This window comes from Carassius carassius, chromosome 8 (assembly GCF_963082965.1).
Source record: "Carassius carassius chromosome 8, fCarCar2.1, whole genome shotgun sequence".
Classification (NCBI taxonomy): domain Eukaryota; kingdom Metazoa; phylum Chordata; class Actinopteri; order Cypriniformes; family Cyprinidae; genus Carassius; species Carassius carassius.
This window is the reverse complement of record NC_081762.1, coordinates 21,042,821-21,102,299: the sequence shown is the minus strand read 5'-3', so window position 1 is coordinate 21,102,299 and position 59,479 is coordinate 21,042,821. Positions and strand designations below refer to the sequence as shown.

At 38.5% G+C, this 59,479-nt stretch overlaps 2 protein-coding genes across 6 annotated transcripts; both read right to left on the bottom strand.

Moving 5' to 3' along the window:
• Positions 1–3,453: 3,453 nt before the first annotated feature.
• On the bottom strand, positions 3,454–52,009 carry trit1 (tRNA isopentenyltransferase 1). 5 transcript variants are annotated; one of them, XM_059556621.1, is made up of 11 exons: positions 51,799–52,009; positions 33,156–33,248; positions 26,971–27,063; positions 25,997–26,142; positions 24,971–25,113; positions 24,781–24,892; positions 19,103–19,215; positions 13,733–13,810; positions 6,472–6,581; positions 4,148–4,265; positions 3,454–4,062 (listed from the first exon to the last, which is right to left on the bottom strand). In XM_059556621.1, exons 1-11 carry the CDS (start codon positions 51,943–51,945, stop codon positions 3,935–3,937), a joined length of 1,281 nt encoding a protein of 426 aa, XP_059412604.1. In that variant the 5' UTR covers positions 51,946–52,009; the 3' UTR covers positions 3,454–3,934. The 5 variants fall into 5 exon arrangements, with proteins under 5 accessions (XP_059412604.1, XP_059412602.1, XP_059412603.1 ...); XM_059556619.1 differs by having other exon boundaries at positions 26,971–27,069; positions 33,108–33,248; positions 51,799–52,008; XM_059556620.1 differs by having other exon boundaries at positions 25,997–26,145; positions 51,799–52,008.
• A 2,476-nt stretch (positions 52,010–54,485) lies between these two features.
• LOC132145520 (protein L-Myc-1b-like) lies at positions 54,486–59,028 on the bottom strand. Its single transcript, XM_059556617.1, has 3 exons — positions 58,712–59,028; positions 57,630–58,213; positions 54,486–56,656 (listed from the first exon to the last, which is right to left on the bottom strand). The coding sequence occupies exons 2-3, from the start codon at positions 58,186–58,188 to the stop codon at positions 56,019–56,021; spliced, it is 1,197 nt and encodes a 398-aa protein (XP_059412600.1). The 5' UTR covers positions 58,189–58,213; positions 58,712–59,028; the 3' UTR covers positions 54,486–56,018.
• Positions 59,029–59,479: the final 451 nt, after the last annotated feature.

Genomic DNA, 59,479 nt, shown 5'->3' with positions numbered 1-59,479 from the left:
ATGTAAAAGGGGCATAATATGTCACCTTTAATGTATGTTTAAATAAATATATTATGAAACAAGTTATGACAGCCACTGTGTAAATGAATATATTTCAACAACAAGTAGTCATTTTATTTAGAAAGTTAAATCTTTATTACGTGCAATGTCTGCATACAGTTGAGTATTGATTATTATATGTAAAAATAAATTGTAATTGAATTTAAGTTTTGGCTCTGTTGTCAATTGTAACTTTATAGTGATGTACAGTAAATAAAAGGGCTCCCTATAGTTTAGGGAACATAAGCTGAGGTAGATTTTTATCCGTAAGAAAACTGAATTTCATTTTTTAGAAAGAGCTATTTTTTTGTAAACCACTGTTTAATATATATATATATATATATATATATATATATATATATATATATATATATATATATATATATATATATATATATATAAAAAAAAAGAAAAGCAATTTTATGTTTAGTCCCCCACCCACCCCCCCGCTGTACCGAAACTATAACAAAACAGTAATGTCAAAACAGTCATGTTTGTGTATCGTTACACCCCTAGATTACCATACACACACCTGTCATTAGTAACTACTAAATTATAGCAGAGATTGACAGACACAAGCATTCTTGACAATGTTCATGCCTCTGAATGCAAACAGACACGGTTCACTGTCAGGCCACAGTACAGCAGGTTAAAAGGCACGTTATCAGCGTTCCGGTTTATGCAATGCAATATATACACCTTAACTGACACTAATTCTCCACAGTGAGGGGAGCCGGCGAGCTTGAAGTGCAGTCTGTCGCATGGCTATTACTAACCCCATCACAAAGCTGACCTCTGGTAAGGACTGGGTGTACAGACAGTTCCACTGCACTCCAGAAAAACATGATTCATTCTCTACGCTATCATTACTGCAAGAGAGAAAATGCGAGACAGAGACAGAAAGCGAAGGGAGAACGAGAAAAGCTGAGAGAGAAGAGAGAATATGAAGACGTGACCTCTCCATTTAAGCTGATATTCAGGTAATGGAGGAGAAAGGTAAGAGGAGAGGAGGGGGAATATCAGAGAAAGTGAAGAAGAGAGAGAGATAAGACAGTGAAAGGAAACTGAATCATGCACGTCGGTTGGGTTTCGGAGGTTTCTGGACCTTGATAGGGAACCAGTGGAGGTAATGGACTGTCTAACCATGACCCTCATTGAATTATTATTATTATTTTTTTTATCTTAAAAAAAGGGGTTGGATAAAACCAAACTAATGTGGTTAATTACATACTCAAATATAAAGTACTGAAACATACTACAATGTCATGCACCAGAAAACCAATAATTTTGCATATTGTAAGGAGTGAAAAACAAAGTTCCAAAAATCCTATCCAAATCACTACACCACTGAACCACATGCAATTTGTAATCATCTGGGTCAAACTAACCCTAATCTAACAGATTTGGCTTGGCAGATTTGGGCTTTCATTGGTCTATATAGATACAGATATACTGAGATCAAAGTAGCTTTAAATATTCCTAATAACAACAAATGAGATACACAACAACCCAAAATAAATTAAAATAAATATTTACATATTTGTAAGAAGGCATATATGCAGTTATCCAAAAAGGGGCTGATATTATTATAGATTGTAAGTAATATGAATAACAAGCGATTTGGGATTGAGCCTTTGATTAAGCACACTTTCACAGTTCTTTTATGATTATGACTTTCTATGGGCTCTAAACAAGACTGAACATAACAGGATAGTTAAGCAAACAAACTTGACCCAGTTCTCAGCGTGGCTTAACTTGTGCTATTTAAGTATTACATCAGCTGGTTTTCTTTTATTCAAGGAATGAATCAGCAGTTGGAAGGGAGGGAAGGGGGAAGAAACAATCACTCTAAATGCAGTACTAAACTGGCTAATCATCCCAGTGCGAGGTAAACAAATGTTCTTGCATAAACAAACTGCATATTAAATTAAACCATAGCAAGCTACGAGTTCAACAGAGGGTGAAAGCATTGTAGGGAAGTTGAACTCACAATTGTATCTTTAAAAAAAGATCACTCAATATCTACCGTTTCATGTTGCTTTAAACCCATATGACTTAATATCAATTTTGACTTTGGTAGTCACTTTACAGGCAATTAAGCTTCAGGCAATTACACGATAGTTTTGGACAAAGCGATTGTTGCACAAATAATAAATTAACCACATTTATGCTTTGGAGTTCTATGAGTTTTTATATCCTTGAATGAAGACTGAAAGTCTTCGCTCTAATCATCACTGCATGGAAATGAGCGACCAGCACATTCTTCAAAACTCCTCCTGTTGCACTGCACAGAAGAAAATCAAATGGGATTGAAACGACAAAAAATGAAATTATGCTAAAGATTCTTGAAATAAACATAGGCCTTCAAAAACAAATTGCTAGGTCAACAATTGCCAGCTGACTGCTGTTTGCCTTTGTTCTTTTTCCATTTACTTCCACCCTTGAGAACTCCCTGATCTAAACAAGCTATTATCCGTCAAGAGGAAGCTCAGCTGACCCACTAAGACTTTCCCGCCAAGGCTTGGGCTCTCACGGAGCTAAAATAAAAATCACAATCACACACAAGAATGAGAGGCTGCCCATCACCCCTTACACCGGAATCACCGGCACCTGCACAGTTCAAATCAGTGACCCGCATCAGTTTAAATGTGGCACAGCCACTTTCAGGCACTATGTAAACACTCTCCCTTCCAGCTATTGTATGTGTGATGTATATTTAGCCTGGACAGGGAGGCTAATGAGTGTTATGCTGTGAACTTGCTGAATTTCCACACTGGAGCACATACAGTACATCGACGTGGAGCTGGGATCAAAAGAAAGAAAAATGAGGTAGATTGTGGCTCTCAGCCAAGGATTACGAAGTTGTGAGCCGGTATGAGCAGGTATTGGTGGCTCATCGCCTAAGCAACCCTGATGACTTCATGCTAAAAGACTCATTTGATTAGATAACAAACACAGATCTGTTCGGATATTATTAACAACTCTTTAATTATATTTACATAATGTATGCAGGGATAGACAAATCATTCTGTAAAAGTCAAGAAATAAAAACACCCCAACCACAAAGCAAATGCAGTTAAGTCTTAAAATGTAAAGCATTAAGTCAAATTGCTTCATGTTTTGAATAATGTTCATGCTGCTCTTTTCCATGCAAGCTAGTTGTATAAAGTTGTATTATATAATTTAATCACTTTATGGAAATGAGCAGCGTGGACATTCTTCAAAATGTCATCTTTTGTGTTCCAGGAAAGAATGAATGGTTTTGGAATGGCATGAGAGTGAATAAAATAAGTTTTTGGTTGGACGACATCACAGAAAAAGGCACTGGGAATCCTGAGGAAAGAATGTCCACATTTGCTTGAAGTCCTAGTTATATATACCATCAGACGATTACATAAATTTAAGACTTCCAAATAAAGTCAGGCATCAGATTTAATAATCAAAAAATAACCTTCCATTCTTGATCAGCAGAGAAAAATGTGATCCAGTAATCCAACATCAGCAGTGATGTATTTGGAGTTCAGTCAGAGCAGTCAAAGAGGTTAGCACAGCTCACCGCAGCGTGGTTTAAAAGAGCAGTAGACGAAACGTGTGGTTGAAAAGTGCACCGCTCAGACAAACAGCAGCAGGGAAGACATCTGTCCAGCGCAACAATCCAAATCCAGATATTAGTCGTAACCTTTGGTCTGTGGCAAATGGGAAAAACCAACAAATCTGGGTGTCCAAACATCACAGACCCTGAAGTGCGTTCTGCCACTCCACAGGGAGAGTTGAGGTATCACTGCGGTCCACTGCAAACCAATCAATCTGAAAGTACCTTCTTATATTATATCTAAAAAATACATTATGGCCACTTTATTTCTTTGGTCCATCTGTGAGCTCAACCCCAACAGAGCTATAGTACAGGTACCTGCCTGTCACTGTCATTTTGATGTTCGGTAGCGTTTGGGCCCTGATCTGAGGCTTGTTTAGCTTTTCTCCTCTTGCGGACCTGATAAAGATGGTTTTTGGACTTCTGGTGTGCTGGAGAACAGAATAGTTCAAATATTAAAGTCTGTCTTTTTAAGGCATTTGAAAATGCATTGGTTTGACTAGAGCAAAAACTCACCCGTCCATTCCAAGTCACCAATGATCACCTTATCGCACAGGTCACACATGTGGTGACTCCTCTTGTTGCGAGGCTCCAGCCCCTCTGCTCTGATTGGCTGGGCAGACGGCTGCTCTCCCTGAAATGGTTTTAAAAGAAGAGGCGTTGTGAGAGTTGTTGGGGATAAATTATTGACATGAAAAAAAAAATCTTTAGAAATTATGATGGTCAAATACTATTAAATACATAATGAAGCACGGTTATGTGTAAATTACTTGCTACTAGTGGTCCACCGGTATAGTATGCAAATATGCATTTATATCATTTAAACAAATATTTGAATGTCTAATGACCATGTCATTTCCCAAAACTTGCAGACTTAGTCGAATCCAGCTGTGAGATTATCTGAAGTGTGTATGATCGTGAACAGGATTTAGTATATATATATATATATATATATATATTATACATACACACACACACACACACACCTAAAGGATTATTAGGAACACCATACTAATACTGTGTTTGACCCCCTTTCGCCTTCAGAACTGCCTTAATTCTACGTGGTATTGATTCAAAAAGGTGCTGAAAGCATTCTTTAGAAATGTTGGCCCATATTGGTTGGATAGCATCTTGCAGTTGATGGAGATTTTTGGGATGCACATCCAGGGCACGAAGCTCCCGGTCCACCACATCCCAAAGATGCTCTATTGGGTTGAGATCTGGTGACTGTGGGGACCATTTTAGTACAGTGAACTCATTGTCATGTTCAAGAAACCAATGCTCAGGTAGGCTGTGGCATTTAAACGATGCCCAATGGGTACTAAGGGGCCTAAAGTGTGCAAAGATAACATCCCCCACACCATTACACCACCACTAGCAGCCTGCACAATGGTAACAAGGCATGATAGATCCATGTTCTCATTCTGTTTACTCCAAATTTTGAAACTACCAACTGAATATCTCAACAGAAATCGAGACTCATCAGACCAGGCAACATTTTTCCAGGCCCGTCTGGCACCAACAACCACGCCACGCTCAAAATTGCTTAAATCACCTTTCTTTCCCATTCTGACATTCAGTTTGGAGTTCAGGAGATTGTCTTGACCAGGACCACACCCCTAAATGCATTGAAGCAACGGTCATGTGATGGGTTGATTAGATAATTGCATTAATGAGAAATTGAACAGGTGTTCCTAATAATCCTTTAGGTGAGTGTATATTAGGGCTGTCACTTAGTTCGAAAATCGATTGCACAATCGATCGGACCAACCAAAAAATGATTTCGAAAATGAAAATAGGGAATCGATTTTAACCAAATATGTACACTATTAATTTTAAAATAATTCAACAATTAAAAAATATGGATGTAACAAAACTCACAAACAAGCAGAAAAAGAAAATAAAGAATTCCGAAAGTGCAGTATGCGAAAGCTAGACAGAAAATACCAGCAATTTTAAGCTGTGTTCACACCAAACACGAATGATTAAGTCAATGTAAAGATGCGTTTACGTGCATCTGGAGGTCTTGCGGCGCGGGAGACGCGAATTCGCCTCATTCGCACATCTAGTTACAGGAGATTCTGAGTTATGAAAAGGACCATTGCAAGCTGACAGCGACCGGCCTTTGTGATGGAAAATTAGCAGTAATACCCCCACCTTGCGCAGCTGTACGTGAGTGTCCCTGGGACATCAGTGCTGGACATCCGTGCTGTTGGAGCACGTCTTCTCAACAGCTGGACATAAGTTTCATTTTTTTGAACAGTTGTTTGAAATGGATTGAATCATTATTTAAAATAATCTTGAAGATTTTTGAATTGCCTAAATCATAAATGCAGCCAGGTTGAAGCCTGCAGTGATGTTTTTCTTTTGTTATGGCAGCCGTCCCCTCTGCACATATATTTTTTCGAGAATGTTGCACTCCTGTTGCTGTTTGTTATTCTGCACGAAACTTCATGCCAATAAATAAGAAATATTGCTGACTTGTGCGTTTCCAGCGCTCTCTTTACGTTCGTCCGTTATTTGACGTTGAAAAAGGAAACGTCTTTTTTTTTTTTATACATGGAAAATCGATTTTACAATCGATTCAATGAACACTTATGTCTTAAAAATCGAAAATGATTTTTTCACAAAAGTGACAGCCCTAGTGTGTGTGTGTGTGTGTGTGTGTGTGTGTATATATATATATATATATATATATATATATATAAAAATCACAGACAGGAAACTAGCAACACAAACTATTATGCAGAACCGCCATGGTTGGGTTCACAAGACAAATGATGATCAGTGGGGTGTAAAGGAGAAATAATTTGCCAAATAAACAAGAGAACAAGTCAAACCTTTTGGAGGCAGTCCAGGATCTCTAAGGCAGGAGTAAGTACAGTAGTCTCCCAATTGGTCACATCTGTCACATCCAGACCGTAAACTGGGGGCACATTGCTAGCAGGTCCTGACAATTCAGAAGACAAATTGACAAAAGACAACACTGATGAAATAGCATCTTGATTAAACTTTGCAGAATAATCATGGTGCAATCTAATGGTGTGAACACTGTGTTCCCCAGCTGATGTTCTTGACTACATCTAATTGAGAAAAGTTAATGTTAAATCTTAGGAGCCTTAATGAATAAATTACTTTCCTTAACTTCCAGCTTGAGTGCATGGGGGAAAACAATGACGATGATTTGCTGGTTATAGAGGGAAAAGCTAACACACTAGGACGTAAAGTCAAAAAAACGATCAAAGGATCTTTAAACTTGTTAATCTAATAATTAAAAATGTTAAAGGCAAAAGGGAAGAAAGGTACAGAATATGTCTGGTGGTATGGTGTGGTGCAGGGAATCAGTATGGAGAAGCAGGGAGGGCCTGCAGCAGCATGAACCTGCTGAATCACTGCCGCTCGATAATCTCAAACAGCATTCTGACACTGTCAGCAGAGACGACCTCACTCTACCTCACTCAACGCTATTGATCCATGCACAATACAGCAGACGTGCACAGATAATGAGAGGCCCATATGTTAAACATGCAGAAGAAAGAAAAAAAACTGTCTCACACACATAAAACAGAAAATATTCAGTTTATTAGAGTGTTCTGGCTCCATGTCTGTTATTTTGGTCCCTAGATGATATTTGGGATCTAGACAAAATATTATGATCCCACTTTAACAGTCAATCTCTTCTCATAATTTGATGCATCATTCATGTCAGCAACACACATGATGCAGGGCAAGTAAGTTCCCGAAGTTCAACATTTAGGGTTGTTGTTGGCTGTACAATAACCCAGCCTAATGCTTGGCTTAGCAAGAAACACTATGTGCTTGTTACAAAAACACTGAACAGGCATCATGAAATGTTGAGAAAACTTAAAATATTTTTAACAAATGCCTTTGAGATACAGTCATACATTTGTAAACTTGCCATCTGGGACACAGAAACAACCTTTTGTCATAATTTAAAAAATCCATCTAGGGAAAAAAAACTCATCTTTTCCTTCAAATGAGAGGTCATGACCTGCTGTCAAGTTTTACTCAAATCCTTCAATTTCTGTAATTAGACACAATGGCCAGCAGTGTTTGGGAAGCTACTCTGAAACTGTATCTTGACCAGCAACAAGTTTCTCATAAATTAATAAATTAAAGTAGTTAAGATACATTCAAGCTACCCTTCTGAAAAAGTAGCATTTAAATATTTAACATTGCAAATAACTGAATTGTTAATGAAGAATTATAATGAAGTTATAAGAAAGATATTTGGGATTTAAAACAACATACTGCAATGCAATCATGATTTCAAAGAGCAGGGTGAATTCGGGTCGATTGGGACTCATTTTCCAAGTCACTTCAATTGCATAAATTGTCCCAATCGTTTGATTTTGTAAACTATCCGATACGCACAATAATAAAATATAGTTAGTTACATTATTTCAAACTGACTGTCAAAGTGCAAAATTGCTACAAATTTATAATCAATGCAACAACAAAATGTATGCAATTTGAACTGAATATGGAGGCATTGTAAAATAAGCAGGTTAAACTCACAGCACATGTGGTATTTACTGACAGTGAATGAACTGGAGACGTAAATCATCAGCTGCGCGCATGAACTCTGCGATTTGATTGGAATCCCACAGCAACCAACCTTTACCAAATGATAATCACACTACTATATCATGATTTTATTTTCTGTTCGATTAGTGTTCATTACAAAACTGTGGGGGAACAGATTATATTATGACGATTCATAATTGTAAAATGTGCAATAAAGCAGGAAAATTAATCCGTTTAAAAAGGCTATTATTCACCTCCTCTCTGCTCTCCAATCTCTTCTATATGCAGTACTGTGATGGCACCATGTTTAAAATGGTAGAACAAACTGATTATCACATGCTATGTCATAGCACGTAAATAGTGTATTTCTAGCCTTTTAAGTGGAGAAAACAACTTGCTCAGCAATTAACTAATGCAATTTTATTTGATCCAAGAAAACCAACTTTGGACATTGAAATGTCACTATAACCAATTGCAGGGGTTTGTCCTGATGGAGACATGAGCAGGTAAAATTTTCCTGCTGTGATTACCAGTTTCAAAGCCTCTGTCTGCTGTGATATTTTTAGAGCTCCTATTTTCAAATGCTGACTAGTAGATCTCTCAAACTACTTGAAATGACATGTTGTACATACAAATGTTAGTTTTTTTTGAAGAAATGTTAGTAAAGCTGACAAATGCACACCAAATATAAAAGCTCTCAAGATGTGCAGCTGGTTTATAAACTCTTATTACTGAATTGCACAATGGTGCTATAAAAATGGAGTATTTGCATCCAAGAAGACCGTGACGGGTAGACACATTGCTTCATATATGATTTTTTTATATATATATTTTTATAAGGAAGCAACCTGACCTCTTACAGTGAGCAGAATGCATTTTGACAAACTACTGGGGACACAAAGTCAGCAAAGTAACACTAAGCCCTTCTCTAACAAACATGTTTTTTTTTTTTTTTACAAAACTGCTTTACAGTTACAACTGTATTATAATTTTTGCTGTTGAAACCCTCTTAAGAGATTACAAGAAGCTCAGCTCAAAAGAAGAATGACTGACGTAATAGAGAATTTAGAGGAGCCACCGAATCACAAAGATACTGCTGATAATATTATCCAGCCTTCACAACTGTTTGCCGGAGGTGAATGTTGCACAAGTTACAAAGAGAAACATGCTTAAACACTTCTTAAAAATGCAATAAGGGTCTTAAATAATTACTATGCAAAAACATTTGCATAAAATGCAAAGTACACAAATGCTGAAGATCATTTGTAACCATAGTTTAAAAGCTTATCACAGAAAATCAAATTCTTTGTCAAACAGTTCCTCAACGTCTGGCAAAAAGGAACTAACAGTTTCTAATTTGACCCTCAGCCAACCACTGGACTGACTCCAAATGCAGGTACTTCCTTTTCACCATGTGTTTGTTTACAATTAAAGCAGACCCAGATGACACCAATAGGTCTTACATAATCCTGAAACACAAGACAATATAGCCCGGCTGGCCTGGGAACGCCTCGGTGTCCCCCCAGAAGAGCTGGAGGAAGTGTCTAGGGAGAGGGAAGTCTGGGGTTCTCTGCTTAGACTGCAGCCCCCGCGACCCGGCCCCAGATAAGCGGAAGATGGATTAAAAAAAAAAATAACTGCACTATTAAATAGGCATAGAGACTTAAACCAACCAAATAAATATTTTGAAAAATCCAAATATAAAATCCATTATCCAGCAAAAGACTGAAAGTATGGATGATAATAAAGATGTTTCATGCTCTAAATTCGATACAAACATCTTTATAGGACCAAATTTGCCTGTAAATGTTTTGCATTAGCATCAAACACACAGGTGATCCTTCACACAAGCCACCCATCATCCCACTTAGCTGACGTAAAGCATCTCTTTAGCCCAAACTAAACATTGTTGCCTCTTGCTTGCAGTCGCTCCTAATCAAAGAAAGTTCTACAGTCTTTATGTCTGCTATTGTGCTCGTCAGAAAAGAGCGGCAGCAGGTGGGCCTGCACAGAGACACCTGGCCTACCTGAGCCATGTGGGGAGTGGAGGGCTTTCTTTTTTGTACCTCTTTAAACCTCTCTCTCAGGAGGATAAAAATTAGAAGGAACAGGGCAATGATGGCCATCTGGGGGTAAACAGATGCTGAACGGAGGTCTCTCCCTCCTGCCCAAAATTTAAATCTCAGTGAAATCTAAGTCAAGTAATCTTGCCAGGCCTGAAATGGTGGAAAAGACAAGAGAACAAGGGTCTCTAACAACAGAGATCTCAAATATCTGCCTCAATGAGGCGGCACCTCTCCAGCACACCCACAGCAGATAGCCACATGGCTGCCGTCTTTTAAAATGTGAAAATACTCCTCGCTCACCAACTAAAGTCTCTGAAGACATGGGCATCAGAAAACACACCGAGATGTCACACCTGCTGCTGTTTGTGAGATAGGAGAGCCTAGGGCAGGAAAGAATGATGTAGTAGATACGGATTTCAGAACAGGACACCTGTTGGGACAGCTGTAGGACTTTGTCAGTAAATTTTGGAAATTCCGAACAGGAACTGAGGGCTAAGAGATTGAGTGGCCGACAGCTGTAACCATTAGACTTCCAACTGTAGGATGCGGAACACCTCAACAGCTGTTTTTGTGTCTATCATCCCTTAATCTCATTTGCTTATACATTACGTGGCCATCCAGAGTATTTCTCTGTACGTCTTCTCACAAGCTCATCAACACACATTTAATGCACACAAAGGCCTGTGTATGCAAGCAGCTGACAGCAGTCTTCCAGCGGGAATGTATTTTGGGCGTATCCTGAGGTGTGCAGAGTGTAAGGGGACACTTTTCTATGTGGCACCTGTTGCGCATCCCACTCAGGTTTCCTCTATCGTTGACAAAAGACAAGAGATTGTTATTTAATGCTCACATTGCCTCCCAGAGCCGTCAACTGAGCCGTTGTCACAGTTACCTTCCAGTCACTCGGCCCAATCTCCCTGGGGAAGCACAGACGGAAACGGCGCTAAGGTTCACCCTAATCCCAAATTCAGCTGTTACACTGTCAACAGTAGGGTTCAAACGGACAAAGATCTAAAAGGAAGTCTGCTGACTATTTCAACTGACAACTGGCTGCAAATCAGTTGATTTTAACAAGGGTGGCATATCACAAGAATATCTTTTCCAACGAATTTTTGACTGCTCTGAGAGTGATATTCCCCTCTTGGGCCAACAAGATCACTATACCAAACTGGCCCATACATATCATCTTAGAGCTTAATTCACAAATAACCAACAAATTAAATGAAAAAGGAATGATGAATAGTTGATCACCTCGTAGAGGTCAGGAGGATAATGAACCCAAGTTTGCCCTCAATGACCCCACAGTCCTTATCCCAAGAGGCCACACCACAGACTCCAACCTCCTGCTACCAATCTGAATTCCAAGGAGTACACTAATGCCTGCAGGATTAGAGCGGTCAGCTAAGGGCCCCATGAGGCCCTGGGATGCGTGGGGTGTGGAGGGAAGGATCAGTTAGGCCACTGACAGGTAGCCACAGGAGCTTAACCAGACCAAAAGCAGGTCAGAGTCCAGCTAAATGGGTGGGAGAGTGGTGGGGATGGATGCAAGGGGTTCAAACAAGGACAAAACAACCTTGAGTTGCAATGACTTGAGGTCCACTGCCCTGGTGAACCTGGGAAGTAAGGCAACAGTAAAAGTTGACCCAAGAGTTTAGCTGCTTCTTAGAAATCTAATAGCAGTGTTGTAGCACTCTCACTCCAGACAAGACTAGACTCTGACTCAAATCTGTCTCAAGTAACAGTTCAAGACCATATTTTCAGGAGCATTAGGACCTGGCATGGACTTTAACCCGAAGAATTAGTCTCAACTAGTTATAAAAAAAAATGGTCTTGAACTTGAGACCAACTGGTCAACAGAGCTGTTAAAAGAGGAAATGTAGAGATAAATTTAGCTTGCTTCTTATGCAATTATTGTCTAATGTAATTAGGATGGCAAATTTAAATATACCACACTACAGGACTGATCACTTATCAAAGCAACAGACCATCTGTTAAAGATGAGGCTCTTCATATAACTCAAGGGATGAAGAGAGGCCGTAGAGGAAGGCCACGTTCACAGACACCTCACCTAAAGCCAACTGCCCTTGTGTTTAGGATCTGGCTGCATATGGCGAGACACAAAACTACTCTTAATGAGGGCTAGCCACTGTCTCTGCCTAATCTCATTAGGGCTAACAGGATTGTTGGTAGCCTCTGTAGAGATGGGGAGCAAGGGGTAATCCAGTCCAGGATCCTCAGAAACTGAGGTCAGAGTCCAAAGGGATCAACATTTTTGGGAAAATTATTTCTTTAAAGAGTTTATACACAGAATGAGCTACTGCACTCTATGTACATAAGCTTTAGGCAGACCACTGTGCCACATCTTAGTGTTTTCTCAGCATCCCGCTCTATGGGCATAGTTATGTTAAATTAATTTATCTTTAAACACCCCACCCATGGGACCCTAACCCTAGCTGATTCTGCATACACCAAGACACAACCTGTGTGAGCGTCCCCTGTGCCACATGCATACACACCCTCCTTTTAACTTCACAGCTTTTTTATCCGAACAACTAATAGTGCTTTTCGTGTACATTCTTCATTCTATAAAGAGTCCTTCACTTCCTTTCTCTAGAAAAACTTCACACCCTGACGTCACCAGCACACATATTATTTATTTTATATATATATATATATATATATATATATATATATATATATATATATATATATATATATATATATATATATATATATATATATAGATAGATAGATAGATAGATAGATAGATAGATAGATATAAGTAAAAGTATATACTGTTAAACCCAAGCTTTACAAGCATTTGATCTTTTATCAACCCAAGGCCAGTAAATACTGAACCCTGAGCCTTGGAATTTTGAGGCTGTCTGTAAGGGAGGGGTAGCCTTCAAACACACACACATAGTATTTCTACACAACCGTTTGTGTGTTTAATGGTCTGTGTGAAGTCCATCTCGTTAAAAACGGCTGTGATTACCTGACCATTGGACCGTACTAAAAGAAAGCGGAATAAAAAGACACACACACAGCTCCAGTAACCTCTGAGGGCAATTAAAGCCAATATACAATAGACAAGCCACGAGTAAAGCCAGAATATAATGCACACGAATGAATTCAGAACTGAAATGAGTGAACTGCGGCTACATTTCCCTTGAGAGCAAGTGTGATCCAAATTAAAGTCAGTGGCTACGATACACTCTGAACTAGCACAGCTGTGGTGTTACTTAGCATCCAGCAGCGGAGACTGTACCTCACAGACCATTAAACTCAAACACAAACAACAGGATGGAAAGGAAAGGGAGACTCGCATTAAAAGGATTCATGCATGAATTTATTCCAGGAGTATTATGGCTGGAATAACCTGCAGTTTTTTACCTTTTGGGGATCAAATAAGCTGCCTTCAGAACTTGACCACTACATCATACCAGCACCCAAACTAAGAATAGTGTGTGTATTCAGTGAGACTTACTCTTGAGGAATCGGTTGCGGACCCATTTGTTCTGTTTTCGGGCGTAGCGGCGGGTCACCTGCTTGAGAGACTCGATCCCTATGAGAGGAGAAAATAAAGTTTGTAGATGTTTGTGGTAGATAAAGTAAAAGAGTCATGCACCATGGTTTTATGGACACAATTTTTAGTGCTAAATAGCAAAACCTGGAGGAGGAGGGGAAGAGGAAGAGGCAGTTTCATTAAAACCCTCAGCCGCCCCCTCTCAATCCACTTCCCCTTCAGTATATCCTCTTACCACTGGTGCCAGAGCACATTGGACTGTGTCCGATCACGATCACCGATCACAGAAAGCAATATCTGTTGATAGCGATAACCGATACCAATCTTTTTAAAGCCTTCTTTTTATAATTTATAACTACATACAGTTATACTCCAATCAGCATTTTTAGAAATTTATTCAGGGCCTGAATTTCATTTTTGAAAATGGGGGAATTCCCCTCTTAGGTGACTCTTGTGAGAGGGGAAGCAGCACAGACTGTGCTTTCACAGAAGAGTTCACTACTGATCCCCGGCTGTTACCACAAAGGAACAAAGACAACATTTATCCATTATTTCAATTTCAAACATCACTGTCACTGAAAATGCTTTTTTAGCATTGCAATTATAATTTACACATTACAGTAATAAAATCTTTAACAGACATGTTTATACAATAAATATAAGCAACAAAGTATTTAATGCTTTTACTTTAACATTTACTTCTAGATTTATATATTAATTTGCTCAAGCAAGTGGCAAAACATTTAAACTACTTTTCTTACGTTATCACAAACTCACCATTGACAGAATTAGTCAGCTCTACTGCCTTTCCTTTTTAAAACTATTACAAGCAATCCTGCCTTTCATAAAGAACATTGTTTTTTTCCTCCTCGAGTGCGATCTTATTGCCTTGTTCATCTAAAAGTGCCCTTTCCATTTTCGTGTCAATCCATGTTCATATTTACTAAAAACAATGCGCTTGTTACATTAATTCAGCACTTGTAATGCAACAATAGACGATCTCTAAACTGCTGCAGACACGCTGATGGACAGCAACCTTATTTCAGCACTTGTAATGCAACAATAGACGATCTCTACATTGCTGCAGACACGCTGACGGACCGCAACCTTGTGTGCACTGTGAACGCTTTCCCTTAACATGAGTGCGAAACAAAATATGCACCGCATACGTACGGCAAAGGGAGTAATGTGAACCTGGCATGAGCGCTCCGAGTGTGCATGAGCACATGGTCTCCAGGGGAGCGTGAAAGCGCTGAATGGTTAAACACGGGCAAGAATTTAAATTAAACTGTTATAAATTTTAGTGACGATGTGATACTGCCTCGATTGTGCAAGTGACGATTCGTGTCACCTGTGCAGCTCACTTATAGACAGATGCGATGTGTGGTGATTTGAAGCCATTAGCATAATTTGAAAGGGAGTTACTTCTCACACAAGGTTGTCAAATTACATTGTAAGTCATTTCATTTAAGAAATATACAAGTGCATCTCAATAAATTAGAATGTTGTGGAAAAGCTCATTTATTTCAGTAATTCAACTAAAATTTTGAAACTTGTGTATTAAATTCAATGCACACAGACTGAATTGGTTTAAGTCTTTGGTTCTTTTAATTATGATGATTTTGGCTCACATTTAACAAAAACCCACCAATTCACTCTCTCAACAAATTATAATACTTCATAAGAGCAGTAAAAAAAAAAAAGCCTTCTGGAAAGTCAAGCACACCAACACCATGGTCATTTAACCAACTTTTGTTGCTTTTGGCAGTGCGAGCAGGTGCCCAAATCCTGCTGGAAAATGAAATCAGCTCCAAATGAAGTGCTCCAAGATTTCTTGGTAAACAGGTGCAGTGACTTTGGTTTTCGAAAAACACAATGGACCAACACCAGCAGATGACATTGCACCCCAAATCATCACAGACTGTGGAAACTTAACACTGGACTTCAAGCAACTTGGGCTATGAGCTTCTCCACCCTTCCTCCAGACTCTAGGACCTTGGATTCCTAATGAAATACAAAACTTGCTCTCATCTGAAAAGAGGACTTTGGACCACTGGGCAACAGTCCAGTTCTTCTTCTCCTTAGCCTAAGTAAGACGGGGCTTCTTCTCCTGAGGCTCTGACGTTGTCTGTGGTTCAGCAAATTCCTTGACACGTCTGTGTGTGGTAACTCTTGATGCCTTGACCCCGGCCTCAGTCCATTCCTTGTGAAGTTCACTGAAATTCTGGAATCGATTTTGCTTGACAATCCTCATAATGCTGCAGTTCTCTCGGTTGGTTGTGCATCTTTTTTCCCCACACTTTTTCCTTCCACTCAACTTTGTGTTTACATGCTTGGATATAGCACTCTGTGAACAGCCAGCTTCTTTGGCAATGAATGTTTGTGGCTTACCCACCTTGTGATTGTCTTCTGGACAATCAGGTCAGATCAGCAGTCTTCCCCCATGATTGTGTAGCCTAGTAAACCAAACTAAGAGACCATTTTGAAGGCTCAGGAAACCCTTGCAGGTGTTTTGAGTTGATTAGCTGATTGACATGTCACCATATTCTAATTTGAGATTGGTGGGTTTTTGTTAAATGTGAGCCAAAATCATCACAATTAAAAGAACCAAAGACTTAAACTACTTCAGTCTGTGTGCACAGAATTTTTTTAATACACAAGTTTCACAATTTGAGTTGAATTACTGAAATAAATTAACTTTGCCACGACATTGTAATTTATTGAGATGCACCTGTAGCAATATAATTATTTCACCCACGGCAAACAGAAACTGCGCCGGTGCCACTGCATGTCATGCCAAACCTCTCACGGCAGCGTCATCAGCTTGAGATCGGTTTTTAGAGACTGCCGATCAATCATACCAATGTGATTATTGGCCAATAGTGATCGGTAGCCGATCAATCGGAGCACCCTTAACCAAGACTACACAATATGGTCAAATGTATGATTTTCACCAAAATGGGCAAATTTATGATTTTTTAACAAATGTTGGGATTTAAATGGTTACATTTAACAGGACACTTCAACCCAAAATATTCACTCAATATACAAAAATATATATAAAAAGAGTTTCCTTTCAAAGTCGACACCAACAAAACTTTCAACCATCAAAAACAACAAAAAGACCTTGTAATGCATTTAAATCAAGTGGTTTAATTCCTGTCTCCTAAAGCGATACAAGTTGCTTTATTTGATGAACAGACTTATTTACATATAAACAATGATCACCACACATATATGGAGCACATTTGAGCTTCAGAGACTTTTGAACTTTTTGTACTTTTTTATGCATGAAAGATTTGGTTGAATTGACATGATGGTGAGTAAATGATCTCTTTTTTGTGTGAAATATCCTTTTAATGTTGCACTGCTAGGGCAAAAATTAGTTTTATCATGCAATATTAATACATTTGTATTCATTTAATTTAAAAACAGCATTGCTAGGTGGTCCAGATAAACCCTAAAGCTTTTATTTTGACAAACATCTGCACTTGTGTACAACTTTCTTATTGAGCTCCTCATTCCAAATTAAATATCCAACTCTATCTACACAACTATGTGTCATCATGCCATGTTAAATTTTACAGTAACCTGTGGCACCAAAAGCTGAAATGATTGCATCACGAGCCCCTCGTGTGTTTGAAGTATGTGCAGTCGACAACAGAGCGCCATCCTTCAGTTTGAGGTACAGCGAAAATGCAGACTACATTGACCATTTTCTATTTTAGAATATTGTAAAATGTTATTTATTCCTGTGATGACAAAGTTGACATTTCAGAATCATTACTCCAGTCTTCAGTTTCAGATAATCCTTCAGAAATCATTCTTATATGTGAACCTGGACCATAGTCTTAATTTCTAGCAATAGCCAAAAATACACTGTATGGGCCAAAATTATTATCATGTTCCATGAAGATGCTTTGTAAATTTCATTTTTATTAGTAATATGCATTGCTAAGAACTTCATTTGGACAACTTTACAGGCGATTTTTCTCAATATTTAGATTTCTTTTTTTTTCACCCTCAGATTCCAGATTTTCAAATAGTTGTATCTAGGCCAGATATTGTCCAATCCTAACAAACCACACATCAATGCAAAGCTTATTTATCCAGTATAATTGACCCTTACGACTAGTTTTGTGATCCATGGTCACATATAGTGATTTGCTTCTTAAGAAACATTTATTTTTATTGTCAATGTTAAAAAACAGTTGCTGCTAAATATTTTTGTAAAAAACATGACTTTTTTTCTTTTCTTTACCAGAATCCAAATGCAGGTCCAAACGCTCTCAGATCCCACAACAAACAGTGCAAACATACACTGAAGTACTATCACACAGACAGCGGCATCCCTACAAAACATTAATACAATTCACAATCTATCACATAAACCTCAGAGCAAACTAACCAATCCAAGAGCAGCATTGTTGACTTGATGGTCTATTGACAAGTCAGTAATGCTCAGCACTCAACACAAGCAATCTGCACTTATGAGCTCTCAGCAGACATGAGCACCGTTATGAGTGCTGCAGCTTTCATGCTTAGCATGCCACTAATTGATCTTGACACCAATCCAACTGACTGACACACACAGAGAAAGAGAGAGACGTCTCCCTCTCTACAGCCCCCCAGCAGCTGTTAACAGAGACTGAGAGCGTTCTGTCTTAAACACTGAATGTTTTAGACATCTGATCACAGTTCAACACCACTGCAGCGATCAATCCCCTACTGAAAATCAGAAGACAACCCCTATTTGCTAAATAACAGGACTGTCAATCTATTACCAGTTTTACGTGAATTAGTAATGCTGGTTAATCAAATAATTCACATATTGGTATTTAAAGAAAAATGTTTCAAATTGAAGACAAGTCAAATACTTTGTGTCCCCCTCTGTACTATTTTAATAGGTTTTTTTACACATGAATCAACCATGTTGGCATAATCATAAGTAATCAATACTGTAATGAGAATTAATCACCAGCTATTAATAATGGACATGTACCATAAACGTGTCTGCTGGTGGTAGTTATAGTTTTATATTACAATGATAATGTAATGATAATTTTGATCCCTGCTGAAACAGTTTTTGCTTCAAATGCATTCTTCCTGGAAGAGCATAAAAATGCTTTCAGAATGATGGTCTGAGTTAGTTTGCTCTCTTTTGTGAAGTCAGCAAAGGTTTCATAACTGTTCTCAAACAGATATTTCAAGAACATCAACATTCTCACTCTGTGTTCATCCTCAAGGCCTGACCTGACAGCTGTTTACAGTTTAACAACAAAAGACTGAAGACATTCAAGCTCAAGCAAAATGAGGTGAATGAATGCTTACCTTTAATCTTCAGTTTGTCACGTTCTTCCTGACTGATGTTCTCACTTGCTGTTAGGTACTCGTGAAACTCTTTAAAGCCAATAGACTGGAATATGCCATGCTGATAGTCCTGACTGCAAACACGGAGGAGAAAACTAAATACCTTATGTACACCAAATTACCATTATTCATGCACAAAGCTGAAGAACAATACTAGATTTTTGCTAAAGTAAATGTAACTTTTTTTTGTCCATAACAGCACCACAACGCTAGAATGCTCAGGGTTTTCACCAGGGTGTTGCTAAGCAGTTGCTAGGGTAACATAATACTGGTCAAAGTCAAAAGTGCCACATTTAAGAATTTTTTTTTAAGTCAAACTTTATTTTAATTTTTTAAAGCCATTAACAAAAATTATAACAACTTTACACTTCCATTCACATGTTTGGGCTCAATGGGATTTTTGTTTTTCAATAAGTCTCTTATGCTTACTAAGGCTGCATTTGTTTGATCAAAAATATAGTATCACAGTAATGCTGTGAAATTCTATTACAATTACTATTACTATTAAAATGGCCATTTTCTATTGGAATATATTTTAAAGTGTTAATTGCTGTGATGGCAGAGCTGAATTTTCAGCATCAATACTCCAGTCTTCAATGTCACATGATCCTTCAGAAATCATAATAATATTCTGATTTGCTGCTCAGGAAACATTTCTTATTGGTGTCAGTTTTGAAAACACTTGTGCTGCTTCCCAATCCTTAGGGGAATATTTTCTCCTAAGGGGAAGGGGTATAAAATAGAATTGGGATTTGGCCTAAGTATTTTTTACAAAAATATATAAATAAATTACTGGCCCAAAACATTTTCACGATTAGTGAAATGTCATGCTATACAATTGGTGAAATAAATAAATAAATATATATATATATATATATTAAATCAATTTAAATATGAACCTTTATCTGATGTATAACAAATTAGTTTTGGTTGACGTTCAATTATGTCTATTACATTTAACAGCAACTCACATTGACAAGCTTTTTTGTGAAATAAAAGTGCTCTCAAGAGCTTGAATTTGAAACACTTCATAGCTGCAAATATATATCATATACAACTTATGCACTGGGAAAATAATTCTGAGAGCACAAGCAATCTGTCAAAGCATCAACCAGCTCAGATGAAACAACATACTTCTTTAGTTCTTTAAATAGTTTAAAGTGCTCCCATGGTTTCAGCTATAATTTTCAAATGCATTTCATAATACAAAAATACCGAACGCTATTGTAATAAAATGACAAATCAATTTATCTTTGAAGATTTTATCTATGTTATTGATTGGTTACAAAATAATTTAAATAGCAATATTATAAGTATTAGGCCTTCTGATCAGACTCGAGGGTGAAATCACATCCAATGTTAAATGGGACCCAATTTTAGATGGAAAAGCGGTCACTGGGTGCATCAGAACACCAGCCCCCGGGGTAAAAATGAGTCATCATACAGCTCAAAAAACAGATCAGCCAGTCACAGTGACACAGACGGTGCAGACGGGCCGAGGGGGAGGGGGTCTATTGACTGGACAGAGGGAATGGAAAGGAGAGACAGGCAGAGTCTGACCTTGCTGCCTTGTGACTGCTCCCTGTGTAAGGTGAGAGGGCTGGCGGAAGGGCGGCAGATGCAGACAAAAAAAGGAGGAAATGGGGGAGGAAGAGAGTGGGATGACGTGAGGAAAGAGGAGAAATGTGCTTGGGTTGCATGTTTGCCAATGAAGACGTCTGAGAGGGGAGGCCATCAATCAGAAGAAGCCACACCCAAAGACACCCAGACACTGCTGTGTCATCAACATCCACACACACAGACACACCGCAGTGCAGTCCGTCCGCCAATATCCCTGCACAACAGAGCATGTGACAGCAACAATCAATAATTAATCACCTTTCCTAACAAATATTGTTAGTGCATCAGTAAATACAGATGAAAGCACAGGACACAGCATCATGGGCTTCGCTGATGTTCTAATCACTCCAAGATCCAAAGATTATAACGTGATCTGCTTTGTCATATCTATAGCCTAATTGGCTAATGCACTAACAGGCACTGCGCCACTGCACGATGCATGTCTTTGCAAAAATCACCGCTACTAGACTACTGTGTCATTGGTGGATGCTGGTGCAATTCTATGTGGTTACTAGGGTGTTTTAGGTGGTTGCTGGGGCATTTTATTTGATTCCTATGCTGTTATGAAGGGTTGCCAGGGCATTTTCATGTGATTGTTAGGGTGTTGTAAGTGGTTGCATAGGCATATCTAGGCGTCTCAATCAGCTCCCTTTGTTCATTAGTAAGGGCACTGATCAGGGAGTCGGCCATTTTAAGGGCTGTCTCAATCATGAAATCCTTGCAGTGCACTGGAACATTCACTCCCTGAAAAATCCCACAATGCACCGCAAAAACTAGAGAGCATCGGTGCTCACTACGCTCCCTTACCGGAAATAATGTCACATTTACGAAGCACAAAACATAAACCACACGAGCCAACTCGATAAATATAAATGACATACGATAGAAGATTTGAAAAGACAAACTGTTTTGTAGTATATTTCAACATAAACGCACATCTCTGGACAAGTAATGAACACATTTAATTAACATTTATAACTAATATTCGGCCGAAATGTTGTAAGAACATGTAACAGAACGATGTGTTAAAAGAGTATACAATATCAAATTAAAAAGATGGGTCCAGCCTGTTGTTTATTAATTCCAGTGATGACGTTCTACCATGTTGTCCGTTGATGCTCTACGTAATCGTGTCACTGGAATTCGAGTGATCACTTGCCCAACATGCAGTGAGTCAGGGAACTTACCACTGACCGCACTAGTACACGATCTACTGATTCACAAGCTGGGAAGCTAGGGAGCTGATTGAGACGCACCCTAAGTAAAATTATTATGAGTGGTTGCCAAGGTGTTTCTATGTGATTCCTTGGATGTTATATGTGGTTGCATGGGCATTTCCATGTGATTATAAGGGTATTATAAGTGTTAACCAGGGTGTTTCCTTATTATTAATAGGGTCTTATTAGTGGTTGCATGGGCATTTCAATGTCATTCCTAGGCTGTTACGAGTTGTTGATAGGGTGTTTCCATGTGATTGTTAAGGCCAGGACACACCAAGCCAACTTCAAAGAACTAGCAGCGATGAAAACTGACAGTGTAGTCACCTCACAACGGCAGCGTCTGGACCAAAAAGCTGCACTTGATCACACCGCACAGACCACAGCTGACTGCAGACTAACACATGCGTTCCCTGCCTGTGTTAGAAGAATTAGCTCTGTCTATATTAGCAACTTTTTTTAACATCAGTGACGTTAATGAATTTCAGCATTTCAGGTTATGAAAATATTGTTATATTGAAATGCTTAGGTAAGTTCACGTAACATTAGAACAGCCTTCTATTTAATGCTTTTATTTACTTACTAGTTTATCACTTTCGCTTTAATTCTCCTGCATGGACTCGTTCACTAAACTGAACATCCAATCAGTGTTCTCACTAACACCAACACGATTCAATATGTTTAATCGGCCAAACTGCTGCTGACATGAGCCTGACCAGAGCCGGCAAGTGTCCCGGCCTTTAGGATGTTATGAGTGGTTGCATGGGCATGTTAGAGTTTTTTTAAGTGCTTGCAATTAGGCTGTTAAGAGTGGTTTCCAAGGTGTTTCTACGCATTCTTGTTTGGGTGTCATGAGCACATGCCAGGGTTTCATGCAATAATTCCCAATTGTCTGAATCTCAAAAGGTGTGGGATAAGTTATGTCTCAAAGTTTATCACGAATGAGTTGTATAAACCTAACATAAGCAAAATCATCATTAATGGTGATGCTTGGATTTGAGAAGCATATTAAAAAGATAAGCTGTAATGGCCAGGTCATTTTAATGTCATATAAAAGTATATATACACAAGGTTGAGATAGTTAGTCTTCATAAATACGGGACACTCAATGAAATGGCCCTGAATCACAGTCTAATGCTAATGTCAAGGCAACATCAAATGTTAAGCAGCAGTACAGACCAATACATTTCATGTGAATTCAAAGTCATACACGTGTTAATGCAACCTCTCATAACTCCATGTACTCTTGACATTAATAAAACAAATCAGAGTCATTCGACCGGCTCAGTCACTTTGCTAATTCAACTGACATCTATGTCAGTTATTGAAAAAGTTTCACTTGTCAAAGCCCTGGATTGCCACCATGGCTGAAGACAAGAACCCCCTCCTGACAAGAACAGCAGGTGATAAACATGCTAGAACTTGTTAACTTAAGGTCTGATCTGCAGAACAGGTTCAGCTGGTGAAACTTCGCTTTCTTGTATTTCTTTGACAGTTGAGAAAAAGAAAAGACAGCTGCGCAGCTTTTGTACCAGGCAGTTTGTGTGAGAAGTTTCACATGGTTCATGCAAAGGTAATATAAGGATTATGAATACAGAAATCTGACCTCGTTCCAAAACTAAATAGAGGATCTCGAAAATAGAGGTGCACAATAGATAGGTTACTGAGCTATATGGGCAAAAGTTCATATCTCTTAATTTACAGTATTATTCATCTCTGTATTTTCATTTTTGTTTTTAAAAAATCTGTATTTTATATATATATTTATTTATTTAGGGGATGTGCAATTAATCGAAATGGTCATAAAATCACGATTTGAGTGTGCGCGATTTCTAAATGGCTTTATAGCACGATTTTTCGCGGCCCGACCTACCGCAGTATGCTATCCGATCCAATCAGAATGCAGCGTGCCTAAATGGAATGTGAGAACAAAACAGAACAGACTGGGCAAATGCGTTACTCCAGGTTCACACACAGTCTGTGATGAGTATTTTTTCCGAGCCCCTGTTAACGGATCAAAGCGTTCACTGCACACGGTAAAAGATGTGAAAAATGTGAACAGAAAAGGTTAGAAATAGAAAGGTGCAAAATAATTAATACCTAGCACATGAGCATAGAGAATTGTGAGTGCACAGGACACAGTTTGAGCGAGAGGACGAGAGCAGCGTGTATATGAGCACGCGTGTCTGGTTTTGTGACAGAGCAAAGGAAATCTGTTTGCAAGTGGAGAGATTCATGCTCGCACATTATTTTAATTACAATAATGTGCTCTAGCTGCTGCTTCTACACCGCATACACTTACTGTATACGCACTGTAGACGGAGTATGTGTGAACCTGTATTGAAAAATTGTAATAAATGAAAACAAAAGCACAGAGTTGTGTAAGGCTACTTTGATTACCTCATTACAGTCGCTTTACAGTCGGTGCGATCATAAAAAGACTTAGGCTATTTGTAGGTTTATAATTTTACATGCCACATTCATTGTCCAACTACAAAATATTTCCATTGCAAAATTTACATATGGAGAATAAACCTGTGAAATGTAAATTACACATTCATTCAGCTCAGTCTGTGTCCTCTGCTTATATTTTCAGATGTGCTCGTTATCAGCGACTGTATATCGATATAAACTGTACTGCCTCATATCAAATCGCTTATAAAGAAAATATCGATATATATATCGCACAAACTATATGTAACTGCCAGCCATAATGTTTTGTCAGGAAAGTGTTCAGTTCCAAAAATCATTCACTGTGAATTTTTTTTTTTTTTAATTCTGATTCACAACAGTGAAATCTACCTGTTCTCTTTGATCATCTTCTCATTGAAGCGTTGGTGAAAATCTTTGAGCTCGTCAATCAGCCCAAGCGACAACATCTGATCCACACGCTTGTCCAACCTCTCATCTAGAGCTAGAGAAGAGGATGAATGATGAAATTAAATAAAAGATACTGCATACATTTTAAAGTACCATTCTACAATGAAGCTACCATTCGTTTTGCAGTGGAGCCAGAAGATGCAAGGGTTCTGGAACCGCAAGGGACCACCGAGACAACCTCCTCCATCCTGTCCTCGCTGCTCCTCCAAAAGACGACTGTGTGGAACTCCAGTGTCCATAAACACCTGCAGACTCCTGTAATCAATCAACTTACCATCAACTAGTGACAAACAACAAAGGTTGAACAATGACATTACAGAGGTGCATGGGATTTCTCAAGCTTGTCAGTTCCTCAAAAGGAGCGGATATCAGGAGCAATGTGAAATGAAATATCAGCAGCAGTGTGAACTGTGGGAGAGGAGCTCTTCCACCACAGCAACACTGCAGGCGCAGTGGCACACAGGCTGGCATCAATTAAGCGAGCACAAGTGCTCAGAAGAGGCGCTTATCGGCCCCTTGATACCAATCAAACACCAATTGAGGCATGTGAAATCTGGTGTGTAACACGCTTGGAACCCTGAGCCATCAGCAGTTCTCCCACACAAGTGCAAAAAAATAAATGCAAAAATTGATGCCCAACAAATGCCAAAATGTAACATGGCATGACAATACGATAAGGTTTCTACCCAAGTTTAAGTCAACTCCGCTCCTTTTCTAACAATGCACGAGGGGGAAAAAAACATAAGTATAACAAAAAACAGTATTCACTGAAAGAATAATAAATGGTAAAGATGCAGTAAATAGGGTGACTGGTATCTAAAAAGCCCAATTAACTATCACCATTGTGCATTTAAGGAACTTAACGTGATAGTTTGAATTTTAATGCCCCAGAATAAGTACAAATTAAGAAAATAAGTAATAACTTAATCCCTGAATTTATTGCAGCATTACTTTCTAACACTGGACTACTTTGTATACTATTTTCAGAGACACTGAATTCTAGCAAATACTTTTAAATTATACCATGCTGATCTGTGATAAAGGTAGAAATAATTACTCAATGGAAATATAATGTAGTTTTTCCTGTGACTGGGACAAGCTTTGTCTCAATGTTTTGTGCTACAACTTAAATAATTACCTAGCAATCTTGCGTGCATCATGAGGGTGCAATATGGCTGCCATGTCAGGATCTACCTCCTTCAACCATCTGTGAAGCTCAGGACCACCCAGTTTCTCAAGCTCTGTCTTTGATTCAGAAGCCACGCCCTTTTCTGACTCACTCCCCTGCTGTAGGGCAGACAGAGGACTCGATTAGAATAGATCTGCCAACAGATGCATAGAACACCTTTTAATATTACTCAGACTTACTAGCGCTGTTTCAAAATGTAGTGAGTTGCCACATTGTCTACTGCCTTTTAAATCAGCACTCAAAATATCACAGAATGTCATAAGAGACCAATTTAAAAAGCTCAGTATAGGCAGCAACCCGGTGTGCCACACAAACAGTGAGACTAACAATTGGTTTCAATAGTTTTCAATTAGCATGTTGCAAAGCTAACAGCGTTATATTTAATAAAAAGAGTATTTAAAAAACTTTGATCAAATACCATAAAAATGCATTCTGGAATTGTCTTCTCTCTTAAGTTATCTTAAAAGGCAAAATAATTAGGTTTCCTACCTAATGAAACAGGCTTCCTGTGAAAGGCACGCATATGGCATGAAACTGACCATTTCTACTTAAATGAATATTTCTGATCTTCTTGCGAATAATTCAATGGATGAACGTCTAATTTTTACTCAAAAGAAATCAAAATTTGGTATTCTGGTGACGTATGTCGAACTTCTCCAATCAGTTTCTTTAAAATCCCATCCTTTTTTACAATGGACTGCAAGTTCAAGTCTATATCTGCCTCGATGCGAATCAACCAATACACAGTTCCCACATAATATTTGTTCTTTTTCGATAATACATATAACCTGTATGTCTGAATAAAAGACTGGTCACTACTTTCGTTTCATTGTCACTTCAAAATGCTGCCCACATAGGCAGCAGAATAGATTTTGGAACAGAGCAATTGTTTATACTCATACAACAGTAAAATTCACATTTACCCCAGGGTTGATGAGCACCTTCCATAAAAGGGACTCAATGTAGTAGTTTGTGCCTCCGACAATGATGGGCAGCTTTTGCCGATGATGCATATCCTCTATGTGTGATATTAAGGAAGTCAAACTCACAGACAAGGAAATAATTCTTCAGATTAGGACAGTATAGTTAAAAGCAAGAAATAAATTATGCACAATGATCATATATGTGAAACCACATTGTTGGGGTGGGCGATATGAGCTAAAATTCATATCACGATATTTTACACTGTCCAGGCAATATTGATATTATATTGCGATATGAGGGGGAAAAAAAAAATTTACAGGCAAAATATTTTAACCTTATATAACTAGAAAAAGTAAGGGCTTGGACAGTCTTTTTAATTATTATTGTGCCATTGTATTTCCAGTTTGTGTGTTTGAGATCACCAGTGATTCCCAAACCTTTTCTGCCAGAAAACCCCCATTGGTAGAGTAAAATATTTTCAAGGCCCCCCACCCCCACTTTTTTTTAAGTCTCTTATGCTCACCAAGGCTACTTTATTTTATTTTTTTTATGCAGTAAACATTGCATATCATATTCCTAGATCTATAGCAGCTCTAGCAATTGCAACAAAGATTGTAATAAAAGGCATCAAAGGCTGCCTCCATGGAGCAATTCAATAACTGCTTCAATAAGAAAAGGAGCATCAGCACTCCCCCTCTATCAAGACGGACAAACACACACTCCCGGAAACACTTCCAGGTCACATGCATCAAAATCAAAGCAGCCTGGCCATACGCTGTCCACCCCACCCACATCAGTCTGTGATCCCTCGGGAGGGAGATGGAGAAAATTAAAGGAGGAAGAGAGAAGAGCAAGAAGCAGGAAAGGGGTGGGGACGATATTATTTATCTAATATCCTATCCTGATAGAAAAAGCTCTATGTAGATAGTTCATCACCTGACACTCCTTATTTCTTGTGCGTGAGTGTCTGAGGTGTCTGCGGCATCGCTCCTCTAGACACTGTGAGATCCACCCCACCTCCTCACAGCATCTCCCTCAGCTATTAATATCCTCCTCATCTCTCAGCAAACATCTGCAGAAGGCAGGCGGGGAAAACGAGGACAGCGGCGCGTCTCGCTCTCCGTCTCTGGTACATGCATTTCCAGTTATGCCTTTGCATTTACTGAAAGAGCATACTGAGGGAGTACAACCCAGCACCCACTCAGAAAATGCCACAGCCATTCATGTGGCTCGCTGGGAAATGCCACATTCCACAAAAGACGAGAAATTTAAATATTGGGATTTGCATTCAAACAAGGCACAGTCTCACAAAAGCAGTGTCACTGATGTCAGGGAGGCGATGACATTTTAAAAGAACAATGACTCTGAACGATCATTAGAAGTTTGCAGATGATATCTTAAAAGGCTGAGTAATGGCCCATTATTTTCATCTGCAGAGACAAAATATAAAGCATTTATATTTAGAAGGGCCTATCAACTAAACATGTCGACTAAATGTATCTCTGCAGCTGTTAATTATGGGGAGTACAGATTTGGGCAAAAGTGTCCAACTAGTTACCCAGTTATCTAGTCACAAGGTTTCAGACTATTGAGGAAACTAGGGCTGAAACGATTCCTCAAATACCTCGAGTAAGTCGTACACAAAAAAAATCATTGAGGCAAATGATCTGCCTCGAGGCTTCATTTAGTCCATTTACTGTAACTACACACGGAACACAGTGTTTATTATTATTACTGACGCACAGCCCGATAAAAACTGGACCATAGACTGTAAAAAAAAAACGCTGGAAAAATTAAGACTGTAAATCAATATGATGGCTTGTTATGATGGCCCTACATTAGCTATGTTTTGTGAAAGATTAAGCGCCATTCATGTTGATGTTCATGTTCTCCGTGACACACACACATTTCCCATACAAAAAAACATACCACAAAAATAAATTTACTTATTAGAACAGATTAATTTCTAAAACTGCTGTGGACTGACCAGAACACAGAACATGAAAGATATCAAAAACAAATATCATGTTTAGGAAATATTATGTTTAATAATATTATTAATATTTTTATTAATGTTATTATATTAGCATTTTGAGTGTAATTTGGCAATTAAATGCATTAAATGGGTTTTAGCTTTCACAGATATTAATGTATGCAATTTCAGCAACAAAAATGTATTTTTTTCTAAAAAGGAAACAAACCTATCTTATCTCTTGTATATTTAGCATTGCTGTTTAATAAAGAACAATTATCTGATTACTTGATTAATCGATGGAATAATCTGTAGAATACTCGATTACTAAAATAATCGATAGCTGCAGCCCTAAGAGGGGACTAAGGAGTAATTGGCTCCTCAAATGACAAATTTCAATTGTAAACTCAATTACCATGATTCAAACAGATAAAGACCATTCACACCGAGAAAGATAACTATAACAATAACTATATAGCATACGTGGGCGAAATATCTGTTGACCCGATTAACTGTTAGAAATGTCAACCAGTAGAGATTTTGAACTTTCGTTTCTATCACGGTTACATGCTCATGTGATGCTGCTGTGTGACGTGGTCATGAAAACTTACCATCTGAATGCATTTTTAAGCATTGCTGTTTAAAAACAAGTGATTTTAAGCAGTTGAAAAGCAATCAGCTGCATAAGAGAACTAATTCGGACTAAATTTCACAGTGTGGGAGTATTTAATTTTTGCCGCTTTATAATGCCTGGAATGCTTAAATACACACTTGTATGTTTCAAAATGGCCATCTTTGCAAGTATCCTTGTAAACACAGTAATTTAGGTCTTAAGTGAAAGCAAACAGCTGGAAAAGAAAACGCATGTGTAACAGTATATTTCATCCTGGCAGCTCTTAAAGTGACAGCAGTCTAATATTCCTGCTCTCTGACAGAAAATCTCTCTCTGCTCTTGACTAAATCACTATTGCAAATTTAATAAGACAACATGTAGTCATAATTTACAGTTTTATTTTCTATTTTTTAGGCTAGCATTAGTTTTTGTGATATTGACACTAGTGCTCCAACGACACCGTTCACACTGTTTACATCTCGCGTAATGGCGCCTTCTGCTCCTAGGAATGGAGAAAGTTGCATTCTATCACAAAAACAATAGGAAAACATACTGGTGCTCTCCGGCATTACGGTTTAACTGGTTACCGTGTTATCTGGTGACCAACTTCCTGGTTCAGGTCTCCGAGTCAGAGTCAGAGTTGAGTCCAAGTCGAGTCACCATTACCAGAGATCGAGTCCGAGTCGAGTCTCGAGTCCCGTATTGGAAAAAATTATTAATTTTTTGAGGAAACAATAGCAACCAACTGAGTTGGTAGGCATTGAAGTCCATTATATGAAGAAAACATCCTGAAATGTTTTCCTTGAAAAACCATGGATATCCTGGATGGCATTGGGAGGAGTAAATGATTAGGACATTTTCAAATTTTGTGTGAACTAATCCTTTAACACTGTATTACAGAAATACACTCGGTGAAAAAAGAAACGTGCATTTTACAGGACATTGTATTTTAAAGATACTTAAAACATAAAAATCAATACGATATGTCGAGAGAAAAAAAGGGAGAGAGAGAGAGAGCATTTGTGTGTGACCAGGTGATTTAGCCTTAGTGCGTTTGTATGTGTTCAAGTGAATGTGTGTGTGACGGCACGCGACTGATCAGAAAGCAACATGTATCGATAAGGGCCGTTCACATATCGCGTCTTTTGCACGCTCAAGTTCGTTATTTCCAATGTAGCCGCGCGGTATGCGCGCTCATAATGGAAGCGACGCGCTCTTTTTTTCCAGGTGTGTCCGCACCGCATCGAGTTAAAAACATCTGAACTTTTCAGAATGACGCAAACGCACCGCGGGTCATGTGACAAGAACTAATCAATCAGCTTCATCCTTTCCCGCAAGTGCCCGAGCGCTTTGGAGAAAAAAGTAAAGTGAAAGTAAAGTGAGTGACGTCAGTGAGTGTGTTGTCAAGCAAAGAAAGCGAGCGGTAGCAGTGTCTGTGAGGGAAAATAATAGATCCCGGGCGGTCTTGGGCACGAAACAGGAAAAGTGTAACACTTTATATATATATTTTTTTATAACTTTTTAAGTCAAAAACAACGTGATGAATGCTCAAGTATGATTTTATATATCCTCGAGTCCGAGTCCAAGTCGATTCACGAGTCCAGAGAATGGAGTGTCGAGTCGGACTTGAGTCCAAAGAAGTACTCCATCACTGGTTTACCTATTATGAAAATAAACCATAGCAGAACCCTGACTACATTTTATGGTTTGTCTCAGACAACTGTAAATTTGTGGCTACAGTGGTTTAATTATAAACGCTATCGTTAACTCATATTTACCATAGTAAAATAATTTTCTTTGCCTCTATATTTTTGTATACTGTAAAAACTTCAACCACATTTAAGTATTTTTTGGAAAAAAATTGAATAAAGGTTGAAATATTATATTAGAAACTGTGCTTATATTTTTTTGTAAAGTTATCCAAAGGATTCATTAGCTAATCAAAAAAAGAACACTAGATTAATAATTTATTTTAATAAAAATAATTGTTAGATTAGTCGACAGAAAAAAATAATCGTTAGTAGCAGCTTTAATTGACACTGTTGACAGGAATTATAAAATTTCTATGGAATCAAATTTTGGTATCAAAGGCCTTATTTAAAGAAAAAATAAATATTTAATTAGTTACATTTATATAGTAGACAGTAGTAGTAAATAGCAGAGGTGTGGACTCGAGTCATGTGACTTTGACTCGAGTCATGAATTTGATGACTTCAGACTCGACTCGACAAAATGTACAAAGACTTGCAACTCGACCTGGCCTTTAACATCAATGACTCGTGACTTCAGTTGGACTTGCGCCTTTTGACTCGAGAAGACTTGCTACTTCCCATGAAAACCTGGGGGGAAAAAAACGTTCACACGGCCGCGCCGCTTTCAGTGTATCTGCATCTGTGAAAAAAATGTGCACCACCTGTATGCATGCAGAGAGCACGCCCGCTGCCTGCATGACATCCAATCACTGTAGTCCCACGTTGGTTTGATTCGACAGCATCTAAGCAGGCAAATTGTAAGACAACCACTGAAGCGCAACAAGCAACAACGCGCTAGTTGGAAAAATGATACCAAAGATAGTTTCGTTTGGCTATAAAAATTACGAGGTAGTTGACAAAAAATTTTGTTACAATTTGCAAAACATGTGGGTCGAAGATTACAGACGGAGCTGCCACAACGTCTAACTTTGTTCAACCCCTGAAGTTGCACAAAGAAAGGTAAGTTTTGAACGAATGCTAAGCACCTTATCGGATGTACCATACTGTATCAACGAGACCGTAAACGCACATCTCTCTTGCTGGTTCATGCTAACAAAAATAGGGATTATATGAGGTACATGAGTGTAGCTCACTCAGATGGAAAACCTCGCCAACATGTCAACGTCCGTTTTAAAGTACCATTTCTACCTTGCTGCTAGACGGATAAAGACAAATGTATATATCAGTCTCTCCAACACACATGAGACAAAAACAGGCCATTGTTCTAGTGCAATATGCTGTTGAAATACAAGCATTTTTTGTGAAAATTTAAATTTTCCGTTTTTTACTGTATTTGATTAATGTCATTGTATAATTTTTTTTTTAAATAAGTACAAATCTTACAGACATACATGATTTGTATAAATTTTATTTCTGTGGTAAGAGGACTTGAAATGACTCGAAACTAAAATGGTAGGACTTTGGACTCCACTTGAGACTTGTTGGCTTTGACTTTTGACTCGACTCGGGACTTGCCTCATCTTTGACTCGACTTGACTCGGGACTCGAAGGCAAAGACTTGAGACTTAATTGTGACTTGCATAACAATGACTTTGTCCCATCTCTGGTAAATAGTTATATATATAGTTACTATCCTTGGAGTGAACAAGCCTTGAGATGCAAGCGAAGTCTGAGACAGCTGTGTGAATCTTGTTACTGATCCATTAAAAAAAAACGGTTTATAAGAGTCACTTGCTCATGAATCAAGCACAGACATGAAAAAATGTCTTAAATATTTTAATTCGACCTGGAGTAGTCTGGAATTTCACTATGAAGGGTCGGACATTTCATAAAGGATATTAGAGACAGAGCCTTGTTCCTGAAGTCCACCACAGTATATCCACTAACCAATGGATCCACAAAGCTGATCATGTGATGGAGACACTGGGCTTGCTCCTCCTCTGTAACCTTATTGGTGATGATGTCCAGCCCTTTGTACACCTGCAGTGAGAAATAAACGAGATAATATAAACAAAGCAGCAAGAATACATTTATGCACAGTAAAGTATGGAGGAATGCAGTAAAGTTTGCATGCTTCATACAGCACATTACTGTTTTGCTTGGTTCATCGTGACATAACTACATGTATCCTTAAAGGGAATCCTTTCAAAAACTGTCCAGTTAGACAGGCAAAACAGGTCACAAGCACTTTTTTGCTCTGTCCTAAATAACTATTGTCATGATTCTTTGTGAGGATTGTAGTGTTTGTGTGACTATTGTGTAGCAGCAAAAAGACATTTGTGTGCACCCCAACAGAAAGATCTATTATATTTGATGAGCCTCACTGAAAACATCGGATTCCAGTATATGAATGAACAAGAACCAGCTCTGAATTTTCAACCCCAGTTATGTGGCATCAGTCTATAAGAAGACACCATAAAGTGTTGTGGTCATTCAAGAAACATGTCAGGGGTGTCAGCAGGGTTTCAAGATCAAGGGCATGCATGCATCACTGTGGCTAAATTCAGAACAGCGTACCTTAACTCCTCTGCCCTTGCGTGCCGATTTCGGCAAGTTAGGAAGAAATGCTCCTGAATTATTAAGATCTTTTCCCCTGTGCTCTCCACAGGACATCCCTGCCAGCGAAATCTTGGTGAGGTGAATGGGGAGAACAGCATAGGAGGAGAGACAGGAATTCAGTCCATTCTTTCCAGAGCAGAATGGGAAACACTAATAAAAGGGCACAGAAGGTCTTAACAATTGCCTCAGTATTTGGCAAGGTACTGTCGTTCTGTTTTTTACTGCCCTAGTAAAATGCCTTGTTTTTTGGAGCCAGCCCTCTTGAACTTCAATACTGCGAATTTACAGGCCTCTAACTCTCTGAAATCTTGGAATCAATAACAGCTGTTTTTCGATCTTGAAATAAAACGAAAACACAGAGTTGGGTCGCTAAGCTTGTTAAGATAGACTAACATAGCAAGGACTTTACCAAAAACCACATAAACTTTCACAAATGCAGAGCCCGAGTACAAAACACAACATTTTTGGTAACTGTAACACGGTTGCCAAAAAACAAAGTGGGGAAACTGAAGTTAATCAAGTCAGGACAAGTTGCTTAATAGGTTTGTAAGTAAAGGTAGGTGTTCATATGTTAGATAAGAAAAAGAGATAAGAAATAGGGGGTGGGGGTGCATGTGTGTGGCAAAGTATGAGAGAAGGCCCTGTGAATGCAGACCCTGGTCATGTGGCTCTAATTTGGGGCCATGTTTCTTAAGTGCTGCAGGCATTAGCGGGTTTTGTTCTCTACACCCGTTTGTTACCCTCTTTAATTAGGCTCCGTACAAGCCTCTCACTAGCGGCATTTCCATCCACCTATTTTTATCCACATTTTAGAATATCGCAAAAAACACTGGATGGAAACACCAAGATGCTCATAAATTCTAAAAATATGCATAAAGAAAAACTTATGCGCACATCTGTGTAGGACAAACTTCTAATCCGATAAGAAAAAATGTCCATAAACTACGATGGAAACACATTATCCAAATAAATTCCTCTATGCGCATCGGGGGAAAAAAAAGTTATGTGACTTTGCACTATGAGACAGATCTCGTTCACAGCATCTATATATTGTTATGGTCATTCTTTCATCAAAATATTTGTGTATAACTGTCTTAGACAACTGCATTCCCAACAGCAGCATCCACCTCCGAAAGCACTGACAGCATTTGTGCTTCGTCTGCTCGCTCTGAGGTGCAAGTAATTTATATCATAGATGAAAATTATTATATACAGTGGCTTCTCCACAGTTTATCAGGAAGAGGCGATTTTGTTCTCTTTGACTCTTTGGATGGAAACGGTGCTTTATTCGCCTATGTTTTATGTAATATTCCAGTTTTGCGCATAATATTAATTTGAATCTTTGGATGGAAACATAGCTGCTGATACAGAGCCTGCGCCCCAGGCTTCAAATGACCAGTGCGCCCCTTATTCGCTCTAGTGGTTTAATTGAAGGCATATTTAATCTGGCACAAATGCATATGTTCCTGTAAGGGACGGAAGTTCAATGTGTATTGCTGGTGTATAACATGGTGTCAATCATTTTACAAATGAAACTGGAATATTTTGTTCACTGAAAATGTGTGGAGTCATTTTAAATGTCAAAGTAAAAGCATATAAAAGACTGTTTTATGGGGAAACATCTGTAACTGGCCATCGTTTAATGAACATGGTCACAACCTTGCATGTTAGGAAATTGTTGGCAAGTTTCTTGCAAAAACTAAATCTTTCGGAACCAGAATTTCGCCTATAAAATAAAAAATGTAAAAAAATGTCCCATGTTTCACATAACATTTTTTGTGTGACAAACTTTAATGAAAGTACAGTTTGTTCGATGTGTTGTTTCAATCATTTTACAGAAGGAATACTGGAACTTGAATATTCGGTTCAAAAAATAAGGGGAGAAACAATTCAATGTTTTGTCGATTATTAAGGATCATATAAAATCAGCAAATAAATATTATTGCCAACACTTGGCACAAACTTGCTTTGACAATTTCTCACAAAGAAACAGTTCAAACTGGATGAGAGGAGATTTTGTGTCAACGGAAAATCTGGGGAAAGATTTAAAGTTTCACTGACTTTCATCTCACAGACATGTTCAATTTGACTGATTAAGCCATTGAAGTAGGGATGGGCTTTTTCCACAAATATCACATTCAAATATTTGAGCTCACAAAAAACGAATATTCGAATATTCGTTTATTTAAATTAAGTTTAATGAGTCAGACGTTATTTTTCAGCAACATTTGTTTTCGTCATTTTGAACAAGCTTACAATAAGCTTGAACATTACACATCGTGTTTTGTAGCTGAAAACCTTTAACAATGCGTGCAAACAAACAAAAGTACAGATTAAAAGCAAAAAAAAAAAAAAAAGTGAACAAAGAAAAAACGTAAAGCAGCCTGCAGCAATTAGGCTATTGTACAGAATGTAGCTTACACTTAACTTTTAAACTGTCAGCAAATCTTTTTTGCTTTTTTTCTATTGTTTCAAATGTTCTTGTTAAGAAATACGGGCATGTAAACATGATCGGAGGAAAGTCGGCTCCTTAGTCTGTTAACAATAAGGCCAGCCGCGGAGAAAACACGCTCTGACGGCACAGACGTTGGCGGGACTCACAAATAACGGTGTGCTAAGCGAATACGTTTTGTGAAGCGCTTCGTGTTTTCGTTTCACCACTGAATGGGATCCTCATCTGGTGGAATACATGGCTCCAGCAAGAACTGTTCCCACTCATCTCGGCTGGACTCTCTGTAATCATCGCTGGAGAACTGGCTCTGCCTTTTCCGACGAGTGGGCATTGCATCTTCTTCATCGTTGGTGACGGCGGCTGCATCCGCACCACTCGCATCAAGGGAAATGATCCGATAATGTTCAAAAAAGTTTTTTTTTCTTACTTCTCTCATGTTTTCATCGAGAAACCTGAGATGTTTGTGCCGAGGGTCTAGGGCAGACGCGAGAAGAGGAGTTTTCACTGCATTCTCCAAGTTAGCGGTGTTTATTCGTTGCTTGAGAGATGCTGCAACAATGTTCTTGGATCACTTTCTGTGATTCTCCACGGCATATTTGAAGTACTGTAGAAGACCGCAGCTCTTAGGGGGGCTTTCACATATTGCGTCTTTTGCATGCTTAAGTTCGTTATTCCCAATGTAGGCGCGCGGTATGCGCGCTCATAATGGAAGCGACGCGGTCGCGATGTGCACGCGGTGCGACGCGGTCCCGTTATTTCCAGGCACGTCCGCACAGCATCGAGTTAAAAACATCTCAATTTTTCAGAATGCCGCAAGCAAACGCGGGTCATGTGACAAGAACTAAACATTCAGCTTCATCCTTTCCTGTAACAACGTTGAAAGCTCAGCCAAGATGAAGGAACAGCTGATCATAGCTGTATATGGATTGCCATTTTGAAATAAATTTAGTAGCAGAGCTACTGAAAGCGATTTTTTTTGTGCTGCAAATCCATTTATCCTTTGCTGAAGTTTCCGCGTCTTCATGGAGAGAACGCGTCGCCTCAGGAGCGCTTCTGCCCGAGCGCTTTGGAAAGAAGGAGAAAGCGGAGCGCATAGCCTTTTCCACGCCTTATTAGGCGCGATATGTGAATGGCCCCTTAATCATTCATTAATTATTTTTTGCTTGCATACACCTTCAAATATGCCGTGGAGAATCACAGAAAGTGACCAAATTAGGTTTTATTGTGAATTTTTTTTTTTTTTTTTTTGCGAAATTCGAATATTTTTATTTATCGAATAATTAGAGCAGAACGAATATTCGAATGTTCGACTATCCATGCACATCCCTACATTGAAGTTTCGTTTTTATGATTAGACATATACTGCCTATATGTGTGTGTGTGTGTGTGTGTGTGTGTCCTAGAGAGCCAGAGTGTCTAATTGAAACTCATTATTAATGAGGACAAATGGTCCACAGAGTGGGAGATAGAAAGAGAGGAGTGGAAACAGGAACAGGACAATTTCACATTTTCCAATTGTAAAAAAAGACAATAACAGCATTTATGAGGTAGTAAGAGTTGCGGCAGGGTGAGAGAATCCAAGCGCTCAGCATACACAAGAACTGAGCAAGAGAAGGCTGACACAGTGATCACAAGTCTTGTGTCGACCACAGCCCAACGGGGCGGGGACCATTTTTCTTTGTGTGTGAAAGAGAGTGCGTATATATGAGACCCAAAAAGAGAGAAGGACAGAAAGGAAAGGGAAAAGGGGGTGAATGAGCAAAAAGGGTGTAATGAATCCAGTGACCCAAACCACAAACACTCAGACGAGTCCCCAGACAATGGTTTTAGTGTTGTAGAGCTGTTAGAGCCAGCCACGGCTGATCCACACAGCACCTCAGGCCACGCACGAGACAGCTGCTCCCCACTATTCATACAGGGGGAGGGACGGGGAGAAGTGACAGTACCACCAACAGCAAGTCATGACAATTAACTAAATATCAAATAACACTTTTGATGACGATAAAAGCTAGAATCCAGAATCACATACTGCCTGAGTAAGTACCTCATTTGATGTCAAATCGACAAACGGTGTGCTGAGCTACTATACAAAGCAGTTAAATACAAGCTACCTAAATAAACAAAGAATGAGAAATCTACTTTGGTTATATAGTATCATATATATTGTAAAATCTCATATACAAGACTAGTTAACAAAGTCTATATTTTTACAAAAAAAAATGTACAGATCTATGACATGTTGATGGCAATTAGATTAAATGAGAAGCCTGCATCTCTATTAGAGGTGGAAACTGCAAACTGAGTTTCTCCAACACTGTACCTCCCACTACACATCTTTAACGCCCCAATCGTGCAGTCATTCACGCTGCCCCACTCTCCTGCATCTCTCCAAAACGTTCCTCCTCTCCTCCAGGAATGGGTTCGTGAAGCCAAGCTAATAAATCATTCACGATGTCGCTCTTTGTCATCGTTTTAGTGCTATCGTGAAGTCATCATTTGGGGAGGCTTTCTGAATCGTGCCGCACTCAACACCCCACCCACAACTAACCCACTTCCGCACCTCGTTTTAGGCTTTTCTAGGAGGACAGAACAGGGCGCCAGAGGAGATGATCAATGGAGAATAAATGAGAGACATCACTTCTATTTCTCGCTTCAGTCTGCGCCAAGAGACCAGAGCGGGAGTTTAACTGGACATCAGGCTGATCTTGAGCTCTGTCAAGGTTTCTCAGGATAAATGCAGACGTCACAGCAGGCATGTGTTTTGCCGCCAGTCCTAGGCAGCCAGACAGACTGACACAATTGGATTTTCATTCATTCAGCCCAAATTTAATTTAGCTTCTGGTGTGTTTGGCAAAAGGGGGGAAATGGTTCCTACCAAAAGCATTTAGCGCCTGTGCAAACGCAGACAAACTGACTCGCCCCTTCAAAGCAAAAAAGGCCACATTAACCCTTCCCTTGTCTATTTACATTTACATTTAATTATTTAGCAGACGCTTTTATCCAAAGCGACTTACAAATGAGAACAATAGAAGCAGTCAGGTCAACAAGAGAACAACAACAGTGTACAAGTGCCATGACAAGTCTCAGTTAGTCTAGTATAGAACGCATAGGTAGTTTTTTTTTGTTTTTTTTGTTTTTTAATAAAAAGACAAGAAAAGGAAAAGTGCTAGTGTTAGTTGGTTAAGTGCAGGCGAAAAAGATGAGTCTTTAGCTGTTTCTTGAAAATGAGTAAAGACTCAGCTGTACGAATTGAGATTGGGAGGTAATTCCACCAGCCGGGCACAGTCCAGGAAAAGGTCCTTGAGAGTGATTTTGAACTTCTTTGGGATGGTACCACAAGGCGTCGATCGCTTGCAGAGCGCAAACTTGTGGAGGGCATATAAGATTTAACCAATGAGTTTAGGTAAGTTGGTGCCGTGCCAGTGGTCGTCTTGTAGGCTAGCATCAGTACCTTGAATTTGATGCGAGCAGCTACTGGTAGCCAGTGTAACCTGATGAGGAGCGGAGTAACGTGAGCTTTTTTTGGCTCATTGAAGACAACCCTCACTGCTGCATTCTGGATCAATTGCAGAGGCTTGACAGTACATGCAGGAAGGCCCGCCAGGAGAGCATTACAATAGTCCAGTCTGGAGAGAACAAGAGCTTGGACAAGAAGTTGGGTTGCTTGCTCTGACAGGAAGGGTCTAATCTTCCTAATGTTGTATAAGGCAAACCTGCAGGACCGGGTAGTTGTAGCAATGTGGTCTGTGAAGCTTAACTGATGATCCATCACAACTCCTAGGTTTCTAGCTGTCCTCAAAGGAGTAATGGTTGATGAGCCCAGCTGTATAGAGAAGTTGTGATGAAGCAATGGGTTAACTGGAATCACCAGGAGTTCTGTCTTCTTAAGGTTAAGCTGAAGGTGATGGTCATTCATCCAGCTAGAGATGTCACTCAGACAGGCTGAAATGCGAGCAGCTACCGTCGGGTCATCTGGTTGGAATGAGAGGTAGAGTTGGGTGTCATCAGCGTAGCAGTGATAAGAAAAGCCATGCTTCTGAATGACAGATCCTAATGATGTCATGTAGATTGAGAAGAGAAGTGGTCCAAGTACTGAGCCTTGAGGAACCCCAGTAGCAAGGTGGTGTGACTTTGAAACATCACCCCTCCAAGACACACTGAAGGATCTGTCAGAGAGGTAGGACTTAACCCACAGGAGTGCTGTTCCAGAGATGCCCATCTTTCTGAGGGTGGACAGGAGAATCTGGTGATTAACAGTGTCAAAAGCAGCAGAAAGGTCCAGTAAGAGGAGTACCGAGGATTTTGAAGCTGCTCTTGCTAGTCGCAGGGCTTCAGTAACCGAGAGCAGAGCAGTCTCAGTTGAGTGGCCACTTTTGAAGCCAGATTGGTTGCTGTCCAGAAGGTTGTTCTGTACAAGGAACATAGAAAACTGGTTGAACACCGCTCGCTCAAGTGTCTTTGCAATGAATGGAAGAAGGGATACCGGTCTGTAGTTTTCAAGAAGTGCTGGATTTAGAGATGGTTTCTTGAGCAGTGGGCTTACCCGAGCCTGCTTGAATGCTGAGGGAAATGTTCCAGAGTGAAGAGAGGAGTTGATAACGTGAGTAAGCGAAGGTATGACTGAAGAAGAGATCGCTTGAAGGAGGTGAGTGGGGATCGGATCAAGTGGACAAGTAGTAGGATGATTGGACAGGAGAAGTTCGGAGACATCCATCTCTGAGAGTGGGGAGAAGGAGGAGAAAGAGTGTGCATCGGTCATTGTGAAGAGTGTGCATCGGTCATCGGTCTATATCCTTAAATAAGGTTATAAATCATTTGACAGATGTTTACAGTAATAGTTCTGACAAAAATAACAATTATGTCACTATATATTCATGTTGTTTCAAACCTGAATGCTGTTGATTTTTGGCTGTGGAACCAATATTTATTTTATTTTTTTGATAAAGAATTAAGATTTTTTTTGTCATTTACTATTTGACACCATGATTTTATGGTGAACCTGGTCACTAAGAACTTATGTTGAATGCAATAGAGCTGCATAAACATTCTTCAAGTTATGTTCCACAAAAGAAATAAGGAGCCTATAAATATATGCCAGCTATAAGAGCCAATAACAAATAGAGAAAATAAACCTAGTATTTTGCCAAAATTATTCAAAAATGAAATGTCAAAAATCTAAATTAAAAATAGCTCAAAGAAATCTCAACAAAATTAAATAGAAATATTAAATAAACAGAGAATATTAACCAACAAACTTAAACTTTAGTAAGAAGTACTAGGGTCTGATCCATTAATCATTCAATGAGATGTTAGTGCGAACAAGTGCAAACAGGTACAACACCTTATCAAAGAGCTCTGGAAAAACGGAGCAGAGTATGAGGCCAGCAGAGTATTCAGATCAGGTTGATAAATGATTCTCTTTGAATTACGGTTATCCCGTGAAACAGAAGAGCACAGATAAGTCAAGGCCTGTCATTTGGCATGTGGGGAAAGTTAGTGGAAGAGAGAGAGGCAGAACATTTTTTGAGTCCATTGCCTTTGAAAGCCTTCACATCATGTCATAATGTTAAACAAATTTCAGGTAAATAATTATTGAGTATGTGAATGGACATTCAAGGCTCTTGCGCTCAGCTGAGAGTCGGTTGAAACTGGTCACCAGAAGCAGAATGGAGATCAAGAGAAAAAGAAAACGCTTCAGAGTCAAACTGCATTTACTAAAGAGCAAATGTCTGCTGGATTCAACTGATAATGAAACATTTGCAAATGAGAAAGAATTTTAATTTTGAAAAATCTAATTAAAAGCAAAATTAGGATAAAAACTCTTTTAAGTGCATCTCAACGTCAGTCTATTCCAGTTTAAAAAAAGTCATGAGAAATTACTCACACATTACCTGTGTTCATGGGCCACAGTTTTGGAGAATTACACTGTGAGCAAAGGTCCAATTATTAAAAGTGCTAAAGTTCTTGAGAACCAGTCTGAGAAACGTCTGAAACTGTGCCTACGATCCTGAATGATTAGGTCTCTTTGAATTGTTTAAGTGGCTCCCCCACATTTTAGCAGATGTGTAAAGACAGAGAGATTTACATATTGATATAGAATATTAAAACATTCATATTGCATATATTTTTGTTTCTCAGACAATCTTCCCATTGCTGTGGCAAAAATCAGAGAGAAAAAAAAGCCCCAAAACAGCCAAACATCTGGTACTCTGTCAGATGCTGAATTTGTGCCGTCAACTGACCGAATAAGAAAGAAAGCTTTGCATTGTACCAATATATAATCTCCCTATTATTAACTGTAACATCACCGCATTATTGAGATCCAACAGCTGCCCAGTGTTATTAGTAACCATTCATTATAACTGGGCTAAAGTCATTTAGCAGGTCATTGAAGCTCAAATAGATGGCATGGGTGTTTGTACAGGTTGTTGCGGGGTGTCTCGTTTTTCTGTTATCCACGTTACCATGATAAACCCTTTGGATTGCTTTTATACTGTTTAAAAGCTGACACCAGCAAAGAGTAATATGAATCGGTTCCGGATCAGTGGACTAGTGTTGCACGGTGCACCGATATTTCAAAAGTATCGCGATTCTCGGAAATTAAAAACGTCACGATTCCTAAATTTATTAGTATCGATACTTCAAAAAATGACTGCGTTCCAGATTTATAAGAGACGTATTTCATGTTGGTGTGTGCAACGCACACTTCCAGTGCCTCCCTATGGACGTCTGTGTTTTTTTTCCTCATGCACGCAGCAAAAAAAGCACTACAGCGAGATGGCTGCATTAGTGGCTTTACTAAACTGATTTGGCTTGACTAAAATGTGTGCATAATCGCATTAAATAGTTTAAATAAGTTGTTCAGATGAACAAAGCACAAGGTTTTCTTGCATAATCAACATTTTAATTGTTTGGTCAGACAGTTCATACATAATATTCACATTAATCGGGGATTAAACGTGGAGTTATGTTCTGTATGCTAAATATGAAAACGAGCGTATCTGCACACCTCCAATAACTGCGCTTTGTATCTGCTGATTGCTGATCGAGATTTACATGCTTGGCTCACTGACCCTGTATACTCATTCATTTCATTCATAAACGAGATGTATAAGTTCATTCAACTCGTTCATGAATGAGAAGATCTCTCGATCTCGTTCAACAAAGCACATGCTCCGTCACATCTTGAGTAACTCTTTGACAGGATGAAACAGTTCACAGAGCTGTTCACGAGCTGCGCATGCGCTGTTAATAGCGCAGTGCTCGCGCGCTGCTGTGGAGGGAGGAACTTCAGTGAACGAGAAATGAGAAAAGAAACGTTACTTTATTTGCGGGATGGGGCGGGCCAAATAATTTCATAAAAGCGGGACCCGCGGGTTGGAAAAAAAAACCGACTCGCGCATCACTAGGCTGCATGTGCAAGCACAAGTGATACTGTGGCCGCCGGTCCACGACTGGTAGAAAAAGATGACGCTCATTAAAGCTCACTGGCTGAGTTTTCTCCTCTGAAAGAAAAGGTTGCACAACTGACAGAATAAGTTACAATTTCTGAGATATTGCTGCTAAATTTTATTTGCTTTTTTTTTTAACTTGAATGCCATTGCTTAAATTTATATTTATCTTTTTACATTTAATCTTCTAAGTTCAGAAAGTTCATATTCTAAGTTCATATTGTTTAATATAATCGCGTTCATATTTTTATTCAAAGTTCAGAGACAAGATAAATTTATTACTCTCATGTTTCTGATAACTGAGATAATACTGATAAATTTATTCTTTCTTTACCTTGAATGTCATTGCTCTAATTTATTTTTTATATTTAGATATTTCATATTTTGTTCAAATGTTTAATATATCTGCTGTTCATATGTTCATTTATTAGTGTGTTATATGATTAGAATGTTGTCCCAGTTTTAAAATAAAGCACAGCAATGATATTTGAGAGTGTTTTTTCCCTTTTCAGGAAAAGTATCGAAAAAGTATCGAAATCGCAATTCTTGACTAGGTATCGGTATCGAAACAATAATTTTGGTATAGTGACAACACTACAGTGGACAAACACACACTAAAGGCCATTAATAACCGTTTGCGTTAGGGTCTCCTGGTCTTTCACTCTTGTGAATGGCCCATTAAAAAGACTGCTGGGATCTTGAAGACCTCGTGTGAAAGGCAGGATGCCCTGAGCATCTAAAATCCCTTCTTACTTTTCTCCGGTTACAGCCTTAGTGACCTTGGCCGGAATTCCCATGAGCGGTTTGTCGACGCAAGGTCCATTGAACCCTGCCCTCTTTGACCCTTCATGTCACAGCTTGCTCCAACAGCAAGAATTCTGGTACCAGACTTCAACAAACCATTATTCAAATATTCAATCCTAACCTGACCACAAGAACAATCAGTCGCTCTCTCGGCTTAGTCCCATTCTAGCCCTCCGTACAGTACTGCCATTCAAAATGTAAATAGTCTTCTGTGTAAGCCGGATGGCTGCTGAATGTCCAATGAAAGCATAATAAGTGTGGAGGCACCAATTCAGCACGTCAATAGCGGCTTCCCAGTAGCCTGCCTGGAACAGAACTCAACAAAAAAAGAAAACACAACTCACTCTTGCACAAACATGTATTTACTATCTATGAACAAATGCAATACTTTTCCATATAGGTCTACAGATAAACCAAGCACACATTTACTGCTGCTGGGTCAATCCAAAGCTCTCATTGTGTCTCTCTCATGAAGCGTTACACCAGCGAGGGGTCTTGGAGGAGCCAGTTTGCAGCTCAGTGTGTGAGCAGTGGATGGGACTGCAGTGCAGCACAAGGGGAGGAATTTTATTAGTGTAACCCAATTAACTGCACCAGGTGACAGCCATGCCACTCTCAAAAGAGCAATACATCCTCAAGGAGGCCTCATGAGGGAAGGACAACTAAAGGTTCTAATTTTCTATGGAAAATATGAGTAACCCTTGCAATTACAAAAGTCGCCAAGGGGCATTGCTAGAGTATTCTAGAGCATTCAAAATAAGTTGATCAAATAAATGCTGAAATGTGATTAAAACAAAAAAAAAATTCTATGTTTTAGAGTGAAACACAGCACTGTGTTTGTTTATCCATTTATGATCCAGTGTTTTCAGTATCTCAGAATGGTTCTGTTCACAGTTACTCAGCCACACATGGTTTTTGATGGTTTTTTAATGTGTATTTGGGCACCAATCACCTTCCCAAACTTGGAATTAGAAGTGCTTAATAAGGTCAATAAAAAAAAAAAGTTAATAAAATACAAATTTTAGATGCTCCTTGTAGTGTGGTATTCATCAAAATGAAAGCTTAACAGTTTAAAGTTTGAAAATTAAGAATTTATTAGAATATAAGAATTGTAATTTGAAAGTTGTGCTGTTTATTATCATTATTTTTATTACCATATAATGTAAATGCAATTTATTTATTTTACAGTAAAATATTACATTAGTAATGTTTCAGATCTGTGTTTTTATTTTGTAATAATTATTATTATTATTATTATCATATAAAAAACAAGTCGCACTGAACTAATAGCTGTGCCAGGAGAAATCTGAATCACCCACCGAATCTTACAGACGTTGTTGAACAATAGGGCTGAAACGATTCCTTGAGTAACTCGAGTAACTTGATTACAAAAAATGATCAAGGCAAATTCCTCTGCCTCGAAGCATCTTTTAATTTATTTAAAATGTCACGTCAGGTTCTTTCGCAATGATTTTTTTCATATGACAATGCGTTTACATCACCCACAAAGCGGAAGGAGACACAAGTCAACTTGTCAAAATAAAAGTCCGGTTAAAGACTATTGTTCAGCAGAATGTACATAGCCTACTACTAAAAAACAAATAAATCAAACAATTTTTTTAAAGGTTTAATCACACAACATTTCTTCCATGTTTTATTTTTAATAGTAAATCCCCTTTGTTTACCAAAAAGTTAAGTTAATTTTCAATAATTAAAAGATAAATTAAATTAATGTTTTGTTTTTAATGTTTAATGTGCATCTCAGAAAATGCTTTATTTAAAACCCCAACTGAATGGCACTTAAATGCACTTAATTCATCTGTCAACATTATTGTCATTGTTCACAGTACAAGTACAGACAGAGAAGCAATGGGTAATAATTAAATGTTTATTTTTGATGTATGCATTGCATTCTATGCATTTAAAAAATAAACAAATTTTTTTCTAAAAAAGGAAACTTAGATGTTCATTTTAAGAGACCCAGGAGTCTTATTTTCTCTTGCATAATTAATATTGCACTTTAATTAAGCAAAAACACATTTTATCCGATTACTCGATTAATCGATGGAATTTTTGGTAGAATACTCGATTACTAAAATATTCGATAGCTACAGCCCTATTGAACAATTTTGTCCCATTGCTTCTATGGACTCTCTATGGACTTCATGTCTCCATGTCCCCCGATTGCCTCATAGACAGTAAAAGATTGCCTGCGAGCTTCTCCTCCTGTCCATACGGTAATTTCTCTACTGTGCGACAGAGAGTCGCAGGTTATGATGCAATCGTTAGCCTATTTTTACAAAAACTGCTTCTACGGGGCCACTACATAAGATACAAGGTAATGGGGTCTTTTATACATTTTCGTGTTTCTTTAGAAATAATGAATGGACAAATGGAGACTTTAAACACCTCAGATGTAAAGTTATTCGCTATCAAAGTGACGCCAAAATGAATGGGAGTCAATGGAATGCTAAAAGCAGGCTGTAGACGGTAATGTTTTCTCTTGGTTCATGTCAAATTTATTTTGATAATAAATAAGTCGCACCTGACTATATTCGCAGGACCAGCCAAACTATGGAAAAAAAGTGTGACTTATAGTCCAGAAAATACGTTATTTAATAAAACTATATGGAGTACTATACCCAAATCTCAATTATATTCTTGTTTCTAGATATGGCTTCGGTCTCTCCTTAAACAGCCTTCTACATTGTGAGTAAATCATTCACATATGGGACTAAGTAGTTTTTGCTATTTTTGGACCAAAATGTATTTTCTATGCTTCAAAAAATTCTAACTGACCCTCTGATGTCCCATGGACTACTTTGAAGATGTTTTTATTACCTTTCTGGACATGGACAGTATACCATACACACAGTTTCAATGGAGGGACTAAGAGCTCTCGGACTAAATCTAAAATATCTTAAACTGTGTTCCAAAGATGAATGGAGGTCTCACGGGTTTGGAACGACATGAGGGTAAGTCATTAATGACCTAATTTTGATTTATGGGTGAACTAACCCTTTAAGGATTAAAGAGTGTGCAATAACAGCATAGATGCTTGGCAAACACAACTAATAAATGCTTATAAAGAAACTTATACAAAAATGCTAGACACATTTCTAAGGATAGACATCAAATTTCTAAGGAAAATTATATAAAGCAATCGACATAAGAATACTTTTCCAATGATGTAATCTATGTGCTGGATTGGGCCAAATTTTCACATCCTGAATGGGGCTTTAATGTACGATAAAACTGACCCAAATTCAACAGCAGGAAAGTCCCTTTCTACAGAGAATAATAGGCAAGCCTATATGCAAATGCAGTACCAAACCTTCACTAAGCCAACCCCCTGAGTTCCCAGGCCTTTTTTCCCAGGGCCTTGGGAGCACAAATGGGGTCCATGCAGCCAAGGTTTTTTCATCTGTTACTGACATAGACTTGGTAGAGAATTTCACCTGATCATAGCTGCAAAGAGCTGGATGATCTGGTATTAAAACTAAAGTTGACAGACTGACGGAGTAAAGCCTTGTTTCAATTATTAATATTTGCAAGAACAATACAGGACTCAACGCAACCAGACAAGTCTGATTCAACCAAAATGTATTTGCACACAAAGTAAAGCTACAGTGTGCAAGTAGTGCATGTCCAACACATTTGAAATCATCATCGGCACACTGAGGAACTTAAAAGCTACAGTCATATTCAAATATGATTCAAACCTCATATTTCACATATAAAACATTTAGATTGTTATCCTACACCAGTACTAGGGATGGGTATCATTAACATTCTATCGATATTGATCCTCATCAATACTGTTATCAATACAATTTGGTGAAAAAAAATATGAAGTGGAAAGTTGCTGAAAATTTGAAAAAGTTATTTTATTAATGCTGAACTTTAGCAACTGTATTAAAGTTCTTCAGTCAAGAGCATTGAGTGATATTTTTCTCTGCGTTTTATTTTATTAACATTAAAGGAATAGTTCAAATAAAATTTGACATCATTTACTCACTTTCAAGTTGTTTTAAAGCTGAATGAGTTTCAAAAATTATTTTGAAGAATGTGGAAAACTAAACATTAGAGGTCTTCACAGTGCACATGAGACCCGTCGACCCGGGACCCGTACGGGTTCGGGTCTATATTTTAAATGATTAGCCTGGTCGGGTCCGAATCTATTACCTCGGGTCCCGGGTCTGTTTAACATTGTGTGTACCCGTGCGATCGGAGTCATCGGACTCGGAGAACACCTGGCCGTGATCAGGCACTGCTTGTGTTTTTTGTAACTTGCAACTTGTAAAATTAGGAAAAGAAAAGTGTGAGCCAAAAAAAAAGCGATCTCTCTTGCTCTCTCTCTCTCTCTGCCGTTAGAAGCAGAGCGCGCAGACTCAGAGTTAATGCAAGTGCCCGCACGGTAATAATGCTTACAGGCTTGACACTAGGGATGGGCATGATTAATCGACGATCGATAATTGATCGTTAAGAATTTCTTCGATCACGTTAATTTGTTATCGATTAATCTAATGCATTTTTTTTAATCTAATGCAGGTTGCGTTGCGTAGTGTGAGTCTTGAAGCAATTAAATGAATTTCACTGTGTGGCAGCAATTAAATATTTTACCACCAGGTTGCAATATTTGACACCCTACTCGGTTATCAGTGATCTTCCGTTTTGATTTCAAAAGAATAATCATGAAGAGGTCACGGCGAAGTGTGGCGTGGGACCATTTTGATTTAAAAAGCTAAATAGTTAACTGCAAACATTGCGATGCCGTGTATAAGTACAACACGACCACGACTCAAATGATGTACCTGTGCATCCCGGCAACGTCAGTTCCCTCAGAGCGGGTGTTTTCGGCGGCTGGACTGACGGTCACCAGGTTGCGGTCGCGTCTGACCCCAGATCATGTAAACATGCTTATATTTCTCAACAAAAATCCGTAGACTCGTGCAGAAGTTGTATGCTAGTTACTAAAGTTATTTATTTTTCACGAGGCTTTAAGTAGCATAATTTGTTAAGTTAGCGTAATTGTTAGGAAGGCTTGTATCTGGCCGTTTCTTCTGGCTTGGATAGTTACATTTTTACAAAACCTGTTAGATCTAAGTATTATTATGTTTTTTTTATGTTATTGTTTAACATGATTCTTTTATTATTATTATTATTATTTTGGAACAAATGAGGTCTCTGTTTAAGAACGCCGGCTCGCAGCTGCAGGTTCCGCTGCTTTAGAGCACCGCATATTCACGCGCATATATGTTCGGTTTGCCTGAACGTAGTTTAACTGTCTGCCACAAGTTGATCTTGTAATAAAGGTCTCACCGAGGAAAAACACACTGTATTTTTGTATTCATTGTATTTTTTAATTATAAAAATTAAATAATAAATTATATTATAAAAATATTAATGATTAATCGATAGTCGATTGTTAATTCTCCCAACGATCGACTAAGAAAATTTAATCGAATGCCCATCCCTACTTGACACACTTATATTTAATATATTTCAAATCAGCAACAATCTGAGGTGAACTGTCACATTAATGTTTTCTATGACGCTCAAATTGCGTTAAACATATTTTAGGTTGATACAGCTAGCACGCATGTGCAGTCTCCAGCATGTTTCATGTTTCTATGGCAACCAGTGAGGGACACTTAATCGCCAAACCGCGCTTTACATTTTCTCCCATTTTTATAATAATATAAATGAACAGTTTAATCTTAAAAGTTTTATTGGTCAGATTCAGACTCGACGCAGAGCAGAGAGCACGGAGATGATAGCAAATAAATAACGTCAGTGGCATTATTATAGTTCAAAAGGGCAAACAGTCTAAGTTATTATGCGAGTTAACTCGAGTCAGAATGTACATGTGCACAGTAGCATTTGTCATCCGTCACCGTGACATCAAGTGGACTTTTGAAGCTGAAATAATGAGTGGATTAAGCTTGGACTTGGAATAATGAGAGGAATAACATGGATAACTTTTCTTGTCAGAGGATTGTAATGCATCGCAGGCAGTCAGGGACAAGGAAGAGAGACTACGGCTCCTTAAATTAGGTAAGACAAAAAGCTGTATTTTTTGCAACAGGTTTATTGACTTGTAACAGCAATTTAAAGTGGAATATGTGACAATCGATCAAAAATTGTTAATTCCTGGTGGGATTAAAAAACAAGTTCTCCGCTGTTTGTCACTCAAAATATGTGTAATCTGATGGAGAACATTTTGCATGCAACATTTAAGTACATATTTTCACTACATTGCTACTAAAATAAGATTTCAGGTATTTTTTTTCGAGGTTCTCTATAAATACCAAAAGATATTTTGCCTATGTGCTGCCTTTGAGTTCACAGTGAACTGCTCTGTAAAACCTGGCAAAGTGCACATGCAACCAGCAAAGATGGCAGTTTCTGATCGTGTAACGTTACTTCACTAGGTTATTTGTGCCAGTTAGTAAATGTCCCTAGGATTCACAGGAATCCTAATGGACAGCTTTCTCCAAATATTATATAGACCTTGATATAGGGTTGGCACCAGAAGGTGGACAGGGATTTTATAAGACACCATTCATACTGTTATGCAACATGCCCTATCGTGCTCATGCTCAAGATATCTCCAACTTTGCTCAGAAATATCCATACATGACCAAAGACTTACAAGCTATTCTGCACATGGTGACTTCTATCTATTTAATGAAACCCAAGTTAATCAAGTCAAAAAAGCTGAGCAATGATCAGTTTTAGATTATCTATACATATAATGGCAATTACCGAATCAACTAAAATATGAAACCAATTATTACAGACAGCTTCAGAGATCAGCAGACACGACTTTAATCTTAGCTTTAACGTGAAGTCAAATTTATGAATTCGTGTGGAGCATTGTCAAAAATGGCGACCAGTGCTGGACACGAGGAAATAAAATATGTCTAAAAACTCAAACGTATACGATGCGCTATGCAAAACCGTTAAACAACCTTTGCTCCTAAATATTTTCGAGAAGGAAACGAATTAAGTTAACGTTACTAGTCATAGTGTCAAATGCTTTTGGCCTACTGCTGCTCTAGTTTAATGCAATATAAAACTTGCTGCATATTATTCTACACCAAAACAAGGCTTTCTGACAAATCAGCCTGTTCTAGTATAAAGCATTACATATTTAATTCCACAGCACTGCATTATTAAAATGACCTTTCGTTTATTAATCGCAGTGCCCTTTCACGTGCGCCGCTGTTTGACAGATGAAGCAGCGGATCGCTCGACTCACCTGCATGGAATCGGCGCTTATAATTTCCCCATTAAGTCTTTTCCCGATCTCGATAGCCAGTTTGGATTTGCCCGTTCCCGTAGCTCCTAAAATCACCACTAAAGACGGGCTGATGGCTCTCTGGAGCACACGCGTGGCGGCCGCCATGACAGCAACCTCTCAGGGCTGTAGAGCGATCTGAGCACGCGCTGTGATTCCGCGACGGAGGCGGGAACTGTATCCAAGCAACTAAAACTGTTCCCATAGAAACGTGATTGCAGGATTCGATTCTAGAAGATACGGCAAAGCAAGGGTGTCTCATTCAGAAAGAGGACTAAAGTTCAACAGTCGAACAAAAAGTGCTTGGAAAACAGGAATTGTAATATATATGGACAATAAAATGGCACTGCTCGTTGCAAACATGGAAGAAGCTAGTAAATATGTTTAACAATGTTCAGGTTTTCATCACATTCATACAAAATCCTGTTAGCTTTAATAACATTGTGCTGTATAATGTAATCAGATTCCAAAAATGTATTCATTTATTCATTCATTTACTTGTAGTTAGATTATATTACATTTTTAAATGTTCATAATAAGGCCACAGTTACTTTTTACGTTTTACATAACTACATATTATCCTCACAATGGCATTAAATTGTTCATAATTTATTATTTCTCCCTAAATTGCCCCCCCCCCCCCCACACTCACACAAACACACACACACCTTGACTGTAATCTTCATTGTGTAATGTTTGTAATCAGTTACAGACTGTAACCCTGAAACAACAAACAGAACTAACAGGTAAAAGCTAAAGGTAGAGCTTTCTCACATTTGGCTCCCAAACTCTGGAATAGTCTTCCTGATAATGTCCGGGGCTCAGACACACTCTCTCTGTTTAAATTAAAAACGCATCTCTTTCGCCAACCATTTGAATAATGTATCTTAAATTGTGAGTATAGTTGTAGGACCTCAGATGATGCTAACCCTGAATCAACAACAGAACTAACAAATATTGCTACAAGTGTGACTGCATCATATAATAATTATTAATAATATTAATAATGTTCATCATCTGGCTGACTACGTCTTGTATAAATACAAATCCTGTCATACGTGCACAAACTGACAGTCACCATTTATAAGCTATTACTAAATATTGTAGAAACATTATTTTCTGTAAAGTTGCTTTGTAACAATTTGTGTTGTAAAAAGCGCTATACAAATAAACTTGAATTAAATTGAATTAAATTGAACTAACAAATATTGCTACAAGTGTGATTGCATCATATAATAATTGCTGTTAATAGTTTTCATCATCTGGTTGACTACGTCTTGTATTAATTTTTCGGGAAAATCCTGTCATATGCACATAAACTGACAGTCACCACTGATAAGCTACTACGAAATTAGTATCTTATCTGTATTCTTAAATGCAATAATGAGAGCTTTGAGATTCACTCACATATCTGATGAGCTGGCACACAGAGCTGAATAGTAATTGATTACATGTAATCAGGTTTACGTAATTTGGTTGTGTAGATTTATTGTAAGTACACTGCTTCTAAATTTGGGTGAAAAAAGCATACTCCTTTGACATGACAGATTTACTTGAAATATCTCAGAGAAAGTTTGTGTTTTAATAATTTAACCAAACATTTGCATGTTTACAGTTTGATCTCGCTAAATGGTCACATGGAGTGCAGGTAAACAAATTAAATATTTCTATTTTTAGTGTTCAAAGGTTTAAATAATTTTTTATGATTTAATTAATTATTAGCTTATTATCAACTCACAAAACCCCTGCAGTTTTTTAATAAACCCAGTTTGTGAAATCCTTGTGTATATATAGGCTACATATAAAGTAATATTTTTTCTCTTTGCTTTTTTATATCAGTATGGTTTGTTTAATTCTAAGTTTAAAACAAGTTAGATCACAAAAGTTGTTTAAACATAATCTAAAATGTAGTAAAGAATACTTTACCTAAATTCACTACAGTTTTCATAATGTAATCTGTAATCAGTAATGGACTACAATTTGTAAGTAATCTACACAGCTCTGTTAGCTCAGTTTTTAATTGTTCCATTTTTTGCTTTGACAACACTGTTGACTTTAGCCGGTCGACTTGAGCACCTTCAGGAAGAACACGGGTATGAATAGCTCTCCTCCATCTCCATGGCAACTGAGCGTTCTGCGCCAGGGAAAAGAGAGATGCTCGTTGCCATGGCAAAGAAGGCCACTACAACGTGTCAACTAAAAGTGGCTCTCGCTAATGAAACGATCAAATCGAGTTCACACACACTCGTACAGGTGTTGATGGGGTGAAATAGCTCTTATGCCACACATAGTAAAACCTTGCCCTATTTTCTGGCATAGCTGAGAAAGGATAGTACTGTTTAAACAGTTATGGTGCATTTCATAACCAGTCATTGCCCCTCTAATCCAGAAATTACTTAAGAATTGTCAAACATCTTCAAGGACAGTTCACTCAAATGAGATGTCATTATTTTCTAACATCAGATCAATAAGTTTCAGAAAAACAAAAATGTAAAAGTGCAGCGCTGAAGGAAAGTGGAGTAGATATTTTTTTTTTTTTTTTTTTACATTTTACATGTGTTGAATTTACGTTTTTAAAAAGACACTGCAGGGCTTGAGATCATATTATGACAGTTAATGAAGAAACTTCACAAGCTCAAAGACTAGGATGATTTGAACTGAATTAATTTTATTGTTTACCCAATTTTGAGTTTATGTATATAGGTTTATGAGGTACAGAACTCAAAAGTGCTTAGACAATGCTGCTGCCATTCTCCTCCAGTTATGACACCTGATAACAAGGGACAAAAGTGAAAGAAAAAAACAACAACGGGTTACTGATGGCATATGCATATTTTACCCTTTTGGCCAATTTCGAAGCTGAATGTACAAACAAAAGTCACCTCAATCAATCAGTGGTGATTGCTGTGAGCACATGGCCTTTATTTGGATTTTATTTATTTTACAAATAATTGCATTACAAATGACCATGTGCATAAACTTTTAATTAACTCGTCATATTTGGATATAAGTATGCATATGCCACCAGTACAACTTTAGATTTAAATAGAAATCAAAAAATGATACAATTAATTCTGTAAGAAAATATAATTGGTACAAAATTCTTTCAACAATTTCTTTCTGCCACAAAAGCAACAAACCAAAGAAATTTCCGAACACAAAAGGAATAGGCAGTGAAAACAGCATAAAGTGGCTAGTGATGAAAATGAAATGTCGATAGTGTTGTTTTATTTAACTTTTTGATTTTTTTTTTTAAACTTTTCTTAACAAAACTAGAAACTTTGAGATCTCCAGGGAAGGCTGGTGGGCCAACCAAGTTTAAGGACAAACAACAGAAAAATAGAAAATAAAGTCTATTAACAGTGCTGATTTTCATATTCAAAACACAAAGCATGTCCTGTACATCACTACAATTATGTACATATGTCCAAAGAATATGCCACAGTTTATATACACTGCAAGGCTGTGCTTGACCCGGTCCTGGATATTCAAGATAACAATAATATACAATAACTGAAAAAAATATATACATATATAAAAAAAAAAATTAAAAAAAAAGATGGAACACAATGAAACAAAGGAACAGTGATGCAACTTCCTGTCTGTTAAACTTACACTGTCAATGTGTGGCAATGGGGGCACACAGCTCTCCTTAAATTTAGGTTAATTTAGATGAAGCACTATTAATGGAGCAGTCACATTGATCATTTAAGATTATTAAATATATTTACCCAGATAAATTCAAGATTCCGCCACAAAAACAGGGCTTGATAATTTAGAAGATCAATTACACATGCATATAAATTGCTACATTTCAAATAATGCCTAATTTGGCATGCTTATTCAATGATACAAGTAATACTTCCCTGCCCAAATACTACAGCTTTCACGAAAGAATTTAAGATAGCACGCAGTCATTGTTTAAATCTTCAAATTTCAAATGAAAACCAGAAATAATGACCCTCTTTGGAAAATGTTTGAACCAGTCCCACAGCTTCCACCAGTTCGTCTCCCCCTGTTGCAAAGGCAAAGTGTGCAAAAAACAAAAACTGAAGAACTAATCTCAAAATATAGAGTCCTTTCCATTAAATATCCCACTTTTGAAAAACAAAAACCAAAAAAAAAAAAACCCACACAGTTCTACATAGTTCCTATTGAAAATATGGCTGGACTATGAGGGTTTATGCTCGTTTCAGTTCAGCGAGTCTCCGCAGTAACTGCTGTTGCCTCTTTTTCAGCTGTTTTTTCTCATGGGCCTTCTGTTTGTCGCGGACATGAAGTGTACGGAGGTATTCTGTGGCCTTGGTCAAGATCACAACTTTTGGTGTCTTTGGACAGTCAACCAGGCCGGGGATCTCATTCCGTAGGGCCAGAAATCGAGAGCGTAGGTCATTGCGTCTCTTCCGTTCCAAGAAGTTGTGTGTCTTACGCTTGTCAGTGTCCTCACAGTCTGAACTCTGAGGGCTGGACGGCTGGGAATTGAGGTGGTAGGATGTGTGTGTTGGAGAAGCGGAGACAGTCTGAGATGGGCTGGGGGGAGGTAAGGGGCTTTTTCTTTCTGGGGTTTGGCCTGTGGAACCCAGTGGTGGCTGCAAGGTCTCTTGCCTGATCTTCTTGCGAGGCGGCTCCTCTTCAGGATAGCTGTCGGGAGAGCGGGCAGCGTAGTTGTGCTGTTGCTGGTGAATGGAGATGTGGAAACGTTTCATGCAAGGGTCATAGGGATCTGCACGAACCGTGATGGTTACCGGTTTACGGGCGTTCACCAAACGTGACTTGTTCTGCTTATGTTCCACCGTCACAACATCAATCTCTTCATCATCTGAAAGAAGAATAAAAAGAAATGTAGATTGACTGTAGACATATGTTGTGTAACGCCAACTCCAACACCATTCCATTAACATATCCCAGCATGTTAGAAACGCCATTCAGAATGGAAGACCTAATTAGATTGGTCCTAAAACTACAAGATTAATTTTAGTTCCCTATTCTCAGCAAGAGGAGAGTAAATGAGGCTTTGAACCGCAATAATGAACTTGAAGTCACCTCTGATGTGCATTTTGATAAGAGAAGCATCTGATCCGAGTTCAAGTCTGCTCTGATTTCACTATGCTAGTACTTTAATCATAGAGCACAATGCACATTTTTTCACAAAACCAGAAATTCACTATTACACATAATATTTAAGTAAAAAAAAACAACAACAAAAAAAACAACAACAAAAAAAGATATCTCAATGAAAAGTCAATGGGATCTACTGTTGTTTTGGACACCTTTGACTTTCATCAGCATTCTGAAAATCTAAAAGGTCTGGAATGGCAAGAACAAATGACACAGAATTTTCTTTTTGGGTAAAAGTTGCAAGAGCCCTTACAACACCAGTGGCAGCTTCGGATACTAACCATTCATTCGTGGACAACTGAGTGGCCCTGAACACTTTAGGATTCAAGCATCCTTATGCTGCTGGCACCACCCACAATAAAACAATTTCTCCTTTTGTTCCACTTGAGGAATGTGGAAGCTCAGCACACAATTACATTCCAAACATATTAATCTAGATGAAACGCCAACCTAAATCCCATGGCACCAATGCAACTTTTCTATTCAGGTATGCCAGATTCCAACTTAGTTCTACTTAACGCACAAATGAATGGTGACTACAGCACTGTACGATCCTAGACACTGAGATCCGTCAGGTGTCAAAAGGAGGCGTCAGCACAGCTTGCACTGCACGGTTAAGCAAGGGAGTTTTAGCGCTCTGTCGCTTTTAAAAAAGTCAACGGACTAGAGCTTACCAGAGGAGTCGGTGCGAGATTCTGACCCGGATGACACCTGTTTCTTGCAGCTGCTGCTCAGGGGGAAGGTAAGGACAGCTGCTGGATCCACGCAATCAGTCGCCAAGCCGTTGTCCGCAGAGACGCACTGCGCCTTGCTGGAGAGCTTCGACTGCGCCGAGCAGGACAAGCGCTCGCTCACAACTTTCTCCAAATGCTGACTGGAGGAGAAACTGCTCCACATGCAGTCCTGAATAATGATGGAGCTTAAGTTCTCCAGAGTCTCCTCCGCATTCAGTTTGCACGGTCCCTCCTGCTCGTCGTCCTGCCCCAAGAACTGGGACATCCACTCTAGTCTGTCTCCTGGAGATGGACCGGTCCCTTCCAGCGTCCTGACGGGCGACATGGGCGGGGTTGGCACGAGCTCGAATTTCTTCCAAATGTCCTCACTTGGTGCGGTCGATTTGAAAAAGAAGTCCTCGTCCAAGTTGAGGTCATCGTAGAAATAGTGCTGATACTGGTCGTATTCCTCCATCTCCCACTTCTTATTTCGCGTTGCGTTTGCAATAATTCCTGGCATCAGTGTCTTCCTCAGAGATTAAGATCTGAAAACCACAAGTGATCCGCTTTTAACAACAATCCGATTTTAAGGTTGCTAAAAAATTTAAAGCACTTCATTTTTATTTTCAATGAACTTTGGGTATATATATAGCTTTCATTATATATATATATATATATATATATATATATATATATAATGTTTTTGTACCCTTGCAGGCATTTTAAGAAATACATTTTATATCAATTATCCCAAATAAAAGAAATGATGAATCAATTAATTAATTATTCAAATATGCATGCAAATGTACTATAGAGTTACTATAGAGTATTTGACCTGCATGCACTTCCACTATGCAGCACAAAACTTAAAGTTTCGCAACATAGGCTACTTTATTACATAACGCAACATGCTTCATGTAAGTGCATATGCTAAAACGAGTGAATACTGTCTCAAAGAATTGCTCTATTTGTCGAAAAATGTCTTACTTTCCCCCCAAAAAACGATTAAGAAAAACCAAATAAATGAGGCGCTCCTCACTTACCGTAATACAGAGCCGGGAGACAGTGCTGCATGTCATTTGAGACGCGAAAATATGGTGTTGCGGTTCACCGGTGAGCTCGAGCTAAATGTTTTGCACAAAAAGCTTTCATGTCAACAAGTTAAGAAAAGCGTCGTCAGCTGTGTGTTGAATAATCCTGTCTTGTGTTGGGTTTCTCAAGTGTGGTTTTGTGTTATCCGGCTGTTGTTTATAAGCTGAGTTGCGAGGATGTTTGCTAATTTGTAGTCCGCTTCTTCTTGAGAACTTCGCTTTAAATAGCGCTCGTGCGATCCGTTCTCAAGCCGCGGCTCGCGCTCACTATGGACACCTGAATCGAGTACCGCACTATATTACCCAGCCAAAGTAGTGGCAGGATTTGCATAGAAGGGGAGGTGCAGTGCGCTGACACGCCCAACGCTTAAAGCGACAGGGTCTGGTGTAGATGTGTACAAAGATGTAGATGGTTTAGATAAATTTGGATGATGATTGACAGAAAATGTTTTGCTGTTTCAGAGTGGGAGACACTTTTAAGACCATATACTCTTTATCATCTCAACAAACAATTGAAATACGCAAGAATTAAATATGAAGATGCATTTTATGTTATACCATTGTCAGAAAGGCTCATACAAACAAGCCCCATTAAATTGATATAAATGTTCCAGATATTTAAGATATCCGTTATTTAAAATGTAGATCACTGTTTTGTCATATTCTGCTTATTATTTAATCTGCAAAAAAACTGTATTTTTGAACATAAATATATCTACA

What these genes read in the sequence shown, in the direction of transcription:
- LOC132145520 (XM_059556617.1), bottom strand. Translation starts at nt 58,188, where the DNA reads ATGCCAGGAATTATTGCAAACGCAACGCGAAATAAGAAGTGGGAGATG. An exon ending in ATCTCGCACCGACTCCTCTG is followed by an intron (nt 56,657 to 57,629) that starts GTAAGCTCTAGT and finishes TTCTTCTTTCAG; the next exon opens with ATGATGAAGAGATTGATGTT.
- trit1 (XM_059556618.1), bottom strand. Translation starts at nt 51,945, where the DNA reads ATGGCGGCCGCCACGCGTGTGCTCCAGAGAGCCATCAGCCCGTCTTTA. An exon ending in AGGTGCTCATCAACCCTGGG is followed by an intron (nt 26,146 to 26,970) that starts GTAAATGTGAAT and finishes TCTGCCCTACAG; the next exon opens with CAGGGGAGTGAGTCAGAAAA. An exon ending in GCTCCACTGCAAAACGAATG is followed by an intron (nt 24,893 to 24,970) that starts GTAGCTTCATTG and finishes CCTCTTCTCTAG; the next exon opens with CTCTAGATGAGAGGTTGGAC.